At 44.1% G+C, this 72,089-nt stretch overlaps 3 protein-coding genes across 6 annotated transcripts in view; all 3 read left to right on the top strand.

Annotated features, from left to right (window-relative positions):
- Positions 1–5,691: 5,691 nt before the first annotated feature.
- Positions 5,692–10,350, top strand: LOC310863718 (uncharacterized protein; the record flags this gene model as incomplete). Its single annotated transcript, XM_083772214.1, has 5 exons — positions 5,692–5,846; positions 7,166–7,351; positions 9,655–9,750; positions 10,010–10,093; positions 10,240–10,350. The coding sequence occupies exons 2-5, from the start codon at positions 7,169–7,171 to the stop codon at positions 10,348–10,350; spliced, it is 474 nt and encodes a 157-aa protein (XP_083628340.1). The 5' UTR covers positions 5,692–5,846; positions 7,166–7,168.
- Positions 10,351–18,289: 7,939 nt separating this feature from the next.
- On the top strand, positions 18,290–55,848 carry srpk1b (SRSF protein kinase 1b). 4 transcript variants are annotated; one of them, XM_083772327.1, is made up of 19 exons: positions 18,290–18,332; positions 21,258–21,312; positions 29,413–29,579; positions 32,605–32,713; positions 35,201–35,288; positions 36,859–36,946; positions 37,484–37,590; positions 39,777–39,942; positions 40,290–40,315; positions 42,036–42,255; positions 44,821–44,953; positions 47,413–47,588; positions 49,116–49,361; positions 49,392–49,418; positions 50,411–50,502; positions 50,989–51,096; positions 52,751–52,820; positions 53,726–53,818; positions 55,659–55,848. In XM_083772327.1, the coding sequence occupies exons 1-19, from the start codon at positions 18,320–18,322 to the stop codon at positions 55,841–55,843; spliced, it is 2,169 nt and encodes a 722-aa protein (XP_083628453.1). In that variant the 5' UTR covers positions 18,290–18,319; the 3' UTR covers positions 55,844–55,848. The 4 variants fall into 4 exon arrangements, with proteins under 4 accessions (XP_083628453.1, XP_083628454.1, XP_083628452.1 ...); XM_083772328.1 differs by having other exon boundaries at positions 49,116–49,331; XM_083772326.1 differs by having other exon boundaries at positions 49,116–49,418.
- A 14,690-nt stretch (positions 55,849–70,538) lies between these two features.
- The window catches only part of LOC310863838 (MAP kinase-activated protein kinase 3-like), a 58,107-nt gene continuing 56,556 nt past the window's right edge, over positions 70,539–72,089 (top strand). Inside the window, exon 1 of the mRNA XM_083772337.1 lies at positions 70,539–71,443. Within this exon, the coding sequence (XP_083628463.1) occupies positions 71,036–71,443 (408 nt within the window). The 5' untranslated portion in view covers positions 70,539–71,035. The remainder of the gene's footprint in view (positions 71,444–72,089) is intronic.

Below are 72,089 nucleotides of genomic sequence, written 5' to 3' on the forward strand. Positions count from 1 at the left end.
ACACTGGGGAGGCACTCAGGGGGACACTGGGGAGGCTGGGGAAGCACTGAGGGGACAATGGGGAGGCACTGGGGAGAAACTGCAGCCACTGGGGAGACATTGGGGAGGCACTGGGGAGACACTGGGGAGGCACTCAGGGGGACACTGGGGAGGCACTCAGGGGACACTGGGGAGGTACTGGGGAGCCACTGGGCAGACACTGGGGAGGCACCATGGCGGACACTGGGGAGGCACTGGGCAGACACTGGGCAGACACTGTCTGCAGGGCAGACACTGGGGTGGCACTTGGGGAGGCACTGGGGAGGTACTGGACATTTCATATCACACACACACCATGATTCACTAGCCCCCTAGCTTCGGTACCCCCTGGCTATGCGTCGCGTACCCCTGGGGGTCCGCGGACCCCACTTTGGGAACTAGTCCTTAATATCTACGGAAAACCCACCAATAAGCCCTTATCCAACACAAATTAACTAATTCTTCTCAAGCCCCACAATTTCACTGGAGCGCAGCGCTTATGCACGCAGACAGCACATGATACAGGCCTACATGTCCCGTCCCAAACACTGAGGACAGTGAGGAGGTTTTTGATTGATTGATTGAAATCTTTATTAACAGTTTGTAGAATTTACAGTACATTTTAAGCACGAACTCAATACAAAGACTGTCAACTGTGAGTGGACGACCCAATTAAGCATTACACTTGTTTACAACAGGGTCCACATTGTTCAATTCATCAAAACATTTAAAGACATACAAACATTTAGAGACATACAAATAGACATTTCTCTGTAGGTAAAGAACAGAACAGGAATTCATCATATGGGAAGCAAAAAAAGGGAAAAGATACAATATACAGTGAGGGAAAATGGGGGGGTAAACTTGTTTATAATGTGGCAAGAAAAATAGATTCCAATTACTTTTCGGTGCGCACTCACCATGAATCCAAGCAGAGGTCCTCACAAGTATAGGTAAAACACCTGCCGCAAGTTGATATCTAACTTTGGCTATAATCATAATTCCAAATGGTAGGCTATACACTCAATGAAATTTATATTTTCCATTTTTCATGGGCGTATAAAGTTGGAACTGACTGTGGTGTGGATACAAGGAAAGTAAAAACCAGGCGCAGCAGAGTGTGTGTGTGTGTGTGTGTGTGTGTGTGTGTGTGTGTGTGTGTGTGTGTGTGTGTGTGTGTGTGTGTGTGTGTGTGTGCACGCGCGCGTGCGCGTGCGTGCGGGGAGTGGTCACAGCTCCCAGTAGGTATTTTTCTCAGTCGGCAGAGCATGTCCATACTCGTCGAATACAATCGGCTACTGATCCTAATAGTCTAGGACCTGACTAAGATATGTATGCACTTCATTTAGGAGAGAATATCGCAACTGTTCTTGACTAATATGAACCCCGCGAACAACTTGGGAACTGTGAACAATTCTCTATCCGGGGCGAAATACCCGAAAATGACCACGCCCTTTTAAAAATGGCCGCTACTTCAAACATGGCTCTATCTTCTAAACCGTTGGAGCTACAGATTTTCTGAGGTGCTCAAAATGTTCAGAATACTCATGTTTGTTGAATCCGTGCCCGAGCCAGCAACCCTCCGGGTCATCATAGTGGCCAAATCCAATATGGCCGCCAGTCCACCACCTGAAAAAGGTTTTGTCCAGAACTTTTGAACTAGATCAGCTATGTGATCAGCTGTGATCCTATCCATCCTTGTTACTCCCAGAGAGAACCTCAACAATTTAGTCTCTGCTACCTCCAGCTCTGCTTCCTGTCTTTTTCTCAGTGCGACTGTCTCTAACATACATGTACTGTACAGATGTACTTTTATTGACACAATAGAATAATAGCATGAGAGCATAATAATAATAGCTTAATAATTTATGCTGAGCATTTGTCAAAGGTATCACATTTTAACAGTGTTTAAATTGGAAATGCGAGCGCACACACACACACACACACACACACACAAACACACACCATGCACTCCGCCCTTTAGAGTCATCACGGAGGAAAAAAAAATTGGTCCTGATCATACAACTTCTATATATCGAGGTGCAAAGGATTCCAGCTTTGCATCATTTTCTGCGTCCTATAGGCCTACATGACTGCAGCAAGTAGGGGAGCTTTACTGGCTGGCATCTACAAGATGGGTCCAGTAAAGTTCCCAAGTCTTAGTCATGGAGTCAGTGACCAGCCCAATGTACTGAAATTTGGAATGTAGTGGCCTTTTGACAAGCTGGATCAAGCTTGGGTAGGAGGAATGTTCTCAAGGGACTTGCTACAACTTTTTTGACCAACATCAGCCTTCCCTGACTATGTGAAAAGAAGTGCAGAATCTCACAGAAACCCTGGTCACTCTCACCTTGGACTTGGAGCCTGAAAAGATCAACTCTGATTTCCATGTCCAAAAATTGCCGTATGGTCATCGTCATATAGAGCAAGAGTCGTAGCCATAGCAAAGTAGATGAAGCCATACAGTGGCTTTCTCAGTCCCTCTATGATAGGGGTGCCCAGTGTTTGTACCTGAGGGGGCTTTAGAATAGCGGAAATGGCGTTACATAATAAGACAAACACACTTGCCTACATATTCTGGCCAATCTTTGGACATGGAAATCGGAGTTGATCTTTTCAGGCTCCAAGGTGAGAGTGACCAGGGTTTATCTGAGATACCTGCACTCCTTTTCCCATAGTCAGGGAAGGCTGACGTTGGTCAAACAAATGGTCGCAAGTCCATTCCTCCTACCAAATTATTAGGGCTGTCACGATTCGCCTAGTCCACGATTCAATTCACTTTTCGATTTGAAGCTCACGATTCGATTCGATGTTCGATTCGCTATCACGATTCGCCTAGTCCACGATTCAATTACATTTTCGATTTGAAGCTCACGATTTGCTTCGATTTTTTTGCATATTATTTTTTTAAAACCTCCTTTTTCAGCATTGAGGGCTATATAATTAATAATTATAATTTAGGCCAATATCTTGATTTGTAAAGAAAAACACTTGTTTCCCAATAAGTCACTTTTATTTTCTATAAATAACAAATCAGAATGAGAATAATAAAAGGTTTAACAACTTTGGGTTTTATGCCCTAACATTTTTTTTAAATGTTTCTTTAAGATTAGATGACTTGTAACATTCTTGTTAAGCTCTAAGTAAGTAAAATAAAGGGGAAAAAAGACAAATAGTAGGCCTAAATACAAAGTTCAACCAAACAATTGCGTTATTTGGCTGTTACAAATTATTCTAGCCTACTTTGTAGAATGTTCACATTGTTTGAACAGGTAAGACTATGAGAGCTCTAACAAAGTGTGAATACTAGTTAGTGCAATTTGATCAGCATGGCTCAGCCCTTCAGTGATTTGTGCCCTCACTTTATCATACATGCCAGGCAACACACGTGTGGTCATATGCGACCTGCATGGCATTTTGTAACGTGGTTCTGCAACTCTCATTAAATATTGAAAGCCAGCGTTTTCCACCATTGAAAGTGGTCGCATCATCGCATGTCTGCAGCTATGCAGACCGCAACTCTGTGCGTTAATTGTTTAGCACGGGGCGAATTAGCTGAGAGCTTTTCTCTATAAGAATCTAGAATAGTTGGCTGTGTTGTTGTCTTTGTACCATCTTTGGACAGATCGATTTCTTTGTGATGTCTGCTAAGATGCTGGCCCATATTTGACGCGTTGCCTTTGGCACTCGTTTGGAGCATAAACGACAAACTGAAACCGTTTTGTCAACGATGCGTCGTGTGCCATCATAACTCACTGGGAAGCCAAAATATTTCCAAACTTCTTTCCGTGTGTCATCGTCGTCGCTGTCTACAACAGCACTGGCCATGGTAAAACACAACAGCGGTCTCGTTCTCTCACTTCTGTGTGTTTATTGTCATCCGTGTATCATATCTACAAGCTCCAAGTGTTGCATGACAGCGCTTTGTGAGCTTGCAGATTAACCCTTTTTGTGTGCGGCGTGCACCAGCCAGGTCCTCACAAGTATAGTACTATAAAACACCTCGGCGCAAAAAGTCCTCAGCGCAACAAAAAAGTTGATATTTAAATCGTGTTATTCTCGGTCAATTTTCAACCGATTGTTCTAATTCCAAATGGCCTATAATCGGTGAAGTGTAAATTTTCATTGGGTGAAAATCTACCGGTACGTAGGCCTACAGTTTATAATGAAATCATGTGTTTGTCCGATGCTTCCCCATGCTCAATCATGTGTGACTGACTGTGTGTGTGTGTGTGTGTGTGTGTGTGTGTGTGTGTGTGTGTGTGTGGCAAGGCTCCGATACAGCTGGCTTTTCGTCTCTTTTTTTTCTCTCCCCCAGCGGAAGCATGCATGCGCGGAATGGCCCGGCCGCTCGCGGAAGTAAAAACATAAAACATCGCGATTCGGTGCGTCATTTCGATACACTGAATCGAACGTCAATTTCGATTCAATTTCGATTCGTATCGAGAATCGTGACAGCCTTACAAATTATACTTGATTCAGCTTGTCTAAAGGCCACTACATCCCAACGTTTCAGTACATTGGGCTGGTCACTGACTCCATGGCTAAGACTAAGAACCTTACTGGACTCATTGTAGATGTCACTAAAGCTTGCACCATCCTCCTCCACTGAGGCTGCAACAGTCATAAAAGGCCTAGTGGACACAAAGAAAATTCTGCAAAGCTGGAATCATTTGCACCTCAATATATAGAAGTTGTATGACCAGGACAAAAAAAGTATTTTCCATGGGGAATCAAAAGGACGGAACACATGCGGTGTGTGTGTGTGTGTGTGTGTGTGTGTGTGTGTGTGTGTGTGTGTGTGTGTGTGTGTGTGTGTGTGTGTGTGTGTGTGTGTGTGTGTAAACATAGATCTACTGTTAAAATTTGATACACCTTTGACTAATGTTCAGCATAATTTATCATGATATTATTATTATTATGCTATTCTATTGTTTCTATAAAATTATATACAGGTTGTTTCTTTTCTCCAATTTGATCAACTCTACACTCACATGAAACGTAACATTTTTGATATAGGCCATACAGTATTTGTAATAAGCAAATAAGAGTGATGGATTTATTGGATGGATTTATTCATAAATATGAGCATTCCAATGTGTTTATAATGCTCAAAAAGCACAAAATAAATGCACCAAGTTTGCAAAAAATGACAAAGTTTTTAAGTAAAACAAATTGTCAGATAGTCGCCATCTTTGAAATATGCAAAATAGACGTTCAGCCACACCCAGTCATAAAGATGATCATTCCAAAATGTTTAATTGTCAAAAAACATGATTTAGACACCAAGTTTGCATTCATAGCTGATCTGGTTCAAAAGTTCTGGACAAAACCTTTTTCAGGTGGCGGACTGGGCGGCCATATTGGATTTGGCCACTATGATGACCCGGAGGGTTGCTGGCTCGGGCACGGATTCAACAAACATGAGCATTCTGAACATTTTGAGCACCTCAGAAAATCTGTAGTACCAACGGTTTAGAAGATATAGCCATGTTTGAAGTAGCGGTCATTTTTAAAAGGGCATGGTCATTTTCGGGTATTTCGCCCCGGATAGAGAATTGTTCACAGTTCCCAAGTTGTTCGCGGGGTTCATATTAGTCAAGAACAGTTGCGATATTCTCTCCTAAATGAAGTGCATACATATCTTAGTCAGGTCCTATACTATAAGTGATCACTGCGGTCTGGTCTGTTGTTAACAGTCGAATCGGGTGCACAGCTATAGGGTCAGTTCAGTTATAACCGAGGACCGACAGTCTTGCGAAGCAGAACTTTCTCTACAAACTCAACCAGACAGACGGCACCACTTTCTCCTCCCTCTGAAGCTAAAGGTATTTTTTTTTAATAATCTTTCATTTGTTTTTTATTTTCCATTGGTTTTGACTTCCAAGTTTTAACTAAGTTTTTGCAGCGAGTTTGCCAGTTTTAATTTAGTTTCAACACGGCTGTTTTATTTTAGTTTGTATTGCGATTTTTTTTTTTAAGAAAAACGAAATAAATTATACATTGCTGACAAAACTAAAGGACAATATTATGTATTTAGTATTTTTGTTTGTTTTGAAAACGGACAATACAGTTTCAGTTGGTCATTATTTTATTTTAATTTCGGTTAACCGCCTGCCCTAAACCAATGGTTTCCAAAGTGGGATCCATGGGACCCCCAGGGGTCCAGCAGTTCCAGGGGGTCCCCAGCTAAATGATAGTTTGGAACCAAATGGACCCTTACGTCTGTAACTCCAAATGGACCCTAACGGGTTCCATTTGTACACTCTCAGACTTAAATTAATATTGATTTCACAATTATAAATTGGGGGTCCAGTGTTGTTTTCGTCGACTAAAACTAAGACGAAAAATGTTCGTCGACTACCTTTTTTCACTGACTAAGAAACTAAGAAAAACTAAATAAAAACGAATTCATGATGACTAAATATACTGACAATTTCGTCAACAAATAAAAACTAGACTAAAATGTTAGGAAGGGACTAGTGGACAAGAGATCCAGTTTTATGCTGGGTTGCATGCTGAAAATAGCAGATCTACAATCTCACAACGCGTCGCGAGATTGTAGATCTGCTATTTTCAGCATGCAACCAAAGTGTAAAATATGTCATTACAACGACATCAAGGCCTGTCAAAACACATTTTAGTCGACTAAATCAACTGTAGATTTAGTCGACTAAAATCGTATGACATTTAGTCGACTAGACTAAACACTAGAACATTCCAGGTGACTAAAATGTGACTAAAACTAAGTGAAAACTATTCAAGAGACTATGACTAAAACAAAAAATAGAATAGAAATTTGCTGCCAAAAACAACACTGGGTCCCAGAGATAGAAATTACATAAAATAAGGATCCGTAGACTAATGCATGTCAAACTGGGGGTCCATGAAATTAAACAGGTTGAGAATCACTGCTAGAGCCGTGAAAATCTTCTCTTATGGAGGGGGTCCTTGGCATATCTCTTCAAACGGGGGTCTGCGGGCTAATAAGTGTCAAGTTGGGGCTCCTTGATGTTATCTTCCCCTGTTCACGCGGCAGAATAATAATAATAATAATAATAATAATAATAATAATAATAATAATAATAATAATAATAATAATAATAATAATAATAATAATAATAATAATAACTATCTTCTCCTGTAGAAGATGATGCTGGTGTTATTCCTGAGCGTGGCGTCCTGCCTGCAGGTGGCAGCACAGAGCAGCTACCATCAGCTGTCAGCAGCTGGCCTGCAGGGCTACGTGGACACGGCTCTGGTTAGAGCCAACCAAGAGCTCTCATTAAATGGACATCTTAACTTCTACAAGATGGGTGATGCTTCTAAAGTGGTGAGTGTCGATATATGTGACTACATTTGACTGAGGGACGGTCATAGCTTCAAATTGACATATTGGTTGTTCAGTTTGGCCCACCAGTTTTGGAGATATGTCTTATAGAGTAATGTCTTGCAGAGAAACAGCGAAAGGTTCACTTCTGTGGTCTCTAACATTACACCTATAGCTACATGTTTAAGCATTTATTTCATATTTACATGTCTTCTGTGTTATCTGTGGTCTCTAACATTACACCTATAGCTACATGTTTAAGCACTTATTTCATATTTACATCTCTGACATTTGTTTCAGACATGCTCTAGTATGTGAAGAGTCTGCCTGTGCTATTAACTCATTTTTGATGAAAAAAAAAAAGTTTTTCTCCTCTGGTGAAAAGCTGGAATTTGCGCGATGGCAGTCTCTCAGTCAAATCTGGTCACACGAGTGCCACGCTACGAGCTTGTACAGTATGTCTGCTATTTAAAAAAAAAAGTGAAACTGTGGTGCAAATTTGGAATATACATTATTTCAGAGCGAACATTTTTAACTCAAATCTTTGCTTCTTCTTTGCTTTGAGATTGTGGTCCGCGGCCAAATACATACACTGGGGGTCCTTTATTTTTATTTTTAACTGTCATGATTTAGAAGACATTTGTAGAATCGTCCTCAGGTCTAAATGGGTTAAAAACCTAACACTATCATGAATATAAATATGACTATACTGACAATTTGGTAAAAAAAAAAAAACAGTATACAACTAAAAGACAAATGTTATGTTTGGCTGTGTGCTGGTATCACTGCTCTCTGCTATTTTCGGCACACAGCTGAGAATAAATCAGACTTTTCATCGTGCAGGTCAACTAAAACTAAACGCCAGACCATAGAAGGGCAGTGATTTAAAGTAACTATAAGTACTGGCAAATATTGTATTTCTAGTTACTGCACTACTGTTGTTGTCTCCACCAGCCGAAGGCATGGGGAGAGTATGTTTTGCACTCCGTCCGTCCGTGTGTCCGTGTGTCCGTGTGTCCGTTCGTCCGTGACCAGCTAATCTCAGCCACCGTTAACCCGGTCGATGCCAAATTTTGCACACACACTCCCTGGATGCCAACCATGAACCTCTGCCCCAAACTTTCCAGAACGGCCTGTTATAGCGCCACCAGGAGGCCGCTTTGTGCAAAACAAGTTTTTTCACAGTACACCTACAGATTTTGTCCAAACATCACGCAAATTAGTACACAGTCTCTCTAGAGCCATTCAACGAAACGGGTCTTTCAGATTTCTCAGACTCCATCCTGATTGGTTAAGATTGGCTTCCAAAGTTCACAGGAGTGATCAGTTTCAAACAAAATGCTGCAAATCATGAACACATCGCGTGATTTCCCTGAAATTGTGCACGCACATTCCCACTAGGCCGAGGACGAAATGCCACATGAACAATTTCAACTCAGCCTCAAGGTGGCGCTATAACTGGCCCAAAAGTGTTTTTACCTCTAACTGCACGGATCTGTGGATAACCTGGTGGAGACCTGTGCCCAGAAGGGCACTTTTTCTAGTTGTTGCTCTTTTCAAAAAGACGTTTAAACATTTGAAAACTTGAAATGGGACATTATGCATAGTGAGTACTTTCTACTGTTTACTACTTTAAGTACATTTCTATACCAATACTTTTGGTACTTTAAGTACATTTCTATACCAATCCTTTTGTACTTTTACTCAAGTACAATTTTAATTACGGACTTTAAAGGGATAGTTCAGATTTTTTTAACTTAAGCTGTATGAAATACTTGCCATTAATATAGTGGTTGCAACTGTATTAATTGATTGCCAGAGTCCCGTGGTGGGAGTTCTCCTCTGGTTTTGGTGAAATAAGAAGTAGTTCCGGTCATTTTGTGGGGGCCACACATTAAAAGTAAGTTAATCCACAAAACTAACGTCATTTATATTGTTGACCTATTTATAAAATACTAGTGCAACTTTCATAGACCACAGAAAATCCACTGAGTGTTCAAAGTTCAGGTTGTGTGGGTGTATAGGTATATATGTATGTGTATAGGGTAGGGTATATAGGTATAATAGGTATATATGTATGTGTTTAGGGTGTATAGCCTATGTGTAATTTAGGTCATAAAAAACGTAAATGAAAAACGTCATGGAATTAATGTCATGAAACCTTTAAAAGGTTTTAAAAGTGCTTACATCATGTGCACGCACCTACACATGTGCACGCGCACACACGCACGCACACATGTGCACGAATCTACTTGAATTTAATTTAATTTCATTTAATGGAGTTGTGTTGACTTGTTGTCTTGCAGACCGGGTCCTGGGTGAATATTGATGTGCGTTTAAAGAACACCAAGTGCAGCAAACAGACCGAGCACAGACATCGCCCTGAATGTCCATTCAAACAGGTTGGTCACATACTGTATACTATTACAGTACTATTACTATTATTATATTATTATTATTATACTATTAATATTACTATTATTACTATTACTATACTACTGAATGTCCATTCAAACGGGTTGGTCACTTTACATTCACTATATGCAACTAAATGGGTGTATTCCTTTTCACAACATTAATACGGGTCTGTCTGTCTTGTCTTGTCTTGTCTTGTCTTGTCTTGTCTTGTCTTGTCTTGTCTTGTCTTGTCTTGTCTGTCAGCTCGAGGTTGCATGTCGTGTGTGTGGGCCGGCTGGAAGACAGCCAACGTTCATCGACTGTGTTCGCATAAGATACCAGGGCGCGGTAAATATCTCATGTTTCTACTGTCTGTCTGTCTGAAAAAACGAACATTTGCTTCATTGGTGTTTGGTACGTGTTGTGAACTAGGCCTAAGTTAATTCTGCTAACAATGCACTGAAAAGTGTCTTAACACATTATTTGTCTTCCAGCGTTTTGCGACTTGGGACCAGAATTGTATGCAGAGGAGGCCAGGCAGCGGTAGTATCATGCACGTGGTAAAGACGACGGCCACTCCCTCCCTACCTTCAACAGCGCCCTGAAAATCCACCTGTTCAGAACAGCCTTCCCGAGTTCACTTTGATTTCAACTTGTTACTTTTACTGTGCTATTGCCATTCATTTATGTTATTCTTTTAGTGTTTTTTTCCTAATAGAGTAGTCAGTAGTCCTTTCTTTTGTCCTCTCCCGCGGCCCCCACACATGTAAAGTGTCTTTGAGTCCTATGTAAATCCCAGATATCTTGCCACACTAATTAACCCATTCTGGGCGGGAACCCCTTTTGGTGTTTTAAGCATTATGTTATCCTTTAGCTGTTGAAAAATAGCAGATCTACGAGCTTGTAGATCTGCTATTTTTGAGAAATCGTGACAATGTGGTGCAAATCTTTGAATACATATTCTTTCAGGGCGACCGTTTTCAACTGGGGGGTGTGCCTGGAACAACATATTTTCAGACGGGGGTCGGCGGCCAATTACATATATTTTTTGGGGGTCCTTGACATGAAATAGTTTGAGAACCACTGACACTGTATTTCAGAAAACTGAAATACCCGTGTATACGTCCGTTTATACGTGCACCTTTGTTCGCCCCTGCCCAGACCCCATATATGGAGTCTGGCCCCTGTCCAGACTCCATACATGGAGCTGGCCTGTGCTTTATGTTCTCACATCTGCATAGACTGCATGGGCATGCCCGACAAAGAACTCCATATACAGTATGGGCATAAATGGGACACATATAGCCTAATAACTGGGTGGGGCATACATGTCCAACTTGCATCGTTCCAAGCTCAAGTTCATGTTAAAATATGATACCAGTAAATATGTAAAGTGCAGTATATATTAGCCAGTAAATATAATAACGTGTACTACATTCAGTGATTCAGATAACTGTGACATTGCGAATATTTTATGTTTGGAAATGAATACATTTTGTTGTTCTTCTTTTCGTGTCTTTGAAGCATGTGGTTAGAGGACAGTTTCCCAGTACTTTACACAGTACATTATTATCGAACTCTGACAGATCTTTTGAGATGCATTTTGTTAAGGCTCAAGATGAAAAATAAAGGAGTGAAGTGACTCATTTTCTTTATATTATAATTTTTATCCCATGATTTTGCATGTTTCTCAAAAATCTGTTTCTCTCATGAACAGATTTTTGAGAAACATGCAACAACAAAAACAACAACAACATTGGTTTATGCAGCCCTAGACATTGTACTGCTATTGCTATGTGAACATAATGTATATCCAAATACAGCATAGAATGTCCACTTCCAGCCAAACATAATAATAATCTTCTACCATGTGCCATTTCAGAGTTCTCAGCAGTCAAAGACTGTTTGAGGCCAGCAAGTACAGTAGTATGTTTACACGCATGCTGCATTGTAGAGGCTGCTATTTTGATAATGCAATTTATTCTTATTTATTTTTACAATTACACTCGACAACCTCAGGTTTAATTTGCTATATAGCATGAATATGTCGCTATAGTAGACTAGAGGTGTTTGAAACATTCAAATGTGTCTCACGCTAATAGTAGTTTTCAGACAAGGGTACACATGGAGAACAAGCTTATTTATTTATCTGTTGATATCTACATAACAAAATATGTTATCAATTCAGTTTATTTTTTCCATGAATCCAGACATTCTAAAGTTTCTTTTGATTTAAATGAAATGAATGGGTGGTCAATAGTGGCATATAGGTTAGCTCAGTTCTTGGGCAGACTGGTTGGCACAGATAGTTAATGGGAGATTCACCAATAAATATATAATTGCCATGAAAAATGTATGTATGCTACAGCTGTGTCAGAACGCATTCAATTCTTGCTATTGAAATATTTCCAAAGTATGATTACTAGGAGTATGACTATTATGTAACAACTTGGGTGAGGTTGCCACCATGTGGTGCAGAGAGGAACAGCAACATTAAAATGATTCAGCAATATAAAAATATTTATTCCAAATACAACATACCAAATTAAAGACAGATATTTTACACATGAAGAGCAAATACTATACAAACATGTTTGGGGACGCTGGGAGCATTATAGGTCTAAAACACACAAAACATCCCATTTGACTTTCACGTTTCACACAAACACCATGAATCACATACGATAGGTATGATTTGGCCCTCAGCAAACATTTGGCAACAGCTCAACAAGAGCAGTTCAAAGACTTCATTCATATTCAATGTAGCAGAATTATTGTTCCATATTCTAATGCAGGCGTTCTCAACCCGTGGGTCGTGACGTCGCCAAATCATTTTGGGTTTTTATTTTAACTGACACGGCCAAAGCGGGGGTCCCCCCAGCCAAAAACGGGAAACAGGAAACACCAGGCCAGTAAGAGGAGCAGAGGGTCCTGAACGTGCTTTTGCGGCTGCGGACCCCAAACTCTGGAACATGCTGCCCCTCCATATTAGATCTGGATTAAACTCTGGAACATGCTGCCCCTCCATATTAGATCTGGATTAAACTCTGGAACATGCTGCCCCTCCATATTAGATCTGGATTAAACTCTGGAACATGCTGTCCCTCCATATTAGATCTGGATTAAACTCTGGAACATGCTGCCCCTCCATATTAGATCTGGATTAAACTCTGGAACATGCTGTCCCTCCATATTAGATCTGGATTAAACTCTGGAACATGCTGACCCTCCATATTAGATCTGCATTAAACTCTGGAACATGCTGCCCCTCCATATTAGATCTGCCGAGTCAATTGGGGCTTTTAAATCCCTCCTCAAAACTCATCTGTTCTCCCTCGCCTTTAACTGCACCTGATTTACCTGTATTTTGATTTCCTGCTCTGTGCTATTTATGCTCTGTTTTATATTTTATTTACTCTTTTCATTGTTTTATATTGCTATGCTCTACTGTCTTGTTTTACTCTGTTCATCACTTTGGTCAGCTTTGGCTGTGTGAGGGTGCTATACAAATAAATTTTGATTTGATTTGATGATGGATTAGTTTCTAAACCATCAACATTCAGTTTTTATCTCTCATCAGTGATGCCCTATACTGCCCTGCCCTACAAAGCCGAAAAGTGACTGACTGCAATGCTCTCTCTCTGAAGAGCTCAGACTACTGCCCGCAGGCAGTAAACAAAACAATTTGGTCCAGTTTTAGGGAAAGCTCCCTAGGATCCTTTAACCACTAAAAGCAACTCATCGTCACACCTGTATGGCTGATTTTGTGTGCAGTCACACCTGTCCTGAATCAAAGGACCAGATCAAAATGACCACATTGGGCCAAAATGTAAAGCAAAGATGCTTCAGTGGCACCATGCATGCACCAGCAAGAGTTTGCCAATATGGTTATTCCCTTTGGTGGCTTTCTTCTATTGGTCAGCATCTTGCAAATTCTTGGCTGTAGGGCATTCTGGAGGAAAGTGGTGTGTTTGGAAAGAACACAGCTGCAAACATTATGAAGGGGAAATGATGGAACTGTGTAGCCCAGGCATGCACAAACTGGCATTTGAAGCACTTTTGAAGTTTTCTGCAATGGATGGATGGAGGATAACGACAGCAAAATAGACAACAGTTGCTTTGAGCTTTGAGCTAACTCAGTTGCGGACGATAGAAGGCAGGCTGCGTTGGTCTTGGTCCCCAAGCTTTCTATTGGAGATGCAAGGAAGTCAGGGCGCACGCAGCGACCAACAGCAAAGAGTTTTGGTTTGATGTTTATGTCCATATATGTTTTGTTTATGTCCATATGTTTTATTTATGTCCATATGTTTATGTCCATATGTTTTGTTTATGTCCATATGTTTATGTCCATATGTTTTGTTTATGTCCATATGTTTATGTCCATGTTTATGTCCAATTCCATACAATGAGAAACAAAGAGATGACAAAAACAAGACCTGAGTACATTGGAATGTAAATGCATGCCTTTCAGCCTTTGTATCCTACTCGTCTGGCAGGTATACCTCTTTGAAAAGTGCTACTTGCCTGCCCAAAATGTAATTCCTGGAAACGCCACTAAGGCCAAACATGGTAAATGGTAAATGGTGCATTTATATAGCGACTTTATCCACGTGCTTTACAAAGATTGTGCATTCCATTCACACACACATTACACACCGATGCCGGAGGAAACCATGCAAGGCACCAGTCTCCACCAGGCCCCCATGCAGTCTCCTTGTTCCCAAGATGGGGTTTAGGTTTATCCAGTTCAACGGGTTATGTCTGCATTTATATGAATGGCTGGATGCATGCCGTTGGCCACACCCTGCCGTTGTTCTAAACCAATCACGATCTAAACAGAGAATGTGTTGTGTAAGAGGCCGAGCCACTGTTAGTGAAAGACAGCAGTTCAACTTCCAACACAACTTTACTGGACTGTCCTGGACCATAGTGGAATGTACTGGACCATAGTGGACTGTCCTGGACCATAGTGGACTGTACTGGACCATAGTGGACTGTCCTGGACCATAGTGACTGTCCTGACCTGGACCATCGCTCACCAGACTGTCCCCGGACACACCCACACACCCAACAGGTAATTATGAACCTTTGGTTTTTTTCTATGGAGGGAATCGTGAAACATGAATCAGCAGCTCAGATACTAGAGTAGAACGTCTCATTACCGTACTGAGACACAAACAGAGTCAGACAAAGGTAGGAGTGTGTGTGTGTGTGTGTGTGTGTGTGTGTGTGTGTGTGTGTGTGTGTGTGTGTGTGTGTGTGTGTGTGTGTGTGTGTGTGTGTGTGTGTGTGTGTGTGTGTGTGTGTGTGTGTGTGTGTGTGTGTGTGTGTGTGTGCGTGTGCGTGTGCGTGTGTGTATGATCTGCTATTTTCAATAGACTTTGTACACATTGTGAACTTGTGTGAACTAGTTGTTTATTTGGGCTTGTTTCTAAAGTGTAGTTGTTTATTTGGGCTTGTTTCCCCTGGAGCTGCTTAGTGGCCAACAATATAAGACTGTGGTTGTACTGGTCAGCTCCCAGGTTTGAATGTGTGTGTGTAAAAAATAAAATAAAGTTCTGACATTCCATATGTTGATCTGTCACCTCATGAAACCCTGTACACTCAAGACACGCTCCATATATGGCCAGTCTGCCGTCAACGAGCTTGTAGATCTGCTATTTTCAGCATGCAACTAAGTGTAAAATGACTAATACTGGATCTCTTGTCCACTATAGTCCCTTCCTGACATTTTTGTTTTTATTTGTTGACGGAATTGTCAGTATATTATTATTTAGTCACCAACAGCCTCTGTTTCTGCAGGACTGGTTCGATATGACCATGCAGTCATCTAAGGAGAACATATTCGAGACTCTGGATCGTCTGAGAAATCAGGAGTTCCAGAAGTTCCAGTGGCATCTCCAACAACCTGGAACCGTGGTGGACCCGATCGAAAAGAACCTTCTGGAGAACACCGACAGGATGCACACTGTGGATCTGCTCATGCAGAAATACCCCAGCAATGCAGAAAAGATCGTGATGCATGTTATGAAGAAGATCAATTGCGCGGTGCGTTAATGATTTGTGGCACCACGGACAGATCCGTCTTGAACACAGGACTGTAGAGATAGTGTGTAACGATTTGCAGGATTTTTGGACAGAATCTGGAGGAGTAATATCAACAAATGCGTTTTACAAAGGTCAGCCTCCTGGTGGCGCTATAACAGGCCGTTCTGGAACATTTGGGGCAGTGGTTCATCGTTCAGGGAGTGTGTGTGCAAAATTTGGCATCGACCGGGTTGACGGTGCCGGAGATTAGCTGTACACACTGAGACCTCAATTTATATTGTAAAATCAATGTTAAAGCAGAAATAACATGCATTTTAAACCACACCACCTCAAGGCCCTTAAAACAAGGCTCCAGACTTCCCAAAACAAACTGGTCAGGTTACTACTTTGTCTCACCCCCCGAACCCACCTCACCCCTGCCCACTTTGACAGGCTGGAATGGCTTAGGGTCGACGACAGAGTACAGCATCTTGCAATGGGTCTGGTCCACAAGATCCGATGCACCGCCAAGATACCCATGTACCTGTCTAAATACCTCCTTAATGTCAACAAAGTCCACACCCACAACACCAGAGGGAGTTCAACAAACCATGTGCAACCCAGATTCGACACAAAACAAGGGACTAAATTAATTTCGCTCCTATGCCACCAAAATGTGGAACGCCCTACCAACAGTCATTAAGACATGCAAATCCCATGACTCTTTCAAAACTGCTCTCAAAGGGCACTTATGGACGGCTGCAATTCGAAACTGCCCAACATAAAATCTGAATCCCCCACCCACCCCTTTTCCTCCTCACTGTATATATTTTCTTTCCCTTTTTACCTCCTATAATGATTTCCTGTTTTTGGCTATATAGAAGTGTACTATATTCGTACGTCTCTAAATGTTCTGATGAATTGAAAATGGTGGACCCTGTTGTAAACAAGTGTAATGCTTTATGGTGTCGTCCACTCACAGTGAACATTGTATTGAGTTGTAGCCTATACTTGAAATGTACTGTAGTTCTGCAAACTGTCAATAAATACTTCAATCAATCAAAAAACATGTTGATGTGAGCTCCTCAAGGACCGAGCAGGGGTCTGCAACCTTATTCACATCAAGTGTCATGTTGATGGGGGGGGGGGGGGGGGGGGCAATAAGCAATAAACCCAGCTATCTTCCAGAATCTCTCGCCAGTCATGACATGAGTTTAATAGGAGTTTGAATTAATGCACAATTATGTCATTATTTTGTAGATGTGAGTGGACTTAATTTAACTGACTAAACTTTTTTGGAACGTAAGACAAACGTCTCTCTCACACGAATGCCAATGTGCCAGTGACCGACCTCCTCCTCCTCCTCCTCCTCCTCCTCCTCCCCCTCCTCCTCCTCCGGACCCCCGTTTGCAAAGACATGCCAAGGACCCCCATAAGAGAAGACCCCCAGGGACCCCCATAAGAGAAGTTTTTTACCATGCCAAGGACCCCCATAAGAGAAGATTTTTACCATGACAAGGACCCCCATAAGAGAAGATTTTTACGGCTCTAGCAGTGATTCTCAACCAGTTTAATTTTAAGGACCCCCAGATTTACATGCATTTAGGCTACGGACCAATTTAATGGCATTTCTATCTCTGGGAGTCGGGACCCCAATTTATATTGTAAAATCAATGTTAATTTAACTCTGAGAGTGGACAAATGTACAAACTCTCAGAGTTACAAACCCATATAAGGGCCCACTTGGTTCCAAACTATCATTTAGCACATGGGGACCCCCCTGGAACTCATTTGATGAATTGAACAATGTGGACTCTGTTGTAAACAAGTGTAATGCTTAATGGTGTCGTCCACTCACAGTTAACAGTTGTATTGAGTTGTACTTGAAATGTACTGTAATTCTGCAAACTGTCAATCAAATATTTATTAACAGTTTGCAGAATTACAGTACATTTCAAGCACAAACTCAATACAAACTAAGACTGTTAACTGTGAGTGGACGACCCAATTAAGCATTACCACTTGTTTACAACAGGGTCCACCTTGTTCAATTCATCAAAACATTTAGAGACGTACAAATAGACACTTCTACATAGTTAAAGAACAGAACAGGAATTCATCATAAAGGAATCAAAAAGGGAAAAGATACATATACAGTGAGGGGAAAAGGGGGGGATCGATCGATCAATCAATCAACCAATCAATCAACAAACCAATCAATCAATCAATCAATCAATCAATCAATCAATCAATCAATCAATCAATCAATCAATCAATCAATCAATCAATCAATCAATCAATCAATCAAAAGAAAACTCCCTCAAGGACCCCTGGGGGACCCCGGACCCCAGTTTGGGAACCAAATGCACTAGACTAGAGTGTAGGGCAGGCACTGGACCGTTTCCGTATCCGTCGTATAGTGGTAGACCGGATCCATCCATCTCCATCACACAAACACACGCCTGCGCTGTAGCTGTATGTGAACCAAACCAACCCAACACTAGTCAACAGAACAGATCCATCCATTCTCGCAACAGCTCCACCACTATGGACAGAAAAGGTAAACCCAACAACATGTCGTCAGAACCGAGCCTCCCGTCCCGTTCAGCTGTGTCTCTGTGCCGAGACAACATTTAGAACATTTACAGAAGGATGTCAAGTTGTTGGACTAAAGATTAAAACAAACACCACGCTGTGTGTTTTAACACTGTGCTAGCTGGGGCTGTGCTATTAGCTATAGCTTAGTGTTGCCATGTCCGCTTATTATAAGCGAGACTTTGGGCTTTGTTTTTTTTCCCCACCTGTATTTATGTTGTTTCCTTAAGTGTTAGTTGCTTATTTTTGGGCTTGTTGTGTGTGGTGTTTAAATTAAACTAGGGCGTCGCAAACATTTTCCACACCCAAAAGAAAATAAAAATAAATATTTCTGCATTCCTCATCTAAAAAACATTGAATGCCCACAGACTCCCATTTGTTGTTTCAAACAATATTCCAAATTTACAAAAAAAGGTTTTTTGTCGTTATTGAAAATAGCAGATCTAGCTTGTAGATCTACAATTTTTTTAAATGGCAAATTCATGTATTTTAATTTGGGTCTTCGTTTTCCTAGACCTGGTTTGCTCATTTCTCAACCAAAACCTGGCAAGTAACACTGCTAGCCAGCTAGCGGAGCTAGCCAGCCACACACACACACACACACACACACACACACACACACACACACACACAGTACCATGCAATGCATGCTGCGCCAAAAAACTTTGAGCTGCCTTTATTATTGTGAACATAGACACTGTGTGGACCCGGTGCCGGTGCCTCGTCTCACGGCTCTGCCACAAGACAAGAGTGGCGTGTTTTACAACTGCAAGGTGTCCAAGTGTGTCACGTCGACAGTTAAAACACAACAGCAGCTAAATAAACCATCGTTCCAACGGCCACAACTTGATGCTAACCTATCTGTATTTACACATGTGATGAATCTGATGATGAGCTAACTGCATGCTTCTACTAAACGGGCTCATACACCTGCAGCAGACAGCCATAGTATTGCTTCTCATTATGAACCATTTGGTTATATTAATACTGGGTGTGGAATGTGGATCTGTGGTTTTCAAGTAACCATTTTCATAGCATTTTTCTTGGGGCGTTTTGAGTTTTGACTCACGGACCACCATAGTCTCAGACCCAATAATTATATTGTCCACAATGCCATGATGAATTGATGTTGGTACCATTAGGAGAGAGAGATAAATATTATTCATTATTATATTATTAAACTGTATTGATGTTGGTACCATTAGGAGAGAGAGATACATATTATTATTATTATTATTATTATTATTATATTAAACTGTATTGATGTTGGTACCATTAGGAGAGAGAGATAAATATTATTAATTATTATATTATATTATTAAACTGTATTGATGTTGGTACCATTAGGAGAGAGAGGTAAAGACTTTTTTTGGTTACCAAATCTCCATCATTTAGCTGGGGACCACCTGGAACCATTATGAGGGTCTTTGAGGGTCCATTTGGTTACCAACTCTCCATTTAGCTGGGGACCACCTGGAACCCCATCAAGGACCACTGGTGGTCCCCGGACCACTGGTTAAAAACCACTGGTGTAGATATTTAATTGGTTCTGGGCTTAGCAGTGGCTCTGCATAGAGCACCGAAGTCCTGACGTCACTGTCTCATCCCCTGGTTCTAAAGTAATATAGAGAGTAATATATTACTCTCATCCCCTGGTTCTAAAGTCCTGACGTCACTGTCTCATCCCCTGGTTCTAAAGTAATATAGAGAGTAATATATTACTCTCATCCCCTGGTTCTAAAGTCCTGACGTCACTGTCTCATCCCCTGGTTCTAAAGTAATATAGAGAGTAATATATTACTCTCATCCCCTGGTTCTAAAGTCCTGACGTCACTGTCTCATCCCCTGGTTCTAAAGTAATATAGAGAGTAATATATTACTCTCATCCCCTGGTTCTAAAGTCCTGACGTCACTGTCTCATCCCCTGGTTCTAAAGTAATATAGAGAGTAATATATTACTCTCATCCCCTGGTTCTCAAGTCCTGACGTCACTGTCTCATCCCCTGGTTCTGTCTGGTTCACGGAAGTAATTTCTCTATGGAGAATAACATGGGCTCATCTTAAAATTGTCTCATTATACCATAATTTTTTTAATGTCATTTCTTTGTGGATTTCGCCTTTATTTTATATTTTTTTATGGAGGGACAGACAGTAGGCTGACAGGAAATGGGGAGAGAGATGGGGGGGCGGGGGGTGACACGCAGTAAAGGCCGTCAGGATCGGGAGTCGAACCCGCGTCACACTGCCAGACTGGATTACCAGCCGCCAAGGTGCCTGGACCGCTGAGCCACGGCCCAGGCCTGTCTCACTCAGCGTTATTGTCAGGGAGGTGTCTCCCTGACACCCCCCTATGCGGATTACAATGCAAATAAAAGGTACACGAACCCATGGATTTGCGCCCTCTACCGATGTTGACGTCAGACTTCGGTGCTCTATAGAGAGTCGCAGTCCCGCCCCCTTTCATGACAGGTTCCCAATGCATTTTTCCTCATAGACATCTCAAAACGTATTTATTTAAAGACCTTTTAAGCGTCGTACAAAGCCAACTCTTGTTGTGACAAATCATGACAACAAACACAACATTTTGGAGCAAACAAATAATTACAAAGAAGAAAAACAAAAAACTGCCGTTTTCTTCTTCTTTCTAATTATTTGTTCAGCCCGAAAAATTGTGTTTGTTGTCATGATTTGTCACGACAAGAGTTGGCTTTGTCCAGCGGCGTAAACGTCTTTAAACGTCTTTGTCCAGCGGCGTAAACGTCTTTAAATAAATACTTTCTGAAAAGTCTACGAGGAAAATGAACGGGGTCTCTGGAGGGGCGGGGCTGAGGTGCTCTATTGCCTTTCTAATTACATAAACAAATATTTCTCTCTCTCTCTCTTTTTGTAGTACTTGTGATGCAGGCGAGGAAGAAGGGAAGAAAGCCGAAGAAAAATGGCAAAAAGTAAGTTAAAGATTGTTGTCCAGCACACACACACACACACATCCTTTCTTTGGTTCATGTAAAGCTGCTTTTGGACGCATCCACTAAAAGGGTGTTGCTTACAGACCGTACTGTACAAGACAAGTGTTAGAAAACACCCACCAGCCATGCTGGGATTAATTTGTTGTCCTCTTATATGTGAGTGTCGAACATGGACTTGGGGGGTTCGATCCCTATGTGCTCCCCGGGGCTGAGTTTGTGTCGAAGTGTCCTTGAGCAAGACTCTCTGAACCCCTGGTTGCTCCCGAAGTGCTGGTTGGTAATGGTGCCTTGCATGGTTTACCTCTGCCATCGGTGTGTGAATGTGTGTGTGAACCTAAATGCACAATCTATGTAAAACGCCTTGGATAAAGGGCGCTGTATAAATGCACCATTTACCATTTACATCAGCCTGCGGTGATTAAAAAAGAAAACCGTGACCTATGCTTTTGTGAAAGTTTAGCTGGGTGATATTATGGGTGCATTCGGAAATGCGCCCTGAACGCACTGGTGTGCTCTCTTGTTGTTCGTTTATTCAGTGCACTCGGTGCGTCGAAAATCCAGTGTGCTGCGCACCGGGTGTGCCGAGTGCCCCGCACTGAGCGACCCTACCCTGAAGCTGGGGTCGTCCACTGAGCGACCCTACCCTGAAGCTGGGGTCGTCCACTGAGCGACCCTACCCTGAAGCTGGGGTCGTCCACTGAGCGACCCTACCCTGAAACTGGGGTCGTCCACTGAGCGACCCTACCCTGAAGCTGGGGTTGTCCACTGAGCGACCCTACCCTGAAACTGGGGTCGTCCACTGAGCGACCCTACCCTGAAACTGGGGTCGTCCACTGAGCGACCCTACCCTGAAGCTGGGGTCGTCCACTGAGCGACCCTACCCTGAAGCTGGGGTCGTCCACTGAGCGACCCTACCCTGAAGCTGGGGTCGTCCACTGAGCGACCCTACCCTGAAGCTGGGGTCGTCCACTGAGCGACCCTAACCTGAATGTCCAGTGTGAATCGTGTGAATGAGTCACAGCTGTGGTCGTTCGTAAATAAGGCACACTGAACGCACTCTGTGACGTCACCGCCCACCACACTCAACAAACTGACCACATTCCCGGTGCGCATTTCTGAACGCACCCTATGGTTCAGAGAAGTCTCGCACACTCTGGCTGGAACTTTGACTGAGCATCTTATCATTTTGTGCTGGCCTTGTGCTTGAATGATGTAAAATGGGCATATTTAGTTCAAACAGAACATCTGGGGAGAGACAGACTCCCTTTCCAACGGAGATAAAGAAGCTCTTTCATAGTATAGGAGACATTGCATGAAACAGATCCCTGTTATTATGGATTTAAAGGCGCAGTGAAACGGAAATGGTGAACAACATGAAAATGGTGTTTCCACATGAAACACCGGTCTGAAGTTTCTGAACCAATCAGAGCGTCGCATCCCTTCAGGCGATGGGACGGTAGCTAGGGACGTTAGCTATGCTATGAGCAACAGCGTGGTATGTGTTTGTTTATAAATCAGATGGTCGGCCAGCTACACCTGTTTACTGTTATGTGGCTTATTTCTACCCGATAATATTTTCGGATACATATTTTAGCGTGATGATTAAGTTGAAACCGAGTAATACACTGTCTGGATGTTATATTGAATGGTAATAAAAACTGAGGATTTCTGTAATCAGTAGCAGCTGTGCTGGATGGACGCGCAAATATGGGAAATGAAACGGGTGAGCTTCATTTTTATTGGCTTTTATCGATGTGTATCTCTACACGTCATCACGCAGCACGTTTTCGTTTTAATAAATAAATAATACAATCGTTTTTATAGACCTTTGATATAAAAACACACAGAAATGAGAATTTTCACATTTTTTTGGCATCCATGGTTAGGTATGTCCATATAATGACCACGGATATGGTCTAAAAGTGTGAAAAACGTCTTTTTCATTTCACTGCACCTTTAAGTCCCCGGGACCATGTTTACAGATTGTGTTGTGAAGTTGGGTTGGGCACAAAAGTAGGTTAATTAAACGTAAGTTTAATAAGGAAATGCTGTAGTACAATCATAAGTACACCATTGATGTGTGATGTAAATTTGGTGGTGATATTCTGTCTATAAATGGAAGTTATTGAATATTTTCGTTCACGTTAACATGCCCCCGTCAGAACTGTCAGAGCTGGCTTTCAGGTGCCTGTGCCACGCAACCCGCACGTTGGCCGCGATGCTTCCCAAAGAAGAAGTTATGTCGACTGACGCAAGAGTAGCTAGTAGTATCGGGGTCTGAGTTGTTTTCCCGTGTGGGTCTGTTGCGCAGAAAAATGTGTCCCAGTATTAATCTGTGTCCGTTCCAACATGCATTTCACTGGTGGTGACACGTGATTAGCGGGGAGATGTTTTTTATTTGAACGCAAATTAATTGAATTAAGTTGAATGTTACTTTATTGTATGCTGGTACACCATATCTGCTACCTTCAGGAAGGAGATATCGTTTTCTTCGTGGCATGTTGTTTGTTTGTATGTAATATCTGACCATATGTAACGGTCAGATATCGCTATCACTGCTACGAATTATTTAAATCACGGGTTGTGAATGATCTCCTCTTAGGATACGATTGATAAAGGGAATGTAATGAAAATAGCCTAAATAAGCAAGCAGAAAATGATCCGAAACAAATGTCCGTGTCTCGCGCACACACGCGCGAGCTCCCTTATTGTTTTGCATTGTTCCGTGTTTCCAAACAAAGTCTGTTGCCCCCAGAGTTCCTTCCCAACGTAACACTCCCTCCAAAGCAAAGTAAAGGTGATAAAATAAACGTAATCCATCCCCGTAGCGAACGTAATCCAGTGAAGGTATAGGCTACTCCAAACAAAGAGGAAGAAGAAAACCCTCGGATCCTACTAAGGTAGAGTGTTCGCCTCGACAGCAGCCAGAGCGAGGGGGAGGGGCCTGATGTGGTGTGGAGCAGATCAGCGAGTTTGGACAATAGGGGGTTGGAAATATCCCGGTCACTGTGAAGGCCGTAGTACTGTAAATATGACATGAATATGAATGCAAAGTAGTGGTTGATCTGTGGACAGGCTAGCTGTTGGTGTTGCATGGTGAGATGTGTGCAAACGGTGTTCTTTAGTAGGAGAAGACGGCCAAAGATGCAACACACACACACACACGCGGCGGCAAATTTTATAGGGCACTATTTGTTGTGTTGCACCGGTAGCTAGAGGAAGCATGCCAGTGGGGTAACGGTGAGAACGGTGGCCTGTGATACAGGTGTCGCTAAGGGGCGGAGGTGTGTGAGGAATTCACTAATAAATTAATTATTAATCATTAATGTGTCAAATTGAAAAAAGGGCTCCGTTACGCCCTCCAGACCATATTCATATGGTGAATGCCTGTGTGAAAAGTGGGAGCGATTGGTGCAGGCAATGAGGAGATAATGCGGTGTTTCTGACACACACACACACACACTCACTCACACACACAGACATTCGGTTAATTATAGTATGATAATACCTTTTAAATAATCACCAACATGAATTATCTTTGTTATTTACAGCCTAGGTAGACTAGTGGGGCGAGATGGAAAAGGGGCGACGGTACCTGTTACCAACTGAATGATAGCATCTGAGACAGATGGAAAAGGGGCGACCGTACCTGTTACCAATACCAACTGAATGATATGTTATCTGAGACAGATGGAAAAGGGGCGACCTTACCTGTTACCAACTGAGACAGATGGAAAAGGGGCGACCGTACCTGTTACCAACTGAATGATAGCATCTGAGACAGATGGAAAAGGGGCGACCGTACCTGTTACCAACTGAATGATATGCATCTGAGACAGATGGAAAAGGGGCGACCGTACCTGTTACCAACTGAGACAGATGGAAAAGGGGCGACCGTACCTGTTACCAACTGAGACAGATGGAAAAGGGGCGACCGTACCTGTTACCAACTGAATGATAGCATCTGAGACAGATGGAAAAGGGGTGACCTGTTACCAACCAAGCATGTGAGACAGTCCATCATAAGCATCCGGTTGGACGGTTGTGTCATATTCCAGCAGACAGGCTCTATTCCAGAGGGACTGAAGCTATGAATTACCTTAAGTACTTAAGTACTACTGTCTGTCATCATTATTCACCACTTTGACTCTTAGGGGAAGCATCACTCTGGCCTTTAGTTAGTAGTGTCTCCTCTCCAATACAATGGGGATACATACATACATCATACATCATTTGTTTTCCTTTGTTTGACAGTTTAGTGTGCAGATAAAAGGAAAAAGGAGATATGTTTTGTTCTTGTAGATTAGCATTGCATTGTAATTTGTTAATTTGTGCCTATTCAGTCGAAGGCTTAAATTGGTTATTCATTTTTTTCTCTGATCAGTGGTAATGGCCAGCTTCTATACACACACCATGTACACGTGAGCAAGGGTTTGAACTTGGCAATAGCTTAACCCATTCTGAACGGGAACCCATTTTGGTGTTGGCATCATGTTATGCTTTAGCTATTGAAAAATAGCAGATCTACAAGCTCATAGCGTGCCACCGAGTGGTGCACTACAAGCTTGTAGGTCTGCTATTTTTGAAAAATCGAAGGACGACTTTTAGAATCTGATCTCAGGTCAGAATGGGTTCATCAGACCAGTGTGTGTCCAGTGGAAACCTCGTATGAATCTGATCTCAGGTCAGAATAGCTTAAAGCTATATTATGTGATCTTCTTTACCACACATTACTATCCTATTTCAACGTGTTGTTTTAGGAGGCGACGCGTTCCACTGAATACACCTGGCATTATTAAGGGACTGCTTTCATTACCATAAGCAACGGAAATCTTTGGTTTTGTTGTTAACTTTTGGTCTAATCACCCTGTCGGGGGTTTATTTCTCCACACTGACCGGCTGGCTCGCCATCCCAGTAGCGTCCAACCAGACAGTTCTGCTGACTAAAGCGTTATTCATAGTCTAATACTGTCGGTGGTGAGGTGACCACCGAACTACAACATGACGTCACTGTCTGAGCCGCGGTGAAGAGTAAACCACCGCCACCGTCCCGGCCCTTCTCTCTGTTTTTACTCACCACCGCTCCACGTTATTACAGCTCCGGTGGTCACCTCACCGCCAGAGCGGTGGTCACCTCACCGCCAGAGCGGTGGTCACCTCACCGCCGGAGCGGTGGTCACCTCACCACCGAAAATCCAGAGGGAGCCTGGGCAGGGCCCCTGCCCAGGCTCTGGGCAGGGCCCCGGGCTCTGGGCAGGGCTCTGGGCAGGGCCCCTGGCTCTGGGCAGGGCCCGGGCAGAGGACCCTTTGTGGCGGTTCTGGACAACGCTCGCTTGTACATTTTTTTTTTTTATGTGTTATGCCTTGACTTTTATTTTCTTTCTTTCTCCATTACTCTGTAAAGCACTTTGAGCTGCATTTCATGTCTTGAAAGGTGCTATACAAATACAGTTTTATTATTATTAAACAGTATCCCCTTTTATGCCCATAAATGCCCTCTCTAACCCCCCCTGTCTGTAATCAGGTCTTCCATCTTATCTGGCCGTGCCATTCCTGCCTCAGTGCGTCGTCCCTCCTCCCTCTCTATTTCACTAACAATCTGTCCCTCTCTCTTCTCTCGCACTCAATCTCTTCTCTCGCCCTCTCCACTCTCTCTCTTCTCTCGCCCTCTCCACTCTCTCTCTCTTCTCTCGCCCTCTCCACTCTCTCTCTTCTCTCGCCCTCTCCGCTCTCTCTTCTCTCGCCCTCTCCACTCTCTGGTGGCATGGCATGCATGTGGCTTGCGTGAAACTCCCATCATTACATTCCCTCCCTCCCCACTCACTCTCTCTCTCTCTCTCTCTCTCTCTCTCTCTCTCTCTCTCGTGCAGTGTGGTCTGTTTCTCTGTACTGTACCGTCACTGTACTATACTGTACTATAGCGCTGCCTCTAGTGAACTGCAGCCAGTGAGTGTGGAGTGGCCCCTTACAGAGCAGAGCAGAAGTCCAGCCTAGCTCAGTTGAGTGAAGCCTATCCATAGTTCAGTGTGTTGTTAGACGTTGTGTTTCCGAGTGAAGCCTATCCATAGTTCAGTGTGTTGTTAGACGTTGTGTTTCTCGGAGGCCATGATGTGGACTGGACTGCTGGACTGGATCTTCTCTATCAACAGCGCTGTTGTCAAGATAGCCAGCGGCCTCAGCTGCAAGTGAGTGGCAGAGAGAGAGAGAGAGAGAGAGAGAGAGAACTTTATTGTCAGCTTGCACTGAAATTAGTTTTGCGTCACATGACGTCACCGTTCAAAGATACAGACAAGACATACACAATACATTACAAAATGATAGACATTACAGGACCGTCCCAGCCAACCCGCCACTTTTGATGCGTATGCACCGTCCCAACAAATTGTGCCTGATTTGCTGGGACCAGATTACATGGTGTGTATATGTATAACTAGCTCTCAATGATGACGTAGGAAATATGTGGATTATAGGACCCAATGCCAGAGTGTAATTGGTTTTCGATGGTGAAGTTTAAAGGAATGTTTAAAGGAATGCTAACACGACCTCAACAGGCCTACCAACAATTCTAGCGCAGATGGGGTGGTTTGTGTCTGTACTACCTGTTGCATAGGTGTGTGTGTGTGTGTGTGTGTGTGTGTGTGTGTGTGTGTGTGTGTGTGTGTGTGTGTGTGTGTGTGTGTGTGTGTGTGTGTGTGTGTGTGTGTGTGTGTGTGTGTGTGTGTGTGTGTGTGTGTGTGTGTGTGTGTGTGTGTGTGTGTGCACAGTTCATCTTGGCTGACTTACTGATGTGTTCAATCCATTTTGAAATAGGTAACAGATGCTGCTGTGGCATTTATGCGCTTGGAGCCTGAGTGACTACCTGGATACCCTTGTTTGTTTGTTGACAGAGAGAGAGAGAGAGATTGATTATGATCAACCTGCCCCCCCCCCCCCCCCCCCCGTGGGGGTTAGTAGGCTCAGCTCCCAGAAGAAGACAACATGCACAATGTCTTCCAGTTTTCCAGAAATACCTCATGTTTCTGTATCAGTGGTGCTCAATATATGTTCAAAGATTTGCAACACATTTTCGTGAATTTTAAAAATAGCTAAAGCATAAAAGAACGCTTAAAACACCAAAAGGGGTTCTTTCTGCCCAGAATGGGTTAATTCACCCTTTGTCAAGTCCCCGCCCCGTCGTAATGCCCCTCGTCGCACCCATTGGTTGCCGTTTCGTGGTTGGACAAAAATCCTCTCTCTCTCTCCATCCACATCCATCCGCGATGGCAGGCTCTCAGACAAATCTGGTCACAAGTGTAAATGAACTAACGGTGTTGGGTGTTACATGTGCACCCCCCCTGTGCAACTGAACAAACCTCTGTTGTGGCGTTGTTGTTGTTGTTGTTTTTTACCTCACCCTGCATGTCCTCTCCTCTCCTCTCCTCACACGCCCTCACCCTGCATGTCCTCTCCTCTCCTCTCCTCTCCTCACACGCCCTCACCCTGCATGTCCTCTCCTCTCCTCTCCTCACACGCCCTCACCCTGCATGTCCTCTCCTCTCCTCTCCTCTCCTCTCCTCTCCTCTCCTCTCCTCACACTCCCTCACCCTGCATGTCCTCTCCTCTCCTCTCCTCTCCTCTCCTCTCCTCTCCTCTCCTCTCCTCTCCTCTCCTCTCCTCTCCTCTCCTCTCCTCTCCTCTCCTCTCCTCTCCTCTCCTCTCCTCTCCTCTCCTCTCCTCTCCTCTCCTCTCCTCTCCCCTCCCCTCCCCTCCTCTCCTCTCCACACAAATGGTGCAGATCTTTTTTTAGTCGTTTTTTAACCCATTTTGAGAGGGAACCCGTTTTGGTGGTTACATACATTGTTATAATTTAGCTATTGAAAAATAGCAGACCTACAGGCTCGTATAGCGTGCCACTCAGTGGTGCGCTACGAGCCTGTAGGTCTGCTATTTTTGAAAAATCATTAAAATGTGCCTCAAATCTTTCCGAAAGTTGTCATGATTTAGAAAACATTTATTTAAAATGTCGACGTCGGGCCTGAATGGGTTAATCAATGTATTTGACTTAATTTTCATGCATCTCCTCCCATCTCTCTCCCACAGACCTGAGCCCGGTCATGGTCGAGGAGGAGGAGGAGGAGGAGGAGGAGGAGGAGGAGGAGGAGGAGGGTCTCAGGGCACCCAGGGAGACTCCCCTCTCCCAGAACAGGACGAGGAGATCCTGGGCTCCGACGACGACGAGCAGGAAGACCCCAACGACTACTGCAGGGGTGAGAGAGAGACCACCCGTCAGTCCATTAAGGTCTTCAAGGTGTTTTTGTTGACCAGTGAGGAGATCCTGTGTAAAGGAATCTTGTTCTTTGATTGACTTTTTTGATCACGTTGGTGGCCATTTTATCACCGGAAAGATTGGCCTCCATAGGATGGAACCTAGGTAGGTAATGTAATCTTTTCGTGTGATAATATTGTCACCCACTCTAACCAAGAAGCCATCTGCCTTGCTGAGATTACTATTAGATCCGAAGAGAATGGATTCAGTTTTTCCCAGGTGTAAGGATAGTTTGTTATCAGCAAGCCAGGTGCAGATTCTACAGAGTTCAGAGCTGAGGGTCTTTTCAACCTGCAGTTTGTTTCTGTCCGAGACCAGCAGTGCTGAGTCATCTTCGAACAGGAACAAGTTGCAGTCACAAGCTGATGTCATGTCGTTAACATATATTAGGAACAGTAAAGGCCCTAGTATGCTTCCTTGTGGGACGCCACAGCTCACTGGGAGGGGGGGGGGGGACAGTGTTCCGTTCACCTCCACCATCTGTTCTCTCCCCTCCAGGTAGGATTGCAACCAGCTCGGTGATGTGCTATCAAAACCAATAGCTTTACCATGCCGCAGTATTTGCCAGCATCCAGCTCGTGTTTGATGTGGTCGCTCAAATAGAGGAGGCATGTGTCAGTGGAGTGGGATGTTCTGAAACCAGATTGGAACTTGTACATTAATTTATTAGTGGCAAGATACTTTTCAACCTGTTCATAGACTATTTTTCCATCACTTTCGAGATGGAGCTAAGAATAGAAATAGGGCGGTAGTTGACGGGTTCTAATTTACTCCCTTTCTTGTACAAGTGGGTTACTTTGGCCAGTTTAAAATCTTGGGGGACCTGTCCCTGTTTGATGGAGAGGTTTACGATGTGGGTGATGACTGGAGCTATGGAAATGGCTCTGAGAAATTTGGAGGGAATATTGTCATGGCCAGTGGCCTTGTGGGGTTGGAGGGCACTCAGTTTTTTAAGTATCTCCTCAATTGTTACCATTGCCATTTTAAAATCATCTTTACAAACACCTAGGTTTTTGTAGAAGGCTTTGATGTGCTCTACACCAAAACGCCCAGAGTGGGAGGTTTGTTAACCAGCATTGTTGCAATGTTTGTAAAAAAGATGTTCAAGTGGTTGGCTACATCAAGCTTGTCAGTGATGAGTGTCATTCGATTTGATGTTTATGTTAGTAAACCTGGTTTTTAGTTTCTGACCACAGCCTAGTTGGATGTTTAGTAGCTTCTAGAGCTCCCGAGGATTGTTTTTGTTTTCCTCGGCTTTATCATTGATAAAGTTACTTTTGGCTGATTTAGTCATGGCAGTTACAATGTTTCTTAGCTTGTTACACTGGGTTTTTAGGATGCCCAGTTTGGTTTGGAGATCACTGTCGAAGCGCTTGGATAACTTGGACTTGCATTTAAGAAGTTCAGAGCATTTTTTGTCTCTGGCTTTCATTGCAGTCAGTGGGCTGTATTTTGCGTGTCTTAAGTACCAGGTCTTATTCCCTAACTTGAGTAAACTAAAGACCTGGAGGCGTGGTCAATGCTCTTTGGCCACTCAGAATAGCCAAATGGCATTGATCACGCCTCCAGGTCTTTAGTTTACTCAAGTTAGGGAATAAGACCTGGTACTTAAGACATGCAAAATACAGCCCAGTATGTCCGAATTCATCCATGGCTCCGAGTTTTGACCCTGGTGGTTCTCAGAGGAGCCATGTTGTTTAGTACTGAAGTAAATTTGGTTTTAAAGCCAAGCCATGCTTCTTCGACTAGTGAGCTCCTGAGCACATCGGACCAATCCAGACTCTCCAGTTCAAGGTTAAAGGCCTCACTAGAGTAGGTTTTGAGGTCCCTAGATATGACTGTTTTGTGACAGTCAAACTTTAGTTTTTGTTTTTTGCGGGTACAGAAAATCATAAAATGATCACTGAGCCCACATACAATAACCCCTTTCTTGGAAATTCTGGATTTGTCGGAGGTCAGAATGAGATCAGTGACAGTTTGCATTTAGAGTTATGGACCTGAGCTAGCCACTGACTAATATATCCAGCCAGTTCGGTCATTCGTATTGTGTATTTTGTAAGCGAGGTGCTAAGCAAGGGTTGTTTTGGTATATCAATCAATCCGTCCGCGTTTCACCCTCGTTTGGTTAAAAGTTATATCAAGTGATGTTTTAACATTACAAACTATCTAAATAACTTTAGTATTCAACGTGTCGGGGTCCTAGCATGTCTTCTGTCTTCTGTGCTACCATGCTATCCTGCTGCGTTCGCTCCGCTGCTGACAGGGAAGAGAACTGAGCAGCAACACAGGGAGGGGCGGGGCGGTGGGAGCAAAGGGGACAGATCTTCAAATGAACGCTGCATTGAGCCTCGACACGTTGTTAGCTTGTAGCTCTGCTCTTTTTGGCGAACGACACCACCGTTCAGAAATATAAATTTAGGTATAGAACCGCGACTATAGAATGTGCACTTGCTGTAGACAGAGCCTTGTCTTAATATCACGATTGAATGGTCAAATCCTGTAGTCGCACCTGTGCTATAAAAATTAAAATTTTCAACTCGCACAGTGATATTTTTAGTAGCAAATGCGAGCACCTAGGCGCACTGTCGAGCCCTGTGTGTGTGTGTGTGTGTGTGTGTGTGTGTATGTGAATTAACCCATTTTTGGCGGGAACCCCTTTTGGTGTTAGCATTATGCTATGCTTTATCTATTGGAAAAATAGCAGATCTACAAGCTCATAGCGCGCCACCGAGTGGCGGGCTTGTAGGTCTGCTATTTTTTTGAAAAATCGACTGACATAGAAACATAGCTTTTTCAGAAAACTGTCAGGATGTAGAAGACAATTTTAGAATCTGATCTCAGGTCAGAATGGGTTAAGGCTGAAAGAATATCGTCATCCAGTGCACCCCCCCCCCCCCCCCCCCCACACACACACTCCAGTCCAGTGTCCACTAACGATATCTTCTGCTTGCGTTGCTCCGGTCCAGGTGGATATCACCACGTGAAGATCGGGGACTTGTACAACTGCAGATACCACGTGATCCGTAAGCTGGGCTGGGGCCACTTCTCCACCGTGTGGCTGGCCTGGGACGTACAGTAAGTACAGTTACCCTTCAGAAAACACCTGGCCTGGGACATACAGTAAGTCTTCTCATACATACATACATACAGTCTTCTCATACATACAGTAAGTCTTCTCATACATACAGTAAGTCGTTATGCAGCACATACAGTAGGTCTGATCGATTCTTACATAGAATACTGTGCGATGAAATGAATATTTTTGTCTGTGCTGTGCGTGTGCGTGTGCGTGTGTGTGTTTGTGTTTGTGTTTTCTGGCTCCAAAACTGTGGAATGCACTTCCCATTGTAGTCAGAACTGCAGCATCACTCCCAATCTTCCGCCGTAGTCTGAAAACCCACCTTTCTGACTCCATCATGGCCCATAGCACTTACCCCACCCCCTTAGATAGCATTTCTGTAGACTTAGATAGCATTTGATACAGACTTATAGCATGTTATGTAGACAGTAGGCATGTGGAAAATAATCGATACGTATCGATTCATCGATTATGACGTGCGCGATGCGAGTGAATCGGTCCATTCACTGTGTATCGGTAAAATTGACAGGTGAAATCTCGATGCATCGTTCGCGGAGTGCTTGCATCGGTAAAATCCGTGGTTGCACCGTTTTTTCATGGTAAATTTCACCCTATCCTGTGTTTCCGAGGCGCATTGAACGGATCAGAAAAGGAAGAAAAAAAAAAAGGTCTCTCGCAGCCATAGCTCGCAGCGCACACACAGGGCACGTTCGGAAATAGCGCACTGAGCCCACTGTGCAATGCAAACTAATAGGAGAGAGTGCTCCGGTGTGGTATTTCCGAACGCGCCCACAGTCAGTGAACAGAAGCTACCGTACGACGGTGCAGAGTAGACACGTTGAGACAACAGACTCAGAGTCAGACTATAAAGAGCACCCGCGACTAACAGAAGTGAGCCCCACGCATTAAACAAGAAGCACCACCTTTACTCTTTAGCTTTATAAAATAGCTGTCCGAGTAGCTTTGTCCGTCGATCAGTTGACTTTTCACTGTAGCGCTGCGTGCTGGACTGCTCGTATCTGATCCACACTCCACAGCTGTGCTTGCTGATTATCCGACGCAAATCTGCGTCGCGATCCTCATCAATTTGTAATTAAAGAAAGCTTCTGCAGTCTGCACACACGTGTAAAACAACAACAACGCCACAGCAGGGTGTAGTAGTACTGCTTGTATTGCGTTTAAAGTCGTTTACAACTTTCCACTGTCCAGCTTTCCCCAGCTGTTCTCTGGGATAGAACTTAGAAGCCTTATTTATATTCTGCAGCAAGACGGTGTCGCACGCCTACAATTGCAGATCCACAAGCTCACAGCGGGGCGTGGATGAGACGCGTTGTGAGCTTGTAGGCCTACATCTGCTATGTATTTATAACGTTAATAATACATGCAGGCCAGGGTCTTCAATGTTTTTCAGGTCAAGCCAAGGACCACTTAGCTGAGAGTGAGAGATCAAGTGGGGACCCCCACTATACATAGGCAATTATATTATAAAACTGTTGCAGATTAAACTAGACATAGACTTGTTTGACAGCACTATACAAGTGTGACCTGTAATTTTTGTTTTGTTTATTTGTTTCTTTTCTATTTATATGTTGGTAACATTAATTGATGAACGATAGGCTATTACATTTTAATCTCTTGAACCCTCTATACTCAAAACCTCAAATTGACCTTTGAGATATAATAATTATACTATAGCCTATGATTATTAGTAATCTAACAATTCCACAATAACCAGCAGAGAGCAGACCCTTTGTTTACTTACATAATTCTATAGCCTAAGTTGGGTTGTTTGAGATGCAGAGCTATAATACTAACCTACAGTAAAACAATAAATTCCTTTGAATTTAAATGTAATGCTTTTTTACATGTTTTGGGAAATTAATAGAGCTTTAATATAAATCCTTTCTATTGTGATGAATCGCCATCAAATCGCATCGTATCGGTCGAGGGGTGAATCGCATCGTATCGCATTGATTTGAACTAAATGGTTATCGCATCGCATCGGGAAGAGGGAGAATCGTATCGCCAGGGGATTCCATGTATCTTTAATGTATCGTATCGCTGGCAGTGCATCGAGATGCGTATCGAATCGTGAGATGAGACGAGATTCACATGCCTAGTAGACAGCACTAGAATTGCATTGTATGTAGTCATAGCACATCATAGTACATATGTATAGCATAGTATAGTATATATGTATAGTTTCATTATATAGATATTCCACTGTTACGTTCTTAGCTTACGCATGTTTCATGATAAATGCTTTTTATGTGATGTATTCCCATGCTTTTTTGTTCTTGCTTAATGTAAATCGCTCTGGATTAAGAGCGTCTGCTAAATGCCTAAATTCTAAATTGTAATTGTAGAATACTGTGCGATGAAATGAATAGTGTGTGTGTGTGTGTGTGTGTGTGTGTGTGTGTGTGTGTGTGTGTGTGTGTGTGTGTGTGTGTGTGTGTGTGTGTGTGTGTGTGTGTTCGAAGGGGGAAACGCTTCGTGGCGATGAAGGTGGTGAAGAGCGCAGAGCACTACACAGAGACGGCGCTGGACGAGATCAAACTCCTGAAATCTGTGAGGATTTAACATTTATTATTCCATTAATCTGTGAGGACAATTCACCCTCCTCCACTTTAACATTTATTATTTTCCGGGACTTTTAACCCATTTAGTTTTCTGAAATACCTCATGTTTCTATGTCAGACTTTTAACCCATTTAGTTTTCTGAAATACCTCATGTTTCTATGTCAGACTTTTAACCCATTTAGTTTTCTGAAATACCTCATGTTTCTATGTCAGACTTTTAACCCATTTAGTTATCTGAAATACCTCATGTTTCTATGTCATTTAGTTATCTGAAATACCTCATGTTTCTATGTCATTTAGTTATCTGAAATACCTCATGTTTCTTTAGTTATCTGAAATACCTCATGTTTCTATGTTCCATTTAGTTATCTGAAATACCTCATGTTTCTATGTTCCATTTAGTTATCTGAAATACCTCATGTTTCTATGTCATTTAGTTATCTGAAATACCTCATGTTTCTATGTCATTTAGTTATCTGAAATACCTCATGTTTCTATGTTCCATTTAGTTATCTGAAATACCTCATGTTTCTATGTCATTTAGTTATCTGAAATACCTCATGTTTCTATGTTCCATTTAGTTATCTGAAATACCTCATGTTTCTATGTCATTTAGTTATCTGAAATACCTCATGTTTCTATGTCATTTAGTTATCTGAAATACCTCATGTTTCTATGTCATTTAGTTATCTGAAATACCTCATGTTTCTTTAGTTATCTGAAATACCTCATGTTTCTATGTCATTTAGTTATCTGAAATACCTCATGTTTCTTTAGTTACCTGAAATACCTCATGTTTCTATGTCATTTAGTTATCTGAAATACCTCATGTTTCTTTAGTTATCTGAAATACCTCATGTTTCTATGTCATTTAGTTATCTGAAATACCTCATGTTTCTTTAGTTACCTGAAATACCTCATGTTTCTATGTCATTTAGTTATCTGAAATACCTCATGTTTCTATGTCATTTAGTTATCTGAAATACCTCATGTTTCTTTAGTTATCTGAAATACCTCATGTTTCTATGTCAGCGGTGCTCAATTAGTCATGCCAAGGACCCCCAGAAACTATATATAATTGGCTATATATTGTCGTCCCCCCCACCGCCCCAGAAGTGAAGCTTTGAGTTCGCTGTGAAAGAATATATATTCAAAGATGTGCACTACATGTTCTTGCATTTTGTGTGTGTGTGTGTGTGTGTGTGTGTGTGTGTGTGTGTGTGTGTGTGTGTGTGTGTGTGTGTGTGTGTGTGTGTGTGTGTGTGTGTGTGTGTGTGTGTGTGTGTGTGTGTGTGTGTGCGCTTCAGATCATCTGACAATTTGTTTTGCTGTTGACCCTTTCTGTGAGAGAGACGAGAGAAACACGGTTTGTAAAAGATTGTTGTGGACGCGCAGAGCAGTTGACGGGGCATCGACGCCAGCGGGCGCTGCAGGTCTCGACCGTGAAACTGTCGTGCGAGTGCTTGTTTATGCACGGGGCCGTGTGTGTGTTGTATTACCGATACTATAAGAACAGTAGTACAGTAATCCGTATCTCTCTCTCTCTCTCTCTCCCAAGGTGAGAAACACAGACCCTGACGACCCCAGCAGAGAGAAAGTAGTGCAGCTTCTGGACGACTTCAAGATCTCTGGCATGAACGGCACGCGTATCCTCAAGTATTGTGTTGATGCGATGGTGTATATTGTGGTGTATATTGTGGTGTGTGTGTGTGAGTACCTGATCCTCCTAATAAAATCCTCATTCATAGTCTGGATCTTCAGTGGTGAGGTGACCACCGCTCCGGTGGTGAGGTGACCACCGCTCCGGTGGTGAGGTGACCACCGCTCCGGTGGTGAGGTGACCACCGCTACGGTGGTGAGGTGACCACCGCTACGGTGGTGAGGTGACCACTGCTCCGGTGGTGAGGTGACCACCGCTCCGGTGGTGAGGTGACCACCGGAGGGGTGAGGTGACCACCGCTCCGGTGGTGAGGTGACCACCGCCCCGGTGGTGAGGTGACCACCACTCCGGTGGTGAGGTGACCACCGCTCCGGAGGTGGGGTGACCACCGCTCCGGTGGTGGGGTGACCACCGCTCCGGTGGTGAGGTGACCACCGCTCCCCTGGTGGGGTGACCAGGAGGAGGAGGAGGAGGAGGAGTTGTTGTTGTTGTGTGTCCTTCCTTATCGGCGCCCCCTGTCCAGATGTGTGCATGGTGTTTGAGGTGTTGGGTCATCACCTGCTCAAGTGGATCATCAAGTCCAATTACCAAGGCCTGCCTCTGCCCTGTGTGAAGAGCATCATACGACAGGTACGTCTGACGACACGTACGTCTGCTCTGTGTGAAGAGCATCATACGACAGGTACGTCTGACGACACGTACGTCTGCTCTGTGTGAAGAGCATCATACGACAGGTACGTCTGCTCTGTGTGAAGAGCATCATACGACAGGTCCGTCTGCTCTGTGTGAAGAGCAGCATACGACAGGTACGTCTGACGACAGGTACGTCGGCTCTGTGTGAAGAGCATCATACGACAGGTACGTCTGCTCTGTGAAGAGCATCATACGACAGGTCCGTCTGCTCTGTGTGAAGAGCATCATACGACAGGTACGTCTGACGACAGGTACGTCGGCTCTGTGTGAAGAGCATCATACGACAAGTACGTCTGACGACAGGTACGTCTGCTCTGTGTGAAGAGCATCATACGACAGGTACGTCTGACGACAGGTACGTCGGCTCTGTGTGAAGAGCATCATACGACAAGTACGTCTGCTCTGTGTGAAGAGCATCATACGACAGGTACGTCTGCTCTGTGTGAAGAGCATCATACGACAGGTACGTCTGCTCTGTGTGAAGAGCAGCATACGACAGGTACGTCTGCTCTGTGTGAAGAGCATCATACGACAGGTACGTCTGCTCTGTGTGAAGAGCATCATACGACAGGTACGTCTGCTCTGTGTGAAGAGCATCATACGACAGGTACGTCTGCTCTGTGTGAAGAGCATCATACGACAGGTACGTCTGCTCTGTGTGAAGAGCATCATATGACAGGTACGTCTGCTCTGTGTGAAGAGCATCATACGACAGGTACGTCTGCTCTGTGTGAAGAGCATCATACGACAGGTACGTCTGCTCTGTGTGAAGAGCATCATACGACAGGTACGTCTGCTCTGTGTGAAGAGCATCATACGACAGGTACGTCTGCTCTGTGTGAAGAGCATCATACGACAGGTACGTCTGCTCTGTGTGAAGAGCATCATACGACAGGTACGTCTGCTCTGTGTGAAGAGCATCATATGACAGGTACGTCTGACGACAGGTACGTCTGCCCTGTCACGCGCGGCAAAGGCCGTCGGGATCGGGAGTCGAACCCGCGGCACGCCGCCAGGCTGGCTCAGCAGCCTCTAGGTGCCCAGACGGTTGAGCTAACCGTCAGCCTGTCTCAGCAGCCTCTAGGTGCCCAGACGGTTGAGCTAACCGTCAGCCTGGCTCAGCAGCCTCTAGGTGCCCAGACGGTTGAGCTAACCGTCAGCCTGTCTCAGCAGCCTCTAGGTGCCCAGACGGTTGAGCTAACCGTCAGCCTGGCTCAGCAGCCTCTAGGTGCCCAGAAGGTTGAGCTAACCGCCCGTCTAAGATCATTCATTATGTGTGTGTGTTTTTTTATATATTTTATTTACCCAGGGTAGTAGCTGAGCACAAGTGTGCTTTTTCAGCAACTGCACACACACACACACACACACACACACACATACAGTCACACACACACACACACACACACACACACACACACACACACACACACACACACACATTCAAACCTGGGAGCTGACCATTACAACCACAGCCTGATACTGTTGGCCACTAAGCAGCTCCACTGGAGCAGTTGTGGGTTCAGTGCCTTATTGCTCAAGGGCACTTCAGCGGTGTTGGGTGAGTGATGACCAATCATCACTAACCCCACCCAGATTTGTCCTGCCCGTCCGGGGAATTGAACCGGCAACCTTTCGGCAACAAGGGCGCTCCTCTAACCCTTAGGCTGTGTGTGTGTGGCTAAATGACTAAATGTCATAAGATGTTAGTCGACTAAATCTACAGTTGATTTAGTCACACAGTTTAGTGTTGGCAGGTCTTGATGCCGTCATAATGAGTGTTTTTAGTTTACACTTGCTGAAAATAGCTGATCTACAAGCTCACAACGTGTCACGTTGCGACGCGTTGTGAGCTTGTAGATCAGCTATTTTCAGCATGCAACCAAGAGTAAAATTACTTATACTGGATCTCTTGTCCACTAGTCGCTTCCTAACATTTTAGTCTAGTTTTTATTTGTCGACGAAATTGTCAGTATATTTAGTCATTTAGTTTTAGTCATCATAGCTTAGTTTCCATTTGTTTTCGTCAGTGGAAAAAGGTAGTCGACGAACATTTTTCGTCTTAGTTTTAGTCGATGAAAACAACACTGGTCTGTGTGTGTGTGTGTGTGTGTGTGTGTGTGCAGGTTCTCCAGGGTCTGGACTACCTCCACACCAAGTGTAAGATCATCCACACGGACATCAAGCCGGAGAACATCCTGCTGAGCGTCAACGAGCCCTACGTCAAGAAGATGGCCGCCGAGGCCGCGCAGTGGCAGAGGAGCGGAGCCCCGCCCCCGTCCGGCTCCGCAGGTCTGTCTGTCTGTCTGTCTGTCTGTCTGTCTGTCTGTCTGTGCCGCCGACCCCCATCTGAAAATATGTAGTTCCAGGGACCCCCCCCCCCCAGAAGCAAAGATTTGAGTTGAAAACTGAAACTCTGAAAGAATATATATTTCACGATTTTTCAAAAAAAGCAGACTTACAAGCTCATAGTGCGGCACTCGGTGCACTCCGTGCCGCGCTATCTGAATCGTCTCTGAGCAGAATATTAATTCCAGAGAGAGAGGCGGGTGTATTCTTTGTGTTGCTCCGATGATGAATGTGGGGAAAATGGTATAATTCTCTGATGTTCATATTTCCTCTTCTTGTCTCCTTTACAGTGAGCACGGCACCGACACCCAAACCAGTAAGTACTGTACTTACATCTCTACTGAAAAAACAAACAAAAAACATGTCATGTGAAAGCAGGGAATCATAGCTTCAAATTGACATATTGGTTGTTCAGTTTGGCCCACCAGTTTTGGAGATATGGCTTATAGAGTAATGTCTTGCAGAGAAACAGAGAGTTGAGAAAACAGGCTTGAAAAGGTTTACTTCTGTGGACTCTAACATTACACCTAGCTACATGTTTAAGCATTTATTTCATATTTACATGTCTTCTGTGGACTCTAACATTACACCTAGCTACATGTTTAAGCATTTATTTCATATTTACATGTCTTCTGTGGACTCTAACATTACACCTAGCTACATGTTTAAGCATTTATTTCATATTTACATGTCTTCTGTGGACTCTAACATTACACCTAGCTACATGTTTAAGCATTTATTTCATATTTACATGTCTTCTGTGGACTCTAACATTACACCTAGCTACATGTTTAAGCATTTATTTCATATTTACATGTCTTCTGTGGACTCTAACATTACACCTAGCTACATGTTTAAGCATTTATTTCATATTTACATGTCTTCTGTGGTCTCTAACATTACACCTAGCTACATGTTTAAGCATTTATTTCATATTTACATGTCTTCTGTGGACTCTAACATTACACCTAGCTACATGTTTAAGCATTTATTTCATATTTACATGTCTTCTGTGGACTCTAACATTACACCTAGCTACATGTTTAAGCATTTATTTCATATTTACATGTCTTCTGTGGACTCTAACATTACACCTAGCTACATGTTTAAGCATTTATTTCATATTTACATGTCTTCTGTGGTCTCTAACATTACACCTAGCTACATGTTTAAGCATTTATTTCATATTTACATGTCTTCTGTGGTCTAACATTACACCTAGCTACATGTTTAATAATTTATTTCATATTTACATGTCTTCTGTGGTCTCTAACATTACACCTAGCTACATGTTTAAGCTTTTATTTCATATTTACATGTCTTCTGTGGTCTCTAACATTACAATTAGCTACATGTTTAATCATTTATTTCATATTTACATGTCTTCTGTGGTCTCTAACATTACACCTAGCTACATGTTTAAGCATTTATTTCATATTTACATGTCTTCTGTGGTCTCTACCATTACACCTAGCTACATGTTTAAGCATTTATTTCATATTTACATGTCTTCTGTGGTCTCTAACATTACACCTAGCTACATTTCATATTTACATGTCTTCTGTGGACTCTAACATTACACCTATAGATACATGTTTAAGCATTTATTTCATATTTACATACTGATTTTTATTTTAGACATGCTCTAGTATGTGAAGAGTCTGCCTGTGCTATTAACTCATTCTGACCTGAGATCAGATTCTAAAAATGTCTTCTACATCCTGACAGTTTTCTGAAAAAGCTATGTTTCTATGTCAGTCGTTTTTCAAAAATAGCAGACCTGACAGACTTGCAGACTTGTAGGTTTGCTATTTTTTCAATAGCTGAAGCATAACATAATGCTAACACCAAAAGGGGTTCCCGCCCCAAAACGGGTTAACTCATTTTGGATTAAAGAATAAATAATTTCAGTCTTTCTCTCCTCTGGTGAAACGCTGGAGGTTGGCACGGTGGCAGGCTCTCAATCAAATCTGGTCACATGTTACCACCATGTTACCGTACATGTAATTAATTCCCCCCCCCCCCCCCCCCGGCAGGCGGCCAAGATGTCGAAGAACAAGAAGAAGAAGCTGAAGAAGAAGCAGAAGAAACAGGCGGAGCTTCTGGAGAAGAGGATGGAGGATGAGGAGGGGGAGGAGGAGGAGGAGGGGGAGGACCAGGAGATGACCACGGATGACCGCGCCCCCTCGTCGTCGACGGCCACCGCCGCCGTGGCCGCGCTGTCCGATTCCGCTACGTCGCAGGACGTCGCCGCAGGTTCGAACCCCTAACCCGTATTTAACCCATTCTGACCTGAGATCAGATTCATACGAGGTTTCCACTGGACACACACTGGTCTGATGAACCCATTCTGACCTGAGATCAGATTCTGAAAAATGTCAGTCGTTCTTCGATTTTTTCAAAATTAGCAGACCTACAAGCTCGTAGCGCGCCACTCGGTGGCGCGCTATGAGCTTGTAGATCTGCTGTGGGTGCTGGCGGCGTGTTTCCTCTTCCGCGTCATCAGTGTCCATACCCGAAGGCGGGGTTGGCGAAAGGGCCTTTATGTGTGGAGTTTGCATGTTCTCCCCGTGTTCCCCAGGGTAGGTACCCTCACATGTTCTCCCCGTCTCCCCTAGGGTAGGTTGTACCCTCACTGGTTCTCCCCGTGTCCCCTAGGGTAGGTACCTTCACATGTTCTCCCCGTGTCCCCTAGGGTAGGTACCCTCACATGTTCTCCCCGTGTCCCCTAGGGTAGGTACCCTCACATGTTCTCCCCGTGTTCCCCAGGGTAGGTACCCTCACATGTTCTCCCCGTGTCCCCTAGGGTAGGTTGTACCCTCACTGGTTCTCCCCGTGTCCCCTAGGGTAGGTACCCTCACATGTTCTCCCCGTGTCCCCTAGGGTAGGTACCCTCACATGTTCTCCCCGTGTCCCCTAGGGTAGGTACCCTCACAAAAAACATGCAGTAATCCTGGTCACTAAACTGCCTCACCCTGGCCAGCCGGGGCGCCTGATGGAGGCGAAAGGAACTGGTTGGAATAACGTGTTCCTTCCACGCGCTACGTCCAACCAGGGAAACTCCCCCCTGTCAGGTGTGAAGGAGCAACTTGGACACTCAGGCATGAAGGAAGCATGAGTTCAAGTCCGTTGCTCTCCCCTTGTCCCCCAAAATGGGTTACAAAATCGTGGGATAAAAAAAAAAAAAAAGAGTGAGAGGGGGGGGGGGGGGGGGGGGTTACAGACGTTCGTATCCACGACGTTATGCTGCTTTCACACGGGCAGATGCAACAGATGCAAAGCTACACTAGTACACCTAGTCACAGACGGTGTCGTCGTTAAACACATTTAGTGCCGGAAGTGCATCAAAATAGAAGCTCCGGGGTGCCAGAGTTGTCTGATCGCTTTTACTCTGAAAGCCATGAACCGGAAACACTTTCCTAAAAAAGTTGACTTTACAAAGTGACCTCACATCCCCGATCATCTTAATTTATTTTTTTACGCTCCAAAAAGCGTTCATATTTTGCGGGAGAGACGGATGAGGAGCAGAAATGAAGCGCCAGCATATCGATCCATTCATCACCACGGAGAGCGCCTTGGATTAGGAGATACGAGTCATTCTTTCCGCCGCGCTAACATGGGAGTCAATGACAAGCTAATAGTTGCACAGAGCGTTGGCGTACAGAAAGCGAAAAGCGAAATGCCCCAAAAAAAATAGGAAAAATTCTGAATATTCTTATCTCGCCCCGTGTCACTAGGACGTCCACAGACGTCGTAGGCACTAATTTTTCGGAATCCTTATGATGGCCTCATGCGTCGTATGAACTGAAACGGTTAAGCAGCACTAGCAGCAGCTGTCCGTTTATCATTTTGCACAACCACGAACGTCCAACACATATACAGTGAATTACTCACCTAATGCTGCCTGCAGGTTCCATGTTTAATTCCAGCGGTGTGTGACCTACTTTGTCCAAGTGACCGTTTTCATATTGTAAACATGGTCGCTAACGTGGTTTAGCGACTCAGTACTTTGACAGCTCATCCATCGTAGCTTGTTTACAAGTCAAACGGACTTCCTGTGCAGAAACTGCCCTATCAAAATAAGAGCCACTTGTATTGATTAGTCAACACTAGTTTTATCTTGAACTTGTAGATCTGCTATTTTCAGCATGCAACCAAGTGTAAAATGACTTATACTGGATCTCTAGTCCACTAGTCGCTTCCTAACATTTTAGTCTAGTTTTTATTTGTTGACGAAACTGTCAGTATATTTAGTCTTAGTTTTTTGTCATCATAGCTTAGTTTTCATGTAGTTTCCATTTAGTTTTCGTCAGTGAAAAAAGGTAGTCGACGGACATTTTTCGTCTTGGTTTTAGTCGACGAAATCAACACTCAGAGTGTTAATCGTTGACTTAAATTTGTAACGATGACATATCCCTATATGTACAACCATGCCCCCCCCCTCTAAAGTGGGACACATGCTCAAAAGGACAATTCATAATAATGATAATGAGGCAACACAAGAATTCAGAGTTATGAAGGATTTTACTCGAGTAGGAGACAAGACTTACATGACCTGTTCATGTATGGAAACCCCAATCTGACTCCCAGAGTCACAAAAAGGCGACAGCCTTTATAGCTCACTCCCACAACAACCAAACCCCCAACATACAGTAGCCTCCAGACTTTGAGCCAGTACAACAAATGGGACAGTGACATCGTAAACCAACCAGCACCACACAGGAGTGTGACAGATGGAGATAATATCAGACTGTGACTTTAGAGGAGATACTCTTTATAACGGAGTATTATTAAATGTTTATGTCTTAATTTCCACGACAGACCCTCCCCAGCAGAGGCTGGAGGAACGACCACAACAGAAGGAGAACACGGAGGAGAAGGAGGAGGAGGAGGTGTCGGAGGACAGCCGGATGGAGGTGAACTGTAACGGCCACGTCTCGCCCAGTAGACCAAGGTTAGGATAGTTTACTGTAACCACGTCTCCCCCACTAGACCAAGGTTAGGATAGTTTACTGTAACCACGTCTCCCCCACTAGACCAAGGTTAGGATAGTTTACTGTAACCACGTCTCCCCCACTAGACCAAGGTTAGGATAGTTAACTGTAACCACGTCTCCCCCACTAGACCAAGGTTAGGATAGTTTACTGTAACTGTAACCACGTCTCCCCCACTAGACCAAGGTTAGGATAGTTAACTGTAACCACGTCTCCCCCACTAGACCAAGGTTAGGATAGTTTACTGTAACCACGTCTCCCCCACTAGACCAAGGTTAGGATAGTTTACTGTAACCACGTCTCCCCCACTAGACCAAGGTTAGGATAGTTTACTGTAACCACGTCTCCCCTAGCAGACCAAGGTTAGGATAGTTTACTGTAACCACGTCTCCCCCACTAGACCAAGGTTAGGATAGTTTACTGTAACTGTAACCACGTCTCCCCCACTAGACCAAGGTTAGGATAGTTTACTGTAACTGTAACCACGTCTCCCCCACTAGACCAAGGTTAGGATAGTTTACTGTAACTGTAACCACGTCTCCCCCACTAGACCAAGGTTAGGATAGTTTACTGTAACTGTAACCACGTCTCCCCCACTAGACCAAGGTTAGGATAGTTTACTGTAACCACGTCTCCCCCACTAGACCAAGGTTAGGATAGTTAACTGTAACCACGTCTCGCCCAGCAGACCGAGGTTAGGATAGTTAACTGTAACCACGTCTCCCCCACTAGACCAAGGTTAGGATAGTTTACTGTAACGGCCACGTCTCGCCCAGCAGACCGAGGTTAGGATAGTTAACTGTAACCACGTCTCGCCCAGCAGACCGAGGTTAGGATAGTTTACTGTAACCACGTCTCGCCCAGCAGACCGAGGTTAGGATAGTTTTTTTTTTTTTTTTGAGTGGTGCAACCACTCCTACAACCAGCAATGTCCGTGTACACCTATGTATGTGGCTACCTATGTGCCCACCTACGTGGCCATGAGCACCAGTATATGACTATAGGGCACCAGTAGAGGGCACCAGAAACAGGGGCGGCGGTGGCTCAGGGGTAGAGTGCCTGGATGGTAACTGTAAGGTTGGTGGCGGTGGCTCAGGGGTAGAGTGCCTGGATGGTAACTGTAAGGTTGGTGGCGGTGGCTCAGGGGTAGAGTGCCTGGATGGTAACTGTAAGGTTGGTGGCGGTGGCTCAGGGGTAGAGTGCCTGGATGGTAACTGTAAGGTTGGTGGCGGTGGCTCAGGGGTAGAGTGCCTGGATGGCAACCGTAAGGTTCGCCAGTTCGAACCCGGGCTCCCCCAGAGTTACTGTCGAAGTGTCCTTGAGCAAGACACTGAACCCCTAATTGCTCTTGATGTGCTAGTTGGTGCCTTGCATGGTTTCCGCTGCCATCGGTGTATGAATGGGTGAATGTAATGCACAATCTCTGTAAAGCGCCTTGGATAAAGGCGCTATATAAATGCACCATTTACCATTTACAAGTTCGAACCCGGGCTCCCCCAGAGTTACTGTCGAAGTGTCCTTGAGCAAGACACTGAACCCCTAATTGCTCCCGATGTGCTAGTTGGTGCCTTGCATGGTTTCCGCTGCCATCGGTGTATGAGTGTGTGTGTGAACTGTGAATGGGTGAATGTAATGCACAATCTCTGTAAAGCGCCTTGGATAAAGGCGCTATATAAATGCACCATTTACCATTTAATAAGACGGATAAGCAGGATTGCCAAAGTATAGTGTAATAAAAACTCAAGAAAAGATAGCATCTAAAAAAAAGAATATTCAGTTACAGATTAAGCTGATAAATAAATTGACAAAAAGGAAAAAAACCTAACGGCATTATTTTGTCTTATCATTTCAGTTAGTTTTAGTTGTAAACACCGTTTAAGTTTAGTTATCGTTTTTATCTAGTCTTTATGTGGTTGCAGTTCAAGGAGAATTCCATGCTAGAATGCTTTCTTACCTTTCTTTGTAGTTGTTACGTCTCAAAAACTCCTTATTGGCTATTTCCCCTACCATAAGCCCTCAATGAATTGCATTGCATTGAATGGGAATTGAATGGGGCTATGGGGTGTTGTGCTAGTTCTCTTATTTCCATCGAAAGAAGTAGTAAAGTGTGCCGCTTGGGATATTATTTACATTATGAAGAGAGGATATATACAAAGAAATTATAATTTTTAGCGATGGAAATAAGCGAATTAGCACAACACCCCATAGCCCCATTCAATTCCCATTCAATGCAATTCATTTAGGGCTTATGGTAGGGGAAATAGCCAATAAGGAGCTTTTGCACAAAATAACACCTGGACCTCTTTGGTGGGGACGTAACAACTACAAAGAAAGGTAAGAAAGCCTTTTAGTATGGAATTCTCCTTTAACACAAATATTTTCTTTGTTTTATTTTATAATCACTATAATGACCTTGCAGCAGACCACCGGGAGGAGGCCAGGAGGAGGAGGAGGAGGAGGAGAGCCAGGCTGGGAGTGGGACCACCACACAGGGGGCCCCTGGCCCCGGGACCCCCACCACCACCCCCCAGAGGGACACAGAGGACCAGCACAATGCCAACCTGCAGGGGGGAGACCACCAGGACGCTCCACAGAGTAATGACGCTGTTTCCGTTAGGACAGGTTTTTTACCCATTCTGACCTGAGATCAGATTCTAAAATTGTCTTCTACATCCTGACAGTTTTCTGAAAAAGCCATGTTTCCATGTCAGTCGTTCTTCGATTTTTCAAAAATAGCAGACCTACAAGCTCGTAGCGTGCCACTCGGTGGCGCGCTATGAGCTTGTAGATCTGCTATTTTTCAATAGCTAAAGCATAACATAGTGCTAACACAAAAATGGGTTAATTCACGGTTAATTGGATGACTTGACTTGTCCGTAGGCATGTAACGATACACTCAACTTAGCCCAAACATTTAGAGTCACTCTCGTAGAGGGTTTTTTTCCGATTCTGACGAATCTCTCTACGGGAGTCTAAAAATAGTGACACCCAAATATGGTCGAGGGAGCAACGCCTCTAAATCACTCTTACCTTGTACAAATGCAAAATCTAAGCTGCTTTTTTGTTTGCCCCACTTGTCCGGTTTAAACACCGTAGGACCGTAGTTTTCAATAAAAAAGGTATTTTGATCCACTCTGCCTCGGAATCCTCCATTGTAAATGCGGTAAATGCGCAACAGAACATTGGCCGCGCCAGATTCCGAGACAGAGTATGGACAGAGTGGATCAAACATTGGTGTTTAATTGGTGCCGTACACCCACCAGACAAGTGGGGCAAACGAAAAAGCAGCTCAGATTTTGCATTTGTACAAGGTACTGTAAGAGTGATTTTGAGGCACAAACGTTAATCCCTCGACCATATTTGGGTGTCACTCTTTTAGACTCTCGTAGAAAGAAAGAAAGTCAGAATCGAAAAAAAAACCTCTACGAGAGTCTAAATGTTTGGGCTACACTCAACTCACGATACTATACGTATCACGATATGAGGTTCACGATACGATTTTTCACAATATTTTCAACACAATTATTTTCCAGACAAATGCCCGAAAAATCTTCCACCCAAGCTTTTTTCACAATCTTTATTTAACTACATTGCAAAAGTATAGCATTACTTAAAATGACTTAATTTCTGTGCAACAACTGTAAACATGCTTTCATGTTTAAACCTAGCTCGAGTTAACATTTCTTTGATGGCATTTTATATGTATACCTATTTGACAGTGCAGAAACATAATTGCCTTCCTTGATGTATTAATGAGCATCAATAACGACCATCACCTGTGTCACAGACACACACAGCTCCCCTCTGCAGGCCTCTACTACTGAAAGTGACTGCCTGGAGTCTGTCTCATTTCTCTCCAAAAGCACGTGAATATGATGGAATATGATTACAGCTCACATTTCATATCACCCACTAGCCCCACCCCCCCCCCCCCCCCCCCCCCCAAAAAAACCCAAAAACAAACAAAAGATATTTTTTTATTTTGAAAATCGATACATATCGTGGGGATATGTATCAATATACCATATATCGTTACATGCCTACGATACATATCGTGGGGATATATATATATATCGATATAGGATCGTTACATGCCTACTTGTCCGGTTGCCACTTTAACAGGTTTAGTCCCGGGCAGCGCCACAGACCGTCAGACCACCTGCAACGGAATACCCGACCCGGACCCCGAGGACCACCATCCTCCTCCTCCTCCTCAGTGTGTCCACTCCGTCAGCCGAGGTCCTGGGGAGAAGGAGAAGACCAAGGAGGAGGAGGCCATGGACATGGATGCAGATGGGACCAGAGGAGGTGCTGAAGACCAGGAGAGGACCAGAGGAGGTGCTGAAGACCAGCAGAGGACCAGGGGAGGTGCTGAAGACCAGCAGAGGACAAGGGGAGGTGCTGAAGACCAGGAGAGGCCCAGTGGTAAGGAAAGGAAAGGTACCATGTTTACCCAGGGTAACTGGACTAAGGAAAGGAAAGGTACTATGTTTACCCAGGGTAACTGGACTAAGGAAAGGAAAGGTACTATGTTTACCCAGGGTAACTGGACTAAGGAAAGGAAAGGTACTATGTTTACCCAGGGTAACTGGACTAAGGAAAGGAAAGGTACTATGTTTACCCAGGGTAACTGGACTAAGGAAAGGAAAGGTACTATGTTTACCCAGGGTAACTGGACTAAGCTCAAGAACTTGTTTACAGCCAGGCCCTGCTCATAGAACATTTCATGGTAGGGGTTCAATGCCTTGTCCAAGGGCACTTCAGCTGTGGTCATTTTAACGTGCCGGTCCGGGGATACGAACTATAGCGACCTTCCGATATCAAGACCGCTCCGCAAACCGTTCGGCCAGGTGAGCAGGGTTGACTAAAACTAAGACGAAAAATGTTCGTCCACTACCTTTTTTTCACTGACGAAAACACTAAATGAAAACTAAGCTATGATGACTAAAACTGAGACTAAATATACTGTTTTGTCAACAAAACGAAACTAGACTAAAATGTTAGGAAGGGACCTAGTGGACAAGAGATCCAGTACAAGTCATTTTACACTTGGATGCATGCTGCGACGCGTTGTGAGCTTGTAGATCGGACCACCAAAATGCATTCTAGTCCACTAAATCAACTGTAGATCAAATCTTATGACATTTAGTCGACTGAAACTAGACTAACACTAAAACATTCCAGGTGACTAAAATGTGACTAAAACTTAATGGAAGCTATTCAAGAGACTAAAACTAAAATCAAAATGTCCTGCCACAAGCAACACTGTTGGTGAGTGACCAGGAAGGGGGGGGGGGGGGGTGGATGTTGTTCACTGCTATTGATTTGGGGGAATTGAACACAATTCTATTGTCACTGAATTTGGAATTGTCAATAAAAAAAAAGACTGCCTGTCTGTCTGTCTGTTTGTCTGTCAGATTCAGGCAGCCTATTGGTGCATCCCCTGGATCCTCTCAATGCTGACAAACTGCAGGTCAAGATTGCTGACCTGGGCAACGCCTGCTGGGTGGTGAGTAAAGGGGGGGGGGGGGGGTCAGGGACCCCCATCTGGGAGCCCATATGTGACTGGGTCCAATGCTTTGTGATCATTTTTCAGTTTTTTACAGATATTAAAGTACCGAATCACAAGCTCCGATTACTTTGTGAGCTTGTAGATCGGCTATTTTCAGCACGCAACCAAAGGTTAAAATGGGCCACCCTTTCAAGGCCTGCCAATATAATATAATCTCTCATAACAATCAAAACAACTGTTAGATTTAGTTGACTAAAATCTTGATATTTAGTCGACTATAAAACTAGACTATAACTTTTTTAGATGACTGAAATATGACTGATGCCTATAGAACTATATCAAAATGTTGCCGTCTTAGAATGAACACTGGTCTGATTGGTCGCTCCCCCTCCCCTGTGTGGTCTGATTGGTCGCTCCCCCTCCCCTGTGTGGTGTGATTGGTCGCTCCCCCCCCCCTCCCCCCTTGTCTGGTCCTCCAATCAGCACAAGCACTTTACAGACGACATCCAGACTCGACAGTATCGTTCTCTGGAGGTCCTGATGGGCGCCGGTTACAGCACGCCCGCCGACATCTGGAGCACGGCGTGCATGGTACGCACGCATGCACGCGCACACACACGCGCACACACACCCACGCACGCACACACGCACGCACGCACGCAAGAAGCTGAACCCCTGATTGCTCCTGATGTGCAGGTTGGTGCCTTGCATGGTGTCCGCCGCCATCGGTGTGTGAATGTGGCTCAGGAGGTAGAGCATGTCTACATGTGGAAGTGTCCTTGGGCAAGACACTGAACCCCACATTGCTCCTAATGTGCTGGTTGGTGCCTTGCATGGCTTCTACCGCAATCGGTGTATGAATGTATGTGTGAATGTGTTTGAATGAGTGAATGAAATGCACAATCTATGTAAAGCACATTGGATAAAGGCGCTATATAAATGCACCATTTACCATTTAATGTAATGCACAATATATGTAAAGCGCCTTGGATAAAGGCACTATATAAATGCACCATTTACCACACACAGGTGCACTGTACCCTATAAATCAGACAAAACTCTAACCCAGGGGTACTCAAATGGCGGACCGCGGTCCGCGACCGGACCGCGGACCACCTCTTTGCGGACCACAAAAAAAAAAAAAAAAAAAAGTTTTTTTCTTTTTTTTTTTTTTTTTTAAAGTTAATAATATAAATAACATCAGATGGTACATTTCTCATGTGAAATTGCTGCAAAGGCCCCCAAAATGTCCCCCAAGGGCCTCCAAAATTCTGGCGCGCGCTATGCGCGCGCGCAGTGTGGCCTGCCAGGGCGTATAACTCCCGGCCTGATTTGGAGTTCCACTCCGGGCCTGCACTCTGCACCCCATTATTGGTTGGGTGGAAGGGGATCTGATTTGTATAAGCTTGGCTTGACCATACTAAACGGGCATAGAGCCCCGCTCTCCGAAGGACGCCGCGCATGGGACCGGACCTCGGTCTTATTCAAAAATAAATTGTGGACCTTCATCATTTCTAGTTGAGGACCCCTGCTCTAACCCCTAAACCTAACCTATAACCTCTAATTTACTAAAACCGTAAATCCCAGATTCCCAACACGAATTGTTTCTTGATTGAAAGCCTTGAAGCCCTTTCAGACGGTCAGCGGGGGGTCCGTGTGCCCCCCCACGCGTACCGCCGAGAAAAGAAGATGGCTGAAGATAGCTCTTGTCGCCCCCGCGGCCCCGCCCCCGTGCACAAACAAGCACTCGCGCGACGATTTCACGGTCGAGACCAGCAGCGCCCGCTGGCGTCGAGACCATTTGAAAAAATCTGGCGTCGAGATTTTTGAAAAAATAGCAGATCTACAAGCTCATGGCGCGCCACCAAGTGGCGCGCTATGAGCTTGTAGGTCTGCTATTTTTGAAAAATTGAAGAACCACTGACATAGAAACATAGCTTTTTCAGAAAACCGTCAGGATGTAGACGTTTTTTTATAATCTGATCTCAGGTCAGAATGGGTTAAAGACGTCTACGTGTTTGTTGTCACGATTTGTCTCACGACTCGAGTTGGCTTCGTACAACGCTTAAAAGGTCTTTAAATAAATACTTTTTGAAAAGTCTATGAGGGAAAAGTGCATTGGGAACTATTTCCTGGGCCCTGGCGTCGTCATGACAGGGGGCGGGGCTGCTAGTGTGTCGGAGGCCATGCAGTACCACTTCCTTCCAGCTGGTGGTTTACACGCATTTCTGTTTTCTCTCCTCAGGCTTTTGAACTGGCGACAGGAGACTATCTGTTTGAGCCCCATTCTGGAGAGGACTACTGTAGAGATGAAGGTGTGTGTGTGTGTGTGTGTGTGTGTGTGTGTGTGTGTGTGTGTGTGTGTGTGTGTGTGTGTGTGTGTGTGTGTGTGTGTGTGTGTGTGTGTGTGTGTGTGTGTGTGTGTGTGTGTGTGTGTGTGTGTGTGTGTGTGTGTGTGTGTGTGTGTGTGTGTGTGTGTGTGTGTGTGTGTGTGTGTGTCTCTTTCCCTTTTTGGGGGGCTGGGTGGGGGGGGCTGGGTACCCCAAATTACAGCAAAATTAAAACAAAATACGGCAATCTTTTCCCGGCCGCGTGGCTTAGCCGCGCGTCCGAAATGCACCGCACAGCCCAGGGGCGCCCTGAAAATGTGTCTAGCCCGGGGGCCCTTGGGAGGGTGAGTCCGGCACTGAGCGGGTGTGGTGGTGTCACAGTGCCAAACACACCACTAGCCCGGGGGCCCTTGGGAGGGTGAGTCCTGCCCTGTGCCGGTGTCATCCATGTTCCATTGCAGATGGATGCTAAATAGTTGTATTCTCGTGTAACTCCAGATGTTTGCTAAATCAGTGGTTCCCAAACTATTTCATGTCAAGGACCCCCAACTTGACACTAAATAGCCGGCGGACCCCCCCCCCCCCCCCCCCCTTTTTGAAAAGATATGCCAGGGACCCCAATAAAAGAAGAAGCCATGTAATGTCCCTGCAAACCATTTAATTTCAAGGACCCCCCAGTTTGACATGCATTAGTCTACGGACCCCCCATTTAATGACATTTCTATCTCTGGGACCCCCAATTAAAACTCAATGTAAAATCAATGTTAATTTAACTCAGAGAGTGTACAAATGTGTACTCCCTCAGGTACCCCTGGGGGTCCCCAGACCCCACTTTGGGAACCACTGTGCTAAATAGTTGTATTGTTGTCATTGTGTGTTTCTCCGTCTAGACCACATAGCGCTGATCATTGAGCTGCTGGGTAAAGTTCCAAGGAAGCTGATCTTATCAGGGAAATACTCCAAAGAGTTCTTCACCAAGAAAGGTACTTTCTCTCTCTCTCTCTCTCTCTCTCTCTCTCTCTCTCTCTCTCTCTCTCTCTCTCTCTCTCTCTCTCTCTCAGAGCACGTTTTTAATGTCTTCTACATCCTGACAGTTTTCTGAAAAAGCTATATTTCTATGTCAGTTGTTCTTCGATTTTTCAAAAATAGCAGACCTACAAGCACGCCACTCGGTGGCACTATGAGCTTGTAGATCTGCTATTTTTCAATAGCTAAAGCATAACATAATGCTAACACCAAAACGGGTTCCGGCCCAAAATGGGTTAACAGCGGGCGAGCATCGGCCGACACATCGCCCAATCGCCCGAAAAGATGAATTATTGTTTATTTTTTCGGGCGACATTTCACCCCCCACTTTTCGACCATCGCCTGTTCCCCTGCTATCCATATTGGAAAAGGTTGTTCTTCCCAGCCAAGCATCTGACTAAAGTTGACTGAAGTTAGAACATGCTAACATGACAGGGTTAAAACCTATGTTTCTATGTCAGTGGTGCTCACAGGGTTAAAACCCTATGTTTCTATGTCAGTGGTGCTCACAGGGTTAAAACCCTATGTTTCTATGTCAGTGGTGCTCACAGGGTTAAAACCCTATGTTTCTATGTCAGTGGTGCTCACAGGGTTAAAACCCTATGTTTCTATGTCAGTGGTGCTCACAGGGTTAAAACCTATGTTTCTATGTCAGTGGTGCTCAAAGTTTTTCATGTCAAGGACCCCCATTAACCCCATGTAATTGGCCACCGACCCCCATCTGAAATTGTTGTTCCAGGGAGGACCCCCCCCCCCCCAGGAGCAAAGATTTGAGTTGGCTCTGAAAAAATAGCAGATCTACAAGCGGCACTCGGTGCCGCGCTACGAGCTTGTAGATCTGCTATTTTTCAATGGCTAAAGTATAACATGATGATGATTAAAACACCAAAAGGGGTTTAAATCCATAACAATGTGTGGGTCCTTCAGGCCGCTGCTTTACTATACTGCCCCCCAGTGGTGTATTATGACATCACAGGCCAGTGATGTCAGAACTAGATGGATATTTAACTCTGTTGGCATTCCTCCTTCACAACAATAATAATAATAATAATATCTCAGATTTATAGAGCACTTTCTTTCCCAAGTACCCAACGTTGCTTTACATGATTATGGAAATTCATTGAAGTATTTATTAACATTTTGCTGAATTACAGTACATTTCAACTCAATACAAAGACTGTGGACACTTGTTTACAACAGGGTCCACCATTTTCAATTCATCATACAAATGAATTCATCGTACAAATATACAGGAAATCATCATAAAGGAGGTAAAAAAGAAAAGAAAAGTGAAGGGGGGGGGATTCAGATTTAGCGGGGGCCAGTTTGGAATTGCAGCCGTCCGTATAGGTGCCCTTCGAGAGCCCTTTTGAAGGAGTGTAGGGATTTACATGTCTTAACCCATTCTGACCTGAGATCAGATTCTAAAAATGTCTTCTACATCCTGACAGTTTTCTGAAAAAGCTATGTTTCTATGTCAGTTGTTCTTCGATAAAAAAAAGCAGACCTACAAGCTATGAGCTTGTAGATCTGCTATTTTTCAATAGCTAAAGCATAACATGATGCTAATACCAAAAGGGGTTCCCGCCCATTTTGGGCGGTAACAACATAATTTTCAGATGGGGGGTCGGTAGCCAATTACATATAATTTTTGGGGGTCCCTGACATGAAATATTGAGCACCACTGAAACAGAAACATGAGGTTTTTCAGGTCAGAATGGCTTAATAATGATGTGACCGACCGAGTCAGAAGAGTCACCTGTTGTTGTTTCCCTCCTCTCTGCCGCCGCCCTGCAGGCGAGCTGCGACACATCACCAAGCTGAAGCCGTGGGGCCTTGCCGACGTCCTGACGGAGAAGTACGAGTGGGCGCGCGAGGAGGCGGCGTGCTTCAGCACCTTCCTGCTGCCCATGTTGGACCTGGTGTCCGAGAGGAGGGCTACGGCCGCGCAGTGCCTCAACCACCCCTGGCTGGGCTCCTAGAAACACACACAACGCACTGTACCCCTCCCCCCCCCCCACGTACCCCCCCTCCCCCCCTCCCTCCCTCAGGTTGTACTGTACCCCCCCCCCCCCCCCCCACGTACCACCCCCCCCCCCCCCCCCACTGTCACACCAATACCACCTACCACCCTTAGAGTATATATATGAATAGAGACGGCACCCGAGTTCTCCTTCCATCCACTTGCCTTAACCCATTCTGACCTGAGATCAGATTATAAAAATGTCTTCTACATCCTGACAGTTTTCTGAAAAAGCAGTCGTTCTTCGGTTTAAAAAAAATAGCAGACCTACAAGCTCATAGCGCGCCACCGAGTGGCACGCTATGATGTAGATCTGCTATTTTTCAATAGCTAAAGCATAACATGATGCTAACACCAAAACGGGTTCCCGCACAAAATGGGTTAAGTTGCTCAAAAGCGCTGAAATGAGGCGATTTCTACTCCTCCTTCTGCGGGTATAGGAACAGAGTGCATTCTGGGATGGATTTGCATCCCCAAACACATGAACGCGCTGCCGTTGACGAACGCGCTGCCGTTGACGAACGCGCACGAGCGTGCGTCCGTCGTGAACGTGCACAATGACAGTCAACGGACCAGCGCGTTCATGTGTTTGGGGCCCACGCCACCAAATTCGGCCACACTATGTCCATTTCGCCTCAGGGTTTCCTCTGGGTGCGCCGACTCTATTCATACATACTCTAAGGTACCACCGCCCCCCCCCCCCCCTCAGGTTGTACTGTACCCCCCCCCCCCCCACCCTCAGGTTGTTGAGAAGATAACGTGCAACGCTACGCCAGCCCCATTGGATACTGGATGTGATGTAAACCGACAACAACGCACCTGTCGTGTCCCACGAGAGCCGTGCGGCGGAGGCACTTGTCTCGTTCGTGCCTGCAAGTATTCGCCCAGCATCGGCATGGCGCTCAGAAGATGCACGCGCACACACACACACACACACACACACACACACACACACACACACACTCAAGACACTGGCTGCTGAACGTGTGTCCTGGTTCAGGATACCAACTGGTAATAGAAGAAGGGTGTCATCGGGGGAATTCTATTGATTCCTTTGTTTACTATATAAGCAGGATTGGACTTATTGGCTTTTTTTTCTTCATTTTCTTCAGCTCTCTTTCTTTCTATATTTTTTAGTATGACTTCCGTTCTCCCGATCTGATTATCCTACCGGACTTGAGTCGAGGGTAAATTTCGCCAAATCGACGACACACTAAACCAACGTTTTCTTTTAGATATCGGTGAATAAAATAAAATGTGTTTTCATCCGACTGTCATGATGGTACCCGCGTTGGGGCTATTTTGGCGCTCTCTCGAACCCATTCTGACCTGAGATCAGATTCTAAAAATGTCTTCTACATCCTGACACTTTTCTGAAAAAGCTATGTTTCTATGTCAGTCGTTCTTCCATTTAAAAACAATAGCAGATCTACAAGCTCGCAGCGCACCACTCGGCGCTGCGAGCTTGTAGATCTGCTATTTTTCAATAGCTAAAGCATAACATAATGGGTTAATGTCTGGCTTGGAGGGAGAATGGCGGTTTTCCTGCTGCATGTTTGGCCCAATCGTCTTTCATCTATCGATACATGTGATCCTTTCTACTGCCTGCCCATTGGTCCACAGAGAGACTCAGCCAATGGAAAGACTGTGAAGGACACAAATAGATCTTAACTCTTTTCTTCGGGGGGGGGGGGGGGGGAACATGATATGTTTTTCTTTATTTTTAATAACTAGACCTGTACGTCGCAGTCGGCCACCGGCCTAACATGAACTTTTGTTTTCTTTTTAAAATAAAAATAAAATATCAGCATTGTTGTCTTCAAAGATGTACATGGCACAATATTGGGGGGGGGGGGGGGGGGTGACAAATCATGACAACAAACACAATATTTTGGACCAAACAAATAATTACAAAGAAGAAAAAGTGTTGTAACCTGCCGTTTTTTTCTAATTTCTATTCTAATTTCTAATTCTTTGTTTGGCCCAAAACATTGTGTTTATTGTCATGATTTGTCACGACAAGAGTTGGCTTTGTCCGCGGCGTAAACGTCTTTAAATAAGTCAAACCATATTCTTACCCGCCTAACTGTTAACTGTGAGTGGACGACCCAATTAAGCATTACACTTGTTTACAACAGGGTCCACCTTGTTCAATTCATCAAAACATTTAGAGACGTACAAATAGACACTTCTATATAGTTAAAGAACAGAACAGGAATTCATCATAAAGAATGAAGATGAAGTTTGTTGTTGAACGTGAATGCTTATTTATTGTATAATTTAATGATGCATAATTTAGATTTGTACCGCTGAGCCAAAGATCATCTGTGGTGTACGGTGTGAAGTGGAGCTATATCTATCGTTTGCTAAACTGTAACACCATCAGTCACCACATGGTGTCGCAACACTACCAAACAGACAATTCTGCTGCGCACACAAACAGCATTATGACTTTTAACTAAAATATCATACTAATACATTAACACCAAAGACAAAATACACAAAGTATTAACTACAGTAATATAATGTAAACTTGTAAAATGTCATGGCAGAAAGCACTGGTCATACAGAGAGTTGTATTTTACTGAGTTACTATTTAATGATTTAAAGATACGAATGTTTATTAATGTACCTGTCTAAATACTTCCTTGATGTCAACGAAGTCCACACCCACAACACCTAAGGAGTTCAACAAACCATGTACAACCCAGATTCGCCACAAACAAGGGACGTTATTTTCGCTCCTATGCCACCAAAATGTGGAACGCCCTACCAACAGTCATTAAGACATGCAAATCCCTTGACTCCTTCAAAACCGCTCTCAAAGGGCACCTACAGACGGCTGTAATTCGAAACTGGCCCCCGTAAAATCTGAGAATTGTGTTTCCAGCTACTACTTGGCCTTACTCCCAGAACCCACCTCACCCCTGCCCATTTTGATAGGCTGGAATGGCTTAGGGTTGACGACAGAGTGCGTCCACTAAGGAAAGTAGGCTTTCTAATGACACAACCCGCCTTTGTTTTGGTGAGTAGCAAAAACGTTCTTTTTATTTACGCCAAAGAGGAGAGGCTGGTCTGATTTCGATTTGAGATTTAAAACTGAAAGTCCCATAGCCTTATACGGCGCAGGGCAGAATCGTAGAATCAGTAGAAGGCTATGGACCAGAGCTAGAAGAAGTGTAAGTGTAAAGTAATATTACATTCTTGGCCGAAACCGAATACCGAATATAGGAAACAGTTGGCCAAAAACCGAATATCCGCATATGATTAATATTATACATATTTTTTCCTACCATTGCTGTCATGGCCGCACCTTAAAGTTACCTGATTTATGGCAAAATAAATGGTTATGGCAAAACTTTACTTAAATAATAATCACTATTATGGGTCCATAAAACATTTATTCAGCCCTTTTGAATGCATTAATTGCATACACTATTCAATGATATATTTTCTGCCTATTAAGGCCGAAACTGAATATGGTAAAAAATGCATTTTTAGCCATTTTCTGCCGAACATTTTCTGCGGCTGAATATTGGGTGCATCACTAGTTACTTGCGCAAGCAGAGCGCAAATAATATTTTCGCCCGGTCTCCTTCGTCGTGACAGCTGTTCCGCCATTCGAGGCTTACGCAGAAAAACATCAAATCTGTGCCTGTGTTGCTGGACCAATGATGACGAAATGACCATATTTCTTACGTCATCATTTAGAGCTAGTCATACGTATACTATATAGATAATCAGTAAAAAATAAAATAGCAAATTGTGCCTGATCTGCTGGGACCAGAATACGTGGTGTGTATGTGTATGACTAGCTCTAAATGATGACGTAAGAAATATGGTCATTTCATCATCATTGGTCCAGCAACACAGGCACAGATTTGATGTTTTTCTGCGTAAGCCTCAAATGGCGGAACAGCTGTCACGGTTTTGGGCGCAAAGTAAACACAGTATACCGCTAATCAACTTACAACTACACACTTTATACAGTATAGAGTATAGAGTATATATGTATACATATATAGTATATGCCTATATACTATATATATACTATATATATTTCTTACGTCATCATTTAGAGCTAGTCATACGTATACTATATACATAATCAGTAAAAAATAAAATAGAAAATTGTGCCTGATCTGCTGGGACCAGAGTACGTGGTGTGTATGTGTATGACTAGCTCTAAATGATGACGTAAGAAATATGGTCATTTCGTCATCATTGGTCCAGCAACACAGGCACAGATTTGATGTTTTTCTGCGTAAGCCTCAAATGGCGGAACAGCTGTCACGGTTTTTGGCGCAAAGTAACCACAGTATACCGCTAATCAACTTACAACTACACACTTTATACAGTATAGAGTATAGAGTATATATGTATACATATATAGTATATGCCTATATACTATATATACATTTCTTACGTCATCATTTAGAGCTAGTCATACGTATACTATATACATAATCAGTAAAAAATAAAATAGCAAATTGTGCCTGATCTGCTGGGACCAGAGTACGTGGTGTGTATGTGTATGACTAGCTCTTAATAATGACGTAAGAAATATGGTCATTTGTGGTCATTTGGTCCAGCAACACAGGCACAGATTTGATGTTTTTCTGCGTAAGCCTCAAATGGCGGAACAGCTGTCACGGTTTTTGGCGCAAAGTAACCACAGTATACCGCTAATCAACTTACAACTACACACTTTATACAGTATAGAGTATAGAGTATATATGTATACGTATATAGTATATGCCTATATACTATATATATACTATATATATTTCTTACGTCATCATTTAGAGCTAGTCATACGTATAGGCTACTATATACATAATCAGTCAAAAATAAAATAGCAAATTGTGCCTGATCTGCTGGGACCAGAGTACGTGGTATGTATGTGTATGACTAGCTCTTAATGATGACGTAAGAAATATGGTCATTTGTGGTCATTTGGTCCAGCAACACAGGCACAGATTTGATGTTTTTCTGCGTAAGCCTCAAATGGCGGAACAGCTGTCACGGTTTTTGGCGCAAAGTAACCACAGTATACCGCTAATCAACTTACAACTACACACTTTATACAGTATAGAGTATAGAGTATATATGTATACGTATATAGTATATGCCTATATACTATATATATACTATATATATTTCTTACGTCATCATTTAGAGCTAGTCATACGTATACTATATACATAATCAGTAAAAAATAAAATAGCAAATTGTGCCTGATCTGCTGGGACCAGAGTACGTGGTGTGTATGTGTATGACTAGAAAAACTAAAAAGGGATCCAGAATATATCTACAACGATAAAACAGTATTTCTTATTTAGATAGAAACTTGAATCATACTTAATAATACTAGATGTTTATATGTATAAAGTAGGTAGCAAATAGTTACATCTAAACATTAATCATTTCAAACGTTCCTTCACAGAGATACTGAGATTTGACAGTTTACAGCGGTCGAAAGGACTTGCGCGCTCTGCTTGCGCACTAGTTGGCCATTTATGGCCTACTAGTGTGCAACAAGCAAGTATGCACTCGACAGAGTGCAGTTCTAGTTAAAATAGTATGTTTATACAGAGTAAGTAAAGAATAAATAAACTCTCAATCACCTGGTAATGACTGTGACACAGTCCTGTAGCTGAAAGGTCAGAAGGTCAGTCCTTGCAACCACAATGTTTCCAGCCAGACGGGTCTAGTCCAGAATCAGAGCTGCCAACCTGCACACATTTTGTGTACCAACCACGCAATTCTAGGCGTATAGACACCTAGAATTGCGTGGTTGGTACACAAAATGTGTGCAGGTTGGCAGCTCTGCAGAATGCCACTTAAGCACTATATACTTTTACAGCGAAAATAGTTGACCTACAAGCTTGTAGATGTTTGGAAAAATGTACGCACAGAACAGCTGATAGTCTAAGCCTTTTTGTTTATAGTGTATGAGAGTTTTGACACACAAACACAAAGGTAGACTTAAAGATGGAGTGCCCCCCCACCCCTAATACATAATCATCAGGTATTATGATTATACAAGGAGGAAGATTTATTTCAAAAAAGTGTACAGAAAGTGTTAAAATTATGTTTTTATGTGGCCACACCCACCAGTTCATTAAGTATACCTGGTTTTCACCTTAGCACCCCCCACCTGAACTTATGCCTCACCCCCAGCTGTTGTTGTATGACAATGGGGTAGGTACCCTCACAAAAAACATGCAGTAATCCTGGTCACTAAACTGCCTCCCCCTGGCCAGCCGGGGCGCCTGATGGAGGGGAAAGGAACTGGTTGGAATAACGTGTTCCTTCCACGCGCTACGTCCAACCAGGGAAACTCCCCCCTGTCAGGTGTAAAGGAGCAACTTGGACACTCAGGCATGAAGGAAGCATGAGTTCAAGTCCGTTGCTCTCCCCTTGTCCCCCACTAGGTTGGTGGAGGGTGTGTAGAGCCCAGGATCACATTAGATGATTGACACAGGGGTGAAAAATGGGTTACAAAATCGTGGGATAAAAAAAAAATATATATTTATCAATGGGGGAGGGGTTAGGGTTATGATGTCACTAAAATGGTGTCATTGCGATTGGACCTTTTGACTCAAAGGCTTTCAGCTTTCAGGAAGAAACCAAAAATACACAGGGAAGACATATTTGAATATTATAACCACACCTGGGGGTCTATTAGAGTGATAATAATAATAATAATAATAAAACTTTATTTGTATAGCACCTTTCATGACATCAAATTCAGCTCAAAGTGCTTTACAGAACAATGGAGAATAAAAGAAAAGAAAAGCATAAAAGAAAAGCAAGGCAACGACATTAAAAAACAAGCAGTAATGCAATACAGTGAGGACATGAATCACTTAAAGGCAATGTTGTAGAAGTGGGTCTTGAGCTGAGCTTTAAAAATGTCTACAGAGGCTGCCTGACGAAGGTACAGAGGGAGCTTGTTCCATGCCGATGGCCCGTAGAAGCAAAAAGCTGCTTCCCCGTATTTTTTAGTTGCCATTTTTTTAGGCAAAGCGAGCAGGCCAGCAGTGGAAGACCTTAGCGGGCGGTTTGGGACATATTTAGGCAAGCAGTCATGTAGGTAGGAAGGTGCGAGACCATTGAGGGCTTTATAGACAAGTAAAATAATTTTAAAATCAATCCTAAAAACAACCGGAAGCCAGTGCAGTGATGCCAAAACTGGAGTAATATGTTCTCTCATCTTAGTTCTAGTTAAAACTCTGGCTGCTGCATTTTGGACAAGTTGGACAAGGTGCAGCAACAAGCCCAGACTAGGTTACTGCAGCCTTACTGTGCAGCCACAGCCACTCAGCCCAGACCAGCAGGAGCAAGCCAGGCTCCAACCCTTGCAGCGCAGCCTTAGGCCGGATAGTCCCCCTGCCTGCACTTTGTTGCCTTCCTGGCCTGTCTGCCTGCCTAGGCGCCTCGGTCTTCCTGTCTGTCTGCCCTGGCCTGCCGGTCTGAAACTGGTTTAGACTAACTGCGTGCTTGCCAGCTGCGCTGGCTTGCTGAGCTCGTATTCTGAGCTGGCTGGCTTGCCAGCAAGGCTGGTTCTGTTGCTGCAAGGCAGGGCGGGGCAGACCGGGCCAGGCAGACAGAGAGCCAGGCCTCGAGAGAGGCCTGGCTGAGCTGACTGAGCAAGGCTGGTATGGCTACAATGGTTGACTGCAAGGGCTGATGTGCGCTGGCTTGGAAGCCTGACTTTCTACACTGGCTGACTGGCGGAGCTGGCTGTCTGTGTTGGCTGACTGGGCGGGCTTGCTGGCTAGCTGGCTTGCTGGGCTCCCTGAGGGAAGCTTTGGGATGGATCTCTAGGGGCATCGGCTTGTGTTGAGCCTTCCAATGGCGTCTACCTTGATCTTCGTCCTAAGAAAGAAAGAAAGACAGAAAAAGAAAGACACACAAACTCAACTACGCAGCTTCCACCTGAGGAAGGCAGGCAGGCACGCAGGCAGGCACAAGCTGCCTACGTGCTTGCTTCGCCCTCCAGTTGCTGCTCCAGTTATTTGTTTTCCCTCAAACCCATCCTCAATGTGTTGGGTGAGGTTGAGCTCTGTCCAGCACAGGAGCGGCCGCGACGGAAACCAGCTTGGTCTTTAGTCAGCTTGGTGTCTATGAGTGGCATGAGGCGTTGGAGTAGCAGCCTCTCTTGTAGGTGATGCAGAGGAGGGAAATGGGTCGGTAGCTCTTTGGGGATGATGGGTCTTTGCCAGGTTTGGGGATTGCAACCACTTTGGCCTTTCTCCAGACAGAAGGGATGGTTTTCTGTGCCATGCATGTATTCAGCATCCCCACGAGCCAGGTCTTTGCGTTAGGTTCCAGGTGCTGTATCATTTCTGCCAGTACGTCATCAATCCCTGCTTCTTTTCCGGGTTTCAACTTTCCCATTGCAGTTTCGAGTTCTTCTAGGTCGAAGGGTTTGGTTTGAGGGCTGGCTGATTGTGGTTGGTCTGATACCACTGTGCGATGGTATTCTCCTGTGGGTCGGCGGCGGTGTTGGTTACGACTGTTGGCCACCAGTTGTGATGCAACAGAGTTCGCTGTGACCGTTGTGAATTATGGGTGGCTCCCAGAGGTCCTTGATCCCCATGGGGTCCAACAGTGGTCATTGAAGCGTGCACACACACATGCACACATGCACCTACACACGCACAGACGCACATGCGTATGCACACCTGGACCTGTAAATGAACAACAACACAAAAACTAAGGCACTGGTGTCAGACTTCTGGTTTACCGGAACGGGGTTCAACTCCCTGCAGTGCCCTGCTCAATGTGTTGTATTTACATGGTTCATTGGTCCATGGTCTCAGGTCATTGAGCGGCGCGCTATAGTGCACGATTCTTCATCATTGTTGAGGATTTAAAAAAAAGGTGAAAATCAAGGAAAAGCGAAAGGCTATAGTCCATGGTCACGGACCGCATACTGGTCAAGGTCATTTATACTGGTGAAGATCATTTACTAGTCTTATGAAGGTCATTTATCCTGGTCAAGGTCATTTACTAGTCTCATGAAGGTAATTTATACTGGTCACAGTCATATACTGGTCACGGTCATTTATACTGGTGAAGGTCATTTATACTGGTCAAGGTCATTTGTACTTGTCAAGGTCATTTATACTGGTCAAGGTAATTTACTAGTCTTATTGAAGGTCATTTATATTGCTCAAGGTCATTAAGTGGCATGCTATAGTGCACGATTCTTCATCATTGTTTAGGATTTGAAAATAGGTGAAATCGCGGAAAAGCGAAAGGCTATAGTCCATGGTCACGGAGGGCATAAGCTCATAACATGTCTATACAGTGGATACAGTGGATTTTTATTAAACAAATACATTGTAGATATAAAGGATAAACTTGTGCTTGAAATGTACTGTAATTCTGCAAACTCAACCACTTGTTAATTTGACTTATACCTGTCCATTCAAATTTCAAACTCTAGACGGGCCTGCCCCAAAGTTATTAGTGCAGCCGCGCCCGGCAGCCGGTTCTCAACAGGCCCGAAGATTAAGGCTCGGCCCCACCTGGGTCGCTTCTTCTCGCCCTCAGGCGTCTTACTGGTAATAACAAAGGAAAGGAAAGGTACTATGTTTACCCAGGGTAACTGGACTAAGCATCAGATACTTGTTTACAGCCAGGCCCTGCTTATTTCATAGAACATTTCATGGTAGTGACTAGTGGTTCAATGCCTTGTCCAAGGGCACTTCAACGGTGATAATTTTTAACGTGTCGGACCGCTGATTCAAACTGGCGACCTTCCGGTATCAAGACCACTCCCTAAACCGTTCGGCCACCGCTGCCAGTAACACAAATCTTCTCTTCTGGGGGGGTCCCTGTTGGAAAATATTTTTTTTTTGTGTTACTAATCAATTATATATATATATATATATATATATAATCAATTTCCTGATATCCGCGCAAAAAAGTTTGAGAACTACTGTTAACCCATTTTGGGCGGGAAAGCCTTTTTGTGTTTCAATCATTATGTAATACTTTAGCTATTGAAAAACAGCAGATCTACAAGCTCATAGTGCAGCACCAAGTGCCGTGCTACGAGCTTGTAGATCTGCTATTTTTGAAAAATCGTTAAAATATGGCACACATCTTTTGAATATATATTCTCTCAGAGAGAACATCTTTGGATCTGGATCTGGAACAACATATTTTCAGATAGGGGGTCGACGGCCAAAGACACATAATTCTGGGGGTCCTCAGCACCACTGATAGAGAAACATCGACATCAGGTCTACAATTGCGTAGAATCCGTACTGTTTTGTTTATGTGTGAGACGACGGGGTGTTTGACTCCCTTATTGTGTTGTGTCTCTTTTAGCATGTTTTTTTTTACTGCTGCATGGCCTGAAATAGACTCCAGTTTAAGTGTCCAGTTTCAGAAAGCCGTCAGAAAGTGCAGCTCGGTATTTTCCACCCCCACCTTATGCTTTCTCCCAGCCTGCATCGTCTTGAGCTGCTGCTGGCTAATCAAGCTTCACACAGGCCCCTTTTCCACCGCTTGGTTCTCAATGGGAACCGGTTCAGTTCTTTCCCACCGCTTGGTTCCCAATGGGAACCGGTTCAGTTATTTTCCACCGCTTGGTTCCCAATGGGAACCGGTTCAGTTCTTTTCCACCGCTTGGTTCCCAATGGGAACCGGTTCAGTTCTTTTCCACCGCTTGGTTCCCAATGGGAACCGGTTCAGTTATTTTCCACCGCTTGGTTCCCAATGGGAACCGGTTCAGTTATTTTCCACCGCTTGGTGCCCAATGAGAACCGGTTCAGTTATTTTTGGTTTTTAGTCCATGAGCCAGGGCTCCAAAATTGGAACGTTAACGGGAGAGTTCAGAGTAAAAGCAGAAGATCACAGGATCTATACTGAATGTGAAGGTAGCCTACTGGGGGAAGGCTTATACTGTGTGTATAGGCTCAATATGTCAGTTTGTCACATTCAATAGATCCTGTGATCTTTTGTGGCCAGATGTAATTTCTTGGGGTTTATTAGGACTATAGTAAATAAATAAAAAAGAAATCGCCATAATATTTTGTAAAACAAATACATATTTAGTCCCATGCTCGAATGCCCCCGCCCCCCTGTCAAAAACTGCTAAAATCCCTAAAACGAAAGAAAGCAGCAGATTAAAGAAAATTAACACTCACCTTTTAGTTTCTCTAATAACAACCTAAAACATGAAACATGAAAAAAAAACTAAAGTTGTCCTTTAAAGCAGGATATTCAAAGCCCTCTAAAAGCCGCCTGGAGCGAAGAGCGGGTTTTCTATTGGCTCCCCTCTGGTCCCAGAGTCACTAACAACATATAGGCTGGTTTGGTCATTTCAAACAACCTTTTCAAAATGTGTATTTTATTTTGTAAACCATAATGCATGAACATGTGGCTTCTATTATAGCATGGTAACTTTCCAGGAATATAAAACTGTTTCTATAGCTTGGATTCCTGATGATGTTAAAATGTTTTGATTACGATGATGATGATGATGATTTGAACGACCTCAGATCAAATGCTTGGCTGCTTTATGTCGTGTCCCAAACTAAATCTGAGGCTGGGGGGGGGGGGAGCCTTGCTTTTTTTGGACCCTGGTCTTGGAATGACCTTCAGTCCAGACTCAAACTGGCTGCTGTGATTCCCCTAGTGAGCTTTAAAATGATTTCCATGGGCACACTTCCCAAACACTGCTCCTGCTGCGATTCCCCTAGTGAGCTTTAAAATGATCTCCACCAGGGGGCACACTTCCCAAACACTGCTCCTGCTTTGACGTATAGCTTGTGGTGTTGTTCTCTTGCTTTTTAGTTTTATTAGCCAATTTCGTTGTTTAGTTTTTTTATATGTTAGCCTTTATTGGTTGCGTTATTAGACATTCCTGTTCTCCCTTTGAGCTTCTTCGGTAGTGGGTATACTGGGTTTGAGCGTTGCATATTTCAGAGCTAACCATAGCACTGAGACGGCACTGCTGAGAGTTACAAATGACCTCCTGACTGCAGCAGATAATAACCTCCTCTCCGTACTGGTGTTGCTGGACCTTAGTGCTGCATTTGACACTATTGACCACCACATTCTGCTACAGAGACTGGAGCATCTGGTTGGCATCAGGGGTGCCGCACTGAAATGGTTCGAGTCCTATCTGTCTGATCGATTTCAGTTTGTAGATGTCAATGATGGCTCCTCAACACGTGAAAAGGTCAAATACGGAGTCCCACAAGGCTCTGTGCTTGGACCAATACTTTTCTCCTTATATATGCTCCCTCTGGGCAACATCATCAGGGAACACTCTATACATTTCCATTGTTACGCGGACGACACTCAATTATATCTATCGATGAAACCGAACGAAACGGATCAATTAGTCAAACTTCAAGCTTGTCTTAAAGACATAAAGAGTTGGATGAGCCGTAATTACCTACTCCTCAACTCTGACAAAACGGAAATTATCGTGATCGGCCCTAAGCCCCTAAGAGACAAGCTAGCCGATGAGAACTTTTCTCTAGATGGCATTACCTTGGCCTCCAAGGCCACTGTAAAGAATCTGGGAGTTACCTTTGATCAAGATATGTCTTTCAAATCGCACATCAAACAAATCTCAAAGACTGCCTTTTTTCACCTGCGAAATATTGCAAAGGTTAGGCACATCCTATCCAAAATAGACGCAGAAAAACTTGTCCACGCATTTGTTACCTCAAGGCTGGACTACTGCAACTCGCTATTATCAGGCTGCCCAGGTAAGTCTCTGAAAAGCCTACAGCTAGTTCAAAATGCTGCGGCGCGTGTGCTGACAGGTACCAGAAGAAGAGACCATATCACTCCTTCACTGGCCTCTCTACACTGGCTCCCTGTCAAACACAGAATAGAGTTCAAAATTCTTCTTCTTACCTACAAAGCTCTCAATGGTCAGGCACCACAATATCTCAAAGATCTCATTGATCCTTACAAACCAAATAGAACACCAGTGCGTCTACAGTATGCAAAAATGCTTACTGTTCCAAAAATATCAAAAGTTACAATAGGAGGCAGGGCGTTTAGGTCCCAGGCACCTCAGCTGTGGAACCTTCTCCCGGCTTCGGTCCGTGGGGCTGACACGCTCTGCACATTCAAGACTAGGTTGAAAACCTTTCTCTACGACAAAGCCTATAGCTAGAGTTGTCTCCAAGTCTGGCTGGATACCATGGTCGTACATTGTTGTGTGGGTCTGTCTCCCAGCAGTACTTGTAATATACACTATATAGGCTCCAGTAAGGCCTGCCACTAATCCAACATCCGGGGAATCTCTCCCCGGAGTCTCTTTTCGTCCTCCCCGTCGCAGTTCTGTGGACCTCTAATACTAACCCCCAACTGACTGAATGAGCGTGACCGTGGATCAGGCCTCTTCATGGAGCCCACCAGAAGTGTGACCTGGACCCGGCCTCACAGAGCTCGACCAGATGTGGACCAGATGTGGACCAGACCCCTCCACGGAGCCCACCTGTCTATTTCTGTCTATTTCTCTCTGTCTATCTCTCTCTCTCTCCCTCTACCCCCCCCCCCCCCCCCCCCCCCCCCCCCCCCCCCCCCCGACACGGTCGAGGCAGATGGCCGCCCACCCAGAGTCTGGTTCTGCCTGACGTTCTTTTCTCCCCTCCTAAAAGGGGAGTTTTTCGTTGCCACTGTCGCAAATTCGCAATATTGCTTGCTCTGGGTGGATCTTTGTTGGTTGTAAAGTGTCTTGAGACAACTCGTTGTGATTTGACACTATAATAAAATTGAATTGAATTGAATTGAATATTTGTCCTGTTATTGTCGTGTATTTATCGTCACTGGCAGAGCTGTGTCACTTATTTTGCCTCTTGTCTTGGTCAGTTCACACTGTCTAAAAGAGACTTCAGTCTCAATGTGGTTTTTAAATGAAAAATACAACTGGTAGGCAGGTTGTGAACACAATATTTTGGACCAAACAAATAATTACAAAGAAGAAAAACAACAAAAAAAGTGTTGCCGTTTTTTTCTTCTTCCTAATTATTTTTTGTTGTCATGATTTGTCACGACAAGAGTTGGCTTTGTACAAGGCTTCAAGGGTCTTTAAATAAATACTTTTTGAAATGTCTATGAGGAAAATGAGGAATCATTCCTGCAGGCCCTGGTAGGGGGCGGGACTGGGCCCTGGTAGGGGGCGCGGCTGGGCCCTGGAGCATTAGTGAGGACCAATATGGAGATAGGTTGAAAATGAGCAAAGTGGTCCTTTAATAAAAAAGTCACACCTGTGTGAACTGAGTGGTGCAACTCCCCTCTCTCTCCCCCCCGGACGCCACCCCCCCCCCCCCCCCCCCCCCATTCTCTCCCTCTCTCTCTCGCTCTCATTAGCAGGCAACAGTGCAGCACTGTCTCTCTCTCTCTGTTTCTGGCACAACAGCGCCCCTACTGGTACTCATGGTCATACTGGTGCTCATTAACGTCACATAGGTACTAGTCACATACAGGTGACTAGGTGAACCAACACATGGTAGGTGCAGAACACCACTCAAAAAGCAATTGCAGGCTATATAGAAGCATCCGTTCTGCGCCTTTAAGACCCTGGCTGACGGTCGGCCAGTTGTGAAATAAATAGGACTAAAGTGAGGAGGGAGGTGCTTACAGTCTACTCTCTGCACACATGGAACCTTGTGGACTACCAAGTGGACGCTCCGAGTCCACACGCTGAACTTTATAACTTCACCACAACGACATTTTTGGACATTTATAATATATATTCTCCGATGAGGACGTATTTATTTTCTTGTTTGGAATATTACCTTTTTCTTTTGTATGGCAATCGGATCCATTCTCGATCATATGGACATGGACAGTTTTGATTGGTGAACCGGTGAAAGTTTATTTAATGTTATAATAGCCTATATATAAGTGGACTGGGGGGTATTTCCAGTTGGATTAGATTATAGATTAAAGTGTTTTGCGGTGTGATTTAAGCCTATAGTCATTTTTTGTGCTCGTTTTGGGATATATAGCCTGGCAGAGGCGCTCTTAAGCAGCGGACCATAGCGGTGAGACTCCAGTGAGACAGTTTGACTTCTTGGCTGAATCTATATTAGTCATACTTTCCCGTCTGGCGGAGCAGTTATAACATAACAGCACTGTAACGGTATTATTTATTACCATGTTACAAAATGGGAATGGAAATAACGAGACAGCGTTGCGGGCTCCCAAGGCTGAACCAGAGCCGGACGACTGCAGCGACTCCCCGCCGGCCACAGTAGAGACGCACAAACAGCCGGTGGTGCAGCTCATGGTCGCTGACGCCGTGCAGGTCGTTGACGCTGACAACAACAACGCGTCGTCTGCCGTCGTCAACCGAAGGGACAGCGGCGGCGGCGGCGGCGGCGGCGGCGGCGACCTGACGCACTTCCCACTGCCTTCTCCTCCGCCCGCTTATCCCAAGCCGGAGATCAAGCGCCACGCGGTGACGGACGACTATAAGATCTCCAGTCAGGTTCTGGGCCTGGGCATCAACGGAAAGGTTCTGGAGTGCTCCAACAAGAAGACCGGACAGAAGTGCGCACTCAAGGTATGGTAACAAGATGACTCGCCCCGTTTCTGTTTTCCTCCCAGAATTTTCCCCAGTGAGGGGTTGGTGGGAGAGGCTGGACAGCAGACGGCTGGACTTTGAATTTCTCTAACTATAAACTTTCATGACAGCAGACAGCCTAAATACAAATATAATCTATGAAAAGCTACTACAGTGAAGTCTGTTCACAGAAGTTGTTGTAGGATATGTGGGGATTATCTGACGAGGTACCATTTGAGGGGGCAAAACCTTACATATACTAAATTGTTTATAGGTTCAATATAAGTCAAATAATATAGCCTTTCCACAGGAGTATCTTTTTATATTTTTCCAAAAGGTTTCCAAGGTATAGGCTGCAGTCATGATGAAGCCGAAAAATAGCGGGTCTACAAAGCTTGCCATTGATTGAAATTTTGATTGAAATATTTATTAACAGTTTGTAGAATTACAGTACATTTCAAGCACACACTCAATACAAAGACTGTTAACTGTGAGTGGACGACCCAATTAAGCATTACACTTGTTACAACATGAGGGTCCACCATGTTCAATTCATCAAAACATTTAGAGACGTACAAATAGACACTTCTATATAGTTAAAGAACAGAACAGGAATTCATCATAAAGGAAGCAAAAAGGGGAAAGA

This window comes from Protomyctophum parallelum (assembly GCF_964188405.1).
Source record: "Protomyctophum parallelum genome assembly, chromosome: 8".
Classification (NCBI taxonomy): domain Eukaryota; kingdom Metazoa; phylum Chordata; class Actinopteri; order Myctophiformes; family Myctophidae; genus Protomyctophum; species Protomyctophum parallelum.

Bases quoted from the DNA above. Each gene is read 5' to 3' on its own strand.
- srpk1b (XM_083772326.1), top strand. The intron at 40,316-42,035 runs GTAAGTACTGTA...CCCCCCCGGCAG, and splicing joins CGGCACCGACACCCAAACCA to GCGGCCAAGATGTCGAAGAA. The intron at 51,097-52,750 runs GTACGCACGCAT...TTCTCTCCTCAG, and splicing joins TCTGGAGCACGGCGTGCATG to GCTTTTGAACTGGCGACAGG.